The 72,089-nt window shown below is 45.3% G+C and overlaps 2 protein-coding genes across 4 annotated transcripts; one reads left to right on the forward strand and one right to left on the reverse strand.

The window, feature by feature from the left end:
- The first annotated feature begins 819 nt into the window (after positions 1-819).
- On the forward strand, positions 820-50,610 carry ACADSB (acyl-CoA dehydrogenase short/branched chain). Of its 3 annotated transcripts, none has more exons than XM_044295893.1 (11): positions 12,280-12,428; positions 29,756-29,918; positions 32,204-32,304; positions 34,942-35,148; positions 36,321-36,491; positions 40,183-40,308; positions 40,919-41,011; positions 42,541-42,630; positions 43,869-44,006; positions 46,535-46,634; positions 49,079-50,610. In XM_044295893.1, exons 1-11 carry the CDS (start codon positions 12,396-12,398, stop codon positions 49,147-49,149), a joined length of 1,293 nt encoding a protein of 430 aa, XP_044151828.1. In that variant the 5' UTR covers positions 12,280-12,395; the 3' UTR covers positions 49,150-50,610. The 3 variants fall into 3 exon arrangements, 2 of the variants coding, with proteins under 2 accessions (XP_044151828.1, XP_044151829.1); XM_044295894.1 differs by lacking the exon at positions 12,280-12,428 and adding an exon at positions 27,956-28,063; XR_006390172.1 differs by lacking the exons at positions 32,204-32,304; positions 34,942-35,148; positions 36,321-36,491; ... (4 more) ...; positions 46,535-46,634; positions 49,079-50,610 and adding exons at positions 820-1,082; positions 5,413-5,698; positions 7,257-7,455; positions 8,481-8,562; positions 10,002-10,095 and having other exon boundaries at positions 12,118-12,428; positions 29,756-29,885.
- Positions 15,813-27,721, reverse strand: IKZF5 (IKAROS family zinc finger 5). The gene is given in 5 exon segments (XM_044295895.1): positions 15,813-16,684; positions 16,686-16,879; positions 18,210-18,392; positions 22,204-22,373; positions 27,583-27,721. Coding segments are annotated over 4 exon segments (1,263 nt in total). The 5' UTR covers positions 22,337-22,373; positions 27,583-27,721; the 3' UTR covers positions 15,813-15,931.
- Positions 50,611-72,089: the final 21,479 nt, after the last annotated feature.

Genomic DNA, 72,089 nt, shown 5'->3' on the forward strand with positions numbered 1-72,089 from the left:
ACTGGGAGCCTCATCAGCGGTTAGGGTAGGGAAAAATGACGGGCCAGTGCGCAGCCGCGGTGATCGTATTTATGTTCTCAGCTGGACACCGACCGACACTGCGCATGCGCTGGGAACCTCACCAGCGGTTACAGTAGGGAAAAAGCACTGGTGTCCACCTAACTCTACTGTGAAATTTCCCTACCCCGTCGTTATGCGCCTGCGCGGCACACCTCCTCACGTCATGTCCGGTGCGGCCGGAAGTGACGATGGTAGGGAAATCTCACGGGGTAGGGAAATGTAACGTTACACCGGCACTAATGAAGGCAACTGGAGGGCTTCAACAGACGCATTAATATTATTGGGAGCCACAGTATGACAGCGTTAAGAAATGCCCCCACAATCACAGCCCCTTTGGGGTGTGGCTTAGCTTGGCCGGTGGCACCCCTAGCAGTACCAGCAGTCGGACCGCCACCTATGAAGGTTGTGGCATATCTTGGTGTTATGCCATCACTTTCTGAGATGGGAACCTGCAGCTTTCCCCATTACCCAAAAATCTGGAAAATTCAGTCCTTGAAGTATTTTAAGAAGCGCTGATGTGAGAGACATCCATAGGAGAGGGTCCCTTTAAGACCTCGGTGAAGATTTAGGACTGAACGTTTGAATTGTCTCATGTTAAAAAGCATAATAATAAAATCACCAATAGTCATAAAGTCTCCAGCACGAGCTCAGCTGGAATAATGTCCAGAATAATAAAGGAAGCTCCATTTACAGATTAAAATAACTCCCACAATCCTTCAGCACAGGAAGCACATTTACCATGTGACTTCCAACTTCTAATTTGAGCATGCGCACACAGCGCGAGTGTTATTATGGAGGAGTCTATCATGGCTAAAAACTCTCATATCGGACTGTGTGTTCTGTGCGGCCTTCCCGGAGCCGGGAAATCAACCTTAGCCCGGCAGCTGAAAAACAGGCACAGCCGGTTCTCGGTGGTTGTAGTATCCTATGATGACGTTATGGCAGACGGCGCCTTCGAGGGAGATTCAGGGCACGAGTATCGCGAGGCTTCCTGCCAGTCCGAGAACCAGGACGGAAGAGACGTAAGTAATAAGCAGCCAATCAGTTTCATTCATACATAACTGGTCTTTGAGATAGCCAATGAGAGCTTGTGATACAAGATTGTCACTTGTGATATTAAAATCCTAAGTAGCCATGTTTGTTATGGTACTGTAAGGTGTGTGTGTATATATATATATATATATATATCTATCACTCAGCAGCTCTTGTACTGTATTGGAGTTCTGATGTAATGATATGATTGTAGCTGCATCACCTGCTGCAGTAGGTAACCGGAGAAACAATGTCAGACCAGGCGGTCAAGTTACCAAGACAACCGTACAATGTCCGAAGTGATTTTGGGTGCTGTATGGCTGCTGAGGCACCAATACCAACCCATGAGACACAGTGGGAGAGATGAAGGAAAACTGGCTTAGTTGCCCATAGCAACCACTCAGTTTCCACCTTTCATTTTAAAGAGCTCCTTTTGGAAAATGAAACGACCAATCTGGTTGCTATGGGCAACTAAGCCAGTTTTCCTTTACGTTTGTTTTGATGAATCTCCCCCAGTGTTTCCACTGCGGACAGCATCTTTGGCGGGAGATGCAACTAATTGTGTAGCATTAACATAGACGTGCCATTATGGTGGCCAGCCAAGTAAAAGGCATCTGTCAGCAGGTTTGTCCCTATGACACTGGCTGACCTGTTACATGTGCGCTTGGCAGCTGAAGGCATCAGTGTTGGTCCCATGTTCATATGTGCCCACATTACTGAGAAAGATGATTTATTATGCAACGGGGGAGTTGTCACTACTAGTGATGAGCGGGAGGTGCCATATTAGATTTTGCGATATTTTGCGAATATTCGATTGAATATTCGTGTTTTATATTTGCCGAAATCGAATATTCGTAATTTTTCCAAATATCGCGAATAATATGCGATTTAATTAATCGCATATTGCGATTTATTTATTATTTTTTTATTTTAATAGTATAAGGCAACGGTATTTTACGAAATTTCGTAATATTGCTCTAACTTCGTCTTTTAGAATATGACGAATATTCTAAAAGACGAAGTTAGAGCAATATTCCGAAATTTCGTAAAATACACATATAGACTGTAATTTAGCTAATATAGTGCTATAATCATTTTTTTTTCTCAAATTTTTTTTTGCCTTTTCTGAACTTAAGTTTTGTAAAATATGCACACTGTTAAAAAAATTACTATAGCAGTATATTAGCTAAATTACAGTCTATATGTGTATTTTACGAAATTTCGTAATATTGCTCTAACTTCGTCTTTTAGAATATTCGTCATATTCTAAAAGACGAAGTTAGAGCAATATTATGAATATTCTAAAAGACGAAGTTTATAGCAATATTAAGATTATACGTAAAAAGTTGAAATCGCAATTCGATTATTATAACTTGAATTCATCAAATTGCGATTTCAACTTGGACCTGGTTTACTATGGTTGCTGCTATATTCCATATTCGTTAATTCTAGCCTAATATGGAATATAGCAGTGCTAAGTTGAAATCGCCATGCGATTACTTCGAGTTATATTAATCGCATTGTGATTTCAACTTGGACCTGCTATATTCCATATTAGGCTAGAATTAACGAATATGGAATATCGCAGTGTTAAGTTGAAATCGCAATTCGATTATTATAACTTGAAATAATCGAATTGCGATTTCAACGTAATTCTCAAATCCGACAGTACATTCTAGTATATGGCGACGTTCCCATGGTGATGGGGATGCTCCATGAGCACGGAAGTCGGCAGAAGCGGCAACGGGCACTGACTGGAGCATTAAAAAGAATATTCAATTTCGCGAATATATAGCACTATATTCTAAATATTCGCGAAATCTCGATGTTCGAGAAAAAAATTTGCAATTCGAATATTCGCGCTCAACACTAGTCATTACACCTACAGGCTCTGCTCTCTCTCTGCAACCGCTGCCCTTTTATTCTGGTTCAGGCCACTAGGTGGCAGCACTGAACGGTGATATAGTGATTTCTATACAGAATAATAGAGCAATTTCCATTATTATGTATAAGTTGCAATCTGGTGATTACAAGTTGTGGACCTAACAAAAAGTAAAAAAAAAAAAGTTTGAAGAATTTCTAATCAATCCTCCCCCTTCTCCAAAATAAACAATTAAAAAAAACATCATGGACATCGCCATTAAAATATTAAAAAGTTAGCCCATACAGTGAATGGTGTAACAGAAAAAAAGAAAAATGACTGATTTTCATTACTTTATTTCCCAAAAAATTGAATAAAAAGTGATCAAAAAGTCACCCCCCCCCCCCCCAAAATGGTATTTTCAAAAACGACAGATCGTCCCGCAAAAAATGAGCCCACACACATCTCCGGACCGTAGACAAAACTGTATGAAAAACAGGGATCAGAATAGGGTGATGAAAAGACAAAAGTTCTTTTTTCAAAAGTTTATAATTTTTTTTTCAGTATTAAAACGCAAGAAAAACTATACATATGTGGTATCACCGGGTTCGTACTGACCTGGAGAATGCAAAGCAGGTCAGTTTTACAGCATAGTGAATGTCGTAAAAAGAAAAAGCCCCGTAAACCTGGCGGAATTGCTTTTTCTTTCCAGTTCCACCTCCGTTTTTCCTGCCTCCCACTACATCCTATGTATTATTAAATGGTGGCGTTAGAAAGTACAACCAACTTGTCCTGCAAAAAAATAGCATTTGTGGCTATGTGAACAAAAAAATAAAAATGATGGCTCTGGGAAGTCAGAAAGCGAAAAATGGAAAATCGCAATGTCAGGAAAGGGTTAAAGGCTGTATTCTTATGCAGCAGATTTGTTGTAGAAACGTCTGCTTCTTTCTCACATATTTGAATGGCGCTTGCACAAATCCAGGTGCATTTTACCCAAAAATGCTTTCATTTGGACCTAAAACGTGCAGCAGTCATATGAAGGAAATTAGAAAACTCCCTTTTTTTAATGCGTTTTTCCATATAGGAAAAATAACATCTGAAAAAACCACACATGACTACGGTAGGCCTGAGAAACACGGGCTGTGTCAGCGCCATCTCCTGACCCGAAATACATCATAGTAATTTAATATAGTTGGCAGCTTTTTCCAAAACCAATATAAATTAGGCTACTTTCACACTGGCGTTTTGGCTTTCCGTTTGTGAGATCCGTTCAGGGCTCTCGCAAGCGGTCAGAAACTGATCAGTTTTGCCCTAATGCATTCTGACTGGAAAAGGATCCGCTCAGAATGCATCAGTTTGGCTCCGTTCCGTCTCCATTCCGCTTTGGAGGCTGCTTGCAGTGTTTTGGTGTCCGTCTGATGAAACTAATCTAAACGGATCCGTCCTTGACACACAATGTAAGTTAATGGGGACTGATCCGTTTTCTATGACAGAATCTGACACAATAGAAAACGGATCCGTCCTCCATTGACATTCAGTGGTGTTCGAGACTGATCCGTCTTGGCTATGTTAAAGATAATACAAACGGATCCGTTCTGAACGGAAGCAGACTGTTGTATTATCTGAACGGATCCGTGTGAAAGTAGCCTCAGAAAGGGTGGAACACATACCTCATATCTATGCCTTCAGCTGCTAAGTGCCCAGGTAACGGGTAAGCCAGTTAAATAGGTACAAATCGGCTGACAGATGCCCTTTAAAGGGGTGGTCCGGGTTCAGAGCTGAACACAGACATATCCCCTTTTTCACCCAGGCAGCCCCCCTGTTATGAGCGCTCCCTTGGCCCTATTGCACAGGGCAAGGGTTTATATATTTTTTACACTGCTATGCGGAGGCTTCTGCCCAGCAGTGTTCCTGGTGATGTCACCGGCACTGACGGGCGGGCTTTATCGCTGCCCTAGCTGTTTCACAGGCTACGAGCCTGCCCATTAGTGCTGGCGACATCACCGGGCTTACTGCTAGGCGAAAGCCTCCGCCTAGCTTACCCCATGGAGAGCCCAGTACGTCATCGGATCTCCAGAAAAAGCCTGAGCCCTCCGATTTAGAGCAAGGCAAGGGAGAGCATCGGAGCATGAAATGCCTGGGTGAAAACGGGGATATGTTCGGTTCATCTCTGAACCCAGACAACCCCCTTAAGGAGCATTGAGGCCCAAAATACTCTGGGGTTTCAGTGCGCAATCGGCACAGGAAACCTGCCCTGTGAAGGTATCCTATGCATTGCGAAGGGCGAAATCTACGGGGGAATCAGTTTACACTGCACATTATTTATAAAATCTCTTCCAGTCAATGTGCTGGATGCAGCCTCGCTATGTGGCAGGGGGGTACGCTCAGTATTATTTGAAGATGAAGTATTGAATTCTTGGACACCTGCTTCATCAATGCTCTCCTCTTCCGTTCTCCAGACGTCTCCGTGGAAGCAGCAGCGGCAGCGCGTCTTGCAGTGTCTTGAGTCTCTTTTAGTAGCTCTGCTCACTTGTTCGGCTTTAAAACCTCCAAGTGGGAAGACTGAAGAAACCTGGAGCCGCTTTATTAAATGCTTGGAAAGTCAAGGCTTAATCTCTGCTGGAGAAGACTCAGAATGCGTCTGCTGGTCCATTAATGTGAAGTCCATTCCGGTCTATATTGTATTGGACGATAACTTCTACTATCAGAGCATGCGGTACGAAGTGTTCCAGCTGGCCCGAGAGTGTAAGCACCTCTTTCGCTGTTTTGACTTTTTCACGTTTCTTTAAATCCAACGCTACTGCAACACAGGAATAGTAAAGGGATTATACCACGAAAAGTATTCGTCACCTATCCCATGCATGGCCGGATAATAGGTTTTCCAGAGGAAATGCAGAATGAGTTATAAATGCAAAAGAATCATTACTCACCTCACCGGTCCCCTGCTGCTGTTTTAATGATGCTTTGGTTCCCGTTGCCCTTCACTTACTACTCTCTGGCTCTACACAAAAAAAAAATGGTTTAGACTGCCCCTACAGCTAATCACTGTGGCTGTGGGGGGCAATTCAAACAGTTTCCTGTGTGTAGAGCCTGGGAGCAGGAAGTGAAGAGCAGCATTGGAACAGCAGCAGCAGAGCCCCAGTGAGGTGAGTAGCGATTCTTTCTGTCCCTATTTTTAAATAAAATGATTTCCCTGGAAAACCACTTGGGCTACTTTCACACTAGCGTTTTTTTTGCGGATCCGTCATGGATCTGCAAAAATGCTTCCGTTACAATACAACCGCATGCATTCATCATGAAGGGATCCAGTTGTATTATGTCTTATATAGCCATGACGGATCCGTTTTCTATTGTGTCAGAGAAAACTGATACGTCCCCATTGACTTACCTTGTCTGTTCGCAATGGGGACGCAACCAAATGGAACGAAATGCATTCTGTTTCGTTTGACAATGAATGGGGACAATGACTGATCTCAATAGTGGAATTGAAAACGCTGGGATATTCCAGCTTTTAGATATGTAAAAAGCTGGAATTTCCCCTTTTAAGGTTGCACATTGCTTTGAACCTCTGCAGTGCAGACAGACATTGCATGGAACGAGCATATGAATCAGTCAGTAAGACAGAAAAGGTCCCGCGTCGGATGGGATTCAAATGGCTATTATGGGGGACGTTGATTTCCCCCTGTGTTGCTGCAGGATGGGCCACATTTATGCAGAGGCACACGTCGCATATATTTTGCACATCTTGTGACCCCTGCTATGTGATACACTTGATGAAGAAAGATAAATGTGGCAGGCCTGTGGTGCCACATGCTCCCCACCCACGGCATGCCCCTTTTTCTCGCCTGTTGCACATTTTGCTGCACAAATGGTGTGTGATAAAATATAAGACCTATTTACGCCACTAAAGTAAACTTTTAAAAAGCTTAGTTAATGGCCCCCTATGTGTATGCTCAGTCGGGGAAGTAGCTGCCTGCCCTGTCAGGAGTAATCCACGTAAGGCGGTCTTTTTTTTGGGCTTTGTCTACTGTGCTGCAAGGGGTTTTCTCATGAAGGCAACCTTAGTGCACATGTCCTCCCACACTCAGGACCCCCGCCCCATGAGCCCAAATGGAGAGGTGCTATTTCAATCTGGTGGACTCGCGCCATCCTTGTATTGTCCCTGCGTGGCTGCTGTCAGCTGTTTACCAGGAGAGCCATGACCCAGCAGGCCACCTTCTGGAAGAGGTTGTTTCATATGAAGCCTATGACTATCCTCACTGCCTGGACCTCCTTTATGAGCTAATGTTTTTTTCTCGGTCAGATTCTCTAGGGTTCTGTCAGATTTATCTGCATTGTCCTGTTGACTGCTGCTTACTACGGAACAACAGGAGACAGAATCGGGTCATGGACAGAACAATAATCCTGATGGACTCCAAACTAGAGAGACCAAATCCTGAGAAAAACACGTGGGAGAAAGCCAGCCTATACCTGGACACCTCCAACGGCATCGAGATGGATGAGTAAGGAAAGGCGGGCATGTCTTATATCATATACAGTACAGACTGGGGGTCCGGTTCCCGGCACCCGAGGCAACAATTAAGTTTGAGAGCGGAAGCCTAGGACAAGTGTAGTATTCAGACAGAGGAACACCTTCTATGATCTCCTTAGACCAGGAATGTCAAACTTGTGGTCCTCTAGCTGTTGCAAAACTACAACTTCCATTATGCCTGGACATCCTATAGCTATGAGGGCTTGCTGGGAGTTGTAGTTGTGCAACAGCTGGAGGGCCATGAGTTTGATATATCCGTGCATTAGACCATTATAGGGAATAAGGAGACTAGTTGTCATCATCCTTTAAAGGGGTATTCCAGTAATTTGATGTTATCCCCTATACACAAGACAAGGGAGACACATTGGTGGGGGTCTGACCTGCCACACCGTTTATTTCAGGAGGCCCTGCAGGGTACAGGGTCTCTGCTCTCATGATCATGTGGAGTACCAGAGGCAGGACCCTCATTGATCTAATAGTTATCCCCTATCCTGTGTATAGGGGATAACGTCAAATTACCAGAATATCCCTTTAAGGATAGTGGACAGCATCAAATTAGTACTACAAAGCCAATGGTATACAGCAGGGATGCCCAACCTGCGGCCCTCCGGTTGTTGTAGAACTACAACTCCCACAGTGCCCCGCTGTAGGCTGTCCAGGTATGCTGGGAGTTGTAGCTTTGCAACAGCCGGTAAGCCACAGTTTGGGCATCCCTGGTATACAGCTTAGAATCCAGAGCGATGTACTCCACCCCACCCTCCATACATCATTTTCGGGCCTAGCCCAGTGCCAAATCTAAAGTACCGTTGGGCTGGTCATACACATTAGACAGTTACCACCTATAGCACTTCCATCAGATTTCCCCCCTCCCCCATACACATGCACGCTCAGCTCGGCAAAGGGGAGTAGGCCCCCTGACACATTTTGGAGCCACTGGCCGGTGGGATACTGGTGGGTGTCTTCTATAATTTTTCCTTATTGCACTTTATATGACAGATTCATGGAAAGAATCACCAGTTTAATGACTCAAGCCCTGGAGAACCCTGTTATGCCAATGGAGGAGGACAGTGAGGAGAAGGTAAGAACCCGTGCCTGAACCGTACACCATTACCCGAACATCATGTAGGTTTTAAATCTGCCCAATTGTAAGTGCACGGCCCAGGATTAAGGGCTAAATACACGCCTTTCCAATCCACAACATTGGAGACAAGTGTCTGATTGGTTGGGCTCCCCTGACGCTCCATTAAACTCTATGGGACTTCTGGGGATAGCGGACAGTGCCGTTCCTGCAGCTCCTGTAGAGAATCAATGGAGTGGCAACCTGCTGCTCAATTCATATGGGGAAGATTGCAACCCCCCTTCTCGTGATGGAGGCCTCAACATAAATTAGGCAGTTTGTGCCTGAGCTGCCGTAGATTTCTAAAAAGCTGACGTAGATGGAGATAAATTTTGTCACTGTTGGCCACGCCCCATTTTTAGAAATTTGCTGAGGGTGGTGTGAAAAGGCCACTTGCAACAATTTTTAAAATTTGCAAACTCACGATGATAAATCTCCCCGTTTAGGCTACTTTCACACTAGCGTTCGGGCGGATCCGTTCTGAACGGATCCGCCCATAATAATGCAGACGGAGGCTCCGTTCAGTACGGATCCGTCTGCATTATTTTTAGCATAGAACAGCTAAGTGTGAAAATAGCCTAGTACGGATCCGTCCAGACTTTCAATGTAAAGTCAATGGGGGACGGATCCGCTTGAAGATTGAGCCACATTGTGGCATCTTCAAACGGATCCGTCCCCATTGACTTACATTGAAAGTCTGGACGGATCCGCACGGATCCGCACGCCTCCGCACGGCCAGGCGGACACCCGAACGCTGCAAGCAGCGTTCAGCTGTCCGCCTGTCCGTGCGGAGGCGAGCGGAGCGGAGGCTGAACGCCGCCAGACTGATGCAGTCTGAGCGGATCCGCCTCCATTCAGACTGCATCAGGGCTGGACGGCTGCGTTCGGGTCCGCTCGTGAGCTCCTTCAAACGGAGCTCACGAACGGAAACCCGAACGCTAGTGTGAAAGTAGCCTTATCCCTATCCTTTGAATAGGAGAACCCCTTTAAATCTGCTCTCCTAACACTTCTGCAGCAAGTTTCATCTGATCATTTGTGTCCTTTGTGCGTTACAGTATATGTGTCTGACGTTACAGTATATGTGTCCGATTTGGACTTTTATTTTTTATTTTTAAGAGGCAGTCCACCACATATGGAGCCATCCACCATCAACTGTGATCTCTGGATGAACCTGGCAGCAAACTTGTAGAAATGTCTTTGACTCTCCCATTAGAGCTTGCAGAAATCCACATGGTGCCAAACCAAATATTTATTCACTGTGTGCCCCAGAGAAATAAAGCATTACATTTGCCCATTATATTCAATGTGCTCCTCCAGAGAGGGGGGGGATGTTTTAATTAAACCCACCATAGGTCTAGCCCATCTAAACCTGACAATATTTCACTGTTATTTCTTCACAGGAGAAGGATCGTTACATTTGTGCAGCCAACGTCGTCCATCAAGCAGATCAGAATCTCCGCCGGCTCATCTCGGAGACCATGCAGACAGTGAAGGGTAAGCGATGCATGCTCGACTATAGTCATTTTATACATGGGCAGTAATCTTCTAGAACCTCTCTCCCCCATACAATTGTGATTTAGGGCTCATGCACATGAACATCTGTGCCCCGTGCCTGTGCTGACGACCGCAAATGGCGGTCCGCAATGCATGGGCACCGGCTGCGTGCCCGATGTTTGTGGGTGTGAACCCATTCACTTGAATGCGTCTGCAATCCGCAAGATTCAGTCTGCAACATGTTCTGTTTTTTTTTTTTTTTTTTTGCAGTGCCGAAGCACTGACTGAAATCCCACTGTTTGCAGTCCACAATATGGGCACGGGCTGCATGAGCCCTTACACAGATGTTTGGCAACTTTGGAGAATACTGGGGCAGACTTGAAAGGGTTTTCCGAGATTATATATATAATTTTTTTTTTTTTACTGATTTAACTATCTTCTGGATAAGTCATCAGTATCTGATCGGTGTGGGGGGGTCCGACACCCGGGACTCACTCCTGTGAGCGCCACTGTCTTCTCTCAGCTCACCAAGCACAGCGCCGTACATTGTATAGTGGTTGTGCTTGGTATCGCAGCTTATGCACATTTACTTGAAAGGGACAGAGCTGCTCCTAGGCCACATGACCGATGACCGTGACATCTCTGGCCTAGGAAAAGCTGAGAGAAGGCCGTGGCGCAACCAAGAGCACCGGTGCCTTCTCAAACGGCTGTTGGGCAGCGGTCCCAGGTGTCAGACCCCCGCCGATCGGATACTGATGACCTGTTCTGAGCATAGGTCAACAGTAAAAAAATCTCAGAAAACCCCTGTAACGAGCCAAATGCACCAGAATTCTGGTTGTCTGGTCAAACCAGGGCTTAAAGAAAAGCTGTCATGTTGAACACTGTCTGCGTTGCAGGCAACAGGTTATAGAACAGGAGGAGATGAGCAGACTGATATATAGTTTTGTGGGAAAAAATTCTATAAAACTTGTAATTTATAAATTTACATTTCTTTTCCTTTGAAGTCCAGGAGGCGGTGTTATCAGTGACTGACAGCCTTCCCTCTGACTGTGTGTACAGAGATAGCTGTCAATCACTGATAGGACCGCCTTCTGGACTTCAAAGACGGAAATGAGCAGGGATTTAAAGGGGTTGTCTCACTTCAGTAAGTGGCATTTATCATGTAGAGAACGTTAATACAAGGCGCTTACTAATATATTGTTGTTATTTTTCCTTTCACATTATACACGGCTCGTTTCCATTGTTATGACTACCCTGCAATCCAGCAGTGGTGGTCATGCTTGCACACTATAGGAAAAAGCAGAGGCCTCTCCGGCGGCCTGGACCCTGGGATTGCATATGGGCTAGGGCTTTTTCCTATAGAAACGGCCGCATCAAAGTAAGTGACAAGATTATATTCTCCTATATCGCGCTATAAGGAATGTAACTATCCAAAAAAAAAATATATGACTTTTGTGGGGTGACAGAAGCCCTTTAACTTCCTCCACATAATAAATGCTGTTTGCTGAAGTGAGAGAACCCTTTTAATCAAATACAAGTTAGGCTTCATTCACACGACCATATTTTTGTTCCACATCCAGCCTGGATTTTTTGTAGATTGGATGTGGACCTATTCATTTCAATGGGGCCGCAAAAAATGCTGACAACACTCAGTTTGCTGCCCGCATCTGTATGTCCGTTCTTCAGTCCTGCAAAAAAGAGCATGTCCTGTTCTTGCCTGTTTTGTTACAATGGGTCCACACGGACGTCCTCTGTATTTTTTGTGGATCAAAAAAATACATCATGTGAATTCACCCTAATAGGGACTTTTCCCATAAAACTGCACATCAATCTGCTCCGCTCCTCCTGCTCTATGACATGCTGCCTGCTGATTTAGCATTTTCATGGTGACAGGTTCCCTTTAAGATCTGGTCCAGAGTTTGTGCTGGAGAGATTCCGGTTTCTCATGAAGTCCACCAAAAGGAGAGCCATACCTTGACTTACCTTTTTATACTTTTTTACTGTCTTTGCCCTTTATTTTAGGGTTGGTGTCGGCAAAGGATATTAAACAGATTGCACAAGAACTTCAGCAGACAAAGTCTAAAGCTCTGGATCAGCTACGGCAAACTATAGCGGCTAGGACTGTTCGTTCTGCTGCCGCAGATGGCATCTCCAGCGTCCAGTCCTCCTTTAGAGCGGAGGTAGACTGTATTCTGCAGCGATACTTGCACAAGGTTCATGTGGATACATTTACAGCTCCGTCTTCTGTCTCCTAGTGATCAGCCATAATTTATTACTTATGATTCCTAAGTGCATCTGCTATGGACATCCCGTATACAGCCCACATTCTGCAGGTACGTAGATGTCAACATTGTCATGGTTGCAGAAAAAAATGTACGTGTCCTAGCCTTACTAGCTTCTCTTTAGGGAGGCGATGTGCATACACAACAAGGAGAGGCAAGCTCAGCCAAAACCAAAGGGGTACAGGGCTTATCCGAGTGCTTCAGTTCCAGCGGTGGGAGTCTCAGGATCCGGGCTCGCACTCCTCAAAACTTATGACAATGTAGTAAAAGTTTTTTATGAAATAGTAGGCGTTGCCTAGCAACATGTGCTGCCAACAGCTGTGACTACTATAGGTCTCCACGCCCTTCTGAAACCACCATAGTCTAGTAGCGGCAGAGGCAATCGGGTACATTCAACCCTTCAGATGCTGTGGTCAACTGCTGCCATGGTTTCTGAGCAGTCATTGGGAGTCAGAGGGCTCCCTCTGGTGACCGAATGGTGTCCCTGCAATGACTGTGCCAGAAGCAGTTTGGTTGCTATTGCCGCCGGGGTCCGTCTGATAATTCCCAGGCCTGTCATAGTAAAAGGCTTAACATGAACATAGATGGAAATACTAGCAGTATGGTATAAGCAATCGAATGAAAACATATTCAATTTGAAAAAAAAATAATTCCACCCCATTAATTTTTTTCCAGCTTTCCAAATACATTGTATGAAATAGTAAATAGTCTCATAAGAAAGTACAATGTGTTCCGCACAAAACAAGGCAGGGAGGAAAAAAATTATTATGCGTGGCTTTGATATTGATAACCTATCCTAATGTCAGATCGGCAGGGGCGCCAACACCCCCCGTCCCCATGATCAGCTGTTTAGTTGTAACTCCATCCATTGCATAGTAACTGCAGCGCTGCCCTCATTAAGGCCTCATCCACACAGCCGTTTTTGCAGAATGGTATGTCCAGCCCTTTGTAAGAACTGCCTATTCTTGTCTGAAAAACAGGCAAGGGTAGGACATGTGCGATTTTTGATTTAAAAAAAAAATTTTTTTTAGATAGATATATATCTATCAGACGTGCAGCTGCGGACAGCACACTTAAAGGGTTTCTGTCATGAGAAATAACATTATGTAGCGGACTGACATTAGCGATGTGCTGTCAGCAGTACATAACAGTGTGCTTTATAACGCCCTGCCCGCCGCCGTTCTCTTAAAATAAAGACTTTTAAAATATACTAATGAGCCTCTAGGTGCTATTAGGGCGTTACTTCAGCACCTAGAGCAGTGTTTCCCAACCAGTGTGCCTCCAGCTGTTGCAAAACTACAACTCCCCACACAGCCAAAGGCTGTCCGGGCATGCTGGGAGTTGTAGTTTTGCAACAGCTGGAGGCACACTGGTTGGGAAACACTGACCTAGAGGCTCGGGCTACACACGCTTTGGCACGCCCAGGTCTGATTTTCGAGTTCTCCTCAGTGTCCCGTAAATCCCGCACCTGCACGGTCCAGTTTAGTATTCGGCGCAGGCAGCAGGAGCGCTTCCATCACACACTGCGCCAAATACTAAACGAGACTGCGCGGGATTTACGGGACACTGGACCTGCCAAAGGGTGCGTAGACCGAGCCTCTAGATGCTAAAGAAACACCCTAATAGCACCTAGAGGCTCATTAGCATATTTTAAAAGGACGGCGGCAGGCAGGGCGTTATAAGGCATACTGTTATATACTGCTGACATTAGGGATGCGCTAATGTCGGTCAGCTACGTAACGTTATTTCTAATGACAGAAACCCTTTAAGTAAATGGGTCTGCATCCGATCCACAAAAAATGCAGATTAGATGCAGACCAAAACCACGCTCGTATGCATAAACCCGCTCCATCCACTGCACATCACAGCTAGAGGGTAACAGCTTATCAGCAGAGGTATGGGGAGTCAGACCCCCACCAATCAGATACTGAGATCCTACTCTTTAAGGGGTTAAAGAGGACCTTTCACTAGTTTAAAAACTAACTATATCAGTGGGCAGAGCGGCGCCCAGGGGTCCCCCTGCACTTACTAGTATGTCTGGGCGCCGCTCTGTTCGCCCGGTATAGGCTTCGGTGTCTGCAGCTCGCTCTGTTGTACTGGGCGGAGTTTTTGTATTGGGGTTGTCCCTTGCTGCAGCGCTGGCCAATCGTAGCGCACAGCTCATAGCCTGGGATTGGCCAGCGCTGCAGCAAGGGACAACCCTAATACAAAGACTCCGCCCAGTACAACAGAGGGAGCTGCAGACACCGAAGCCTATACCGGGCGAACGGAGCGGCGCCCAGACATACTAGTAAGTGCAGGGGGACCCCTGGGCGCCGCTCTGCCCACTGATATAGTTAGGACCTTTCACTATTAGTTTAAAAACTATCTAAGGATTAAAAATTGTGTCAGGGGGCCATTGTCCTGCAATGATCGTTCGTGGTCTGAGCCAACACATCTCTTCCATTTCAGCTTTTTAGTAAAGTAATATAATATTGGTCTTTGTATTGTTGTATCTGCTTCCCATTCTTCAAAAGGACTCCGATTTGGTACTGCGTCTTCTAAGGGTATGTTCAGACGTAGGATTTTGGGTTCGGGTTTCAGTGCTGCCATGCTGTTTTCAAGACTGCACCAAGCTCGTTCTTGGGGCACTGACCCCCTCGCAGAGCCACAGCTGGGTCCTGCCTGAAATCCTACGGCTGACGCAGTTTCTTCCTTGGGATATGTGGTGGGTTCTGTCGTGGACAAAATCCTGCCGTGTGAACCTACCCTGAGCCTCCAGGAGCTCGGCTTCTTACCATTCTCACTGAAGAAATGAAGGTGATGGGGGACACTGGGGAGGTGGGCAGACAACACACATTTATTATACAGCGTGGTTTACAAAGAAGTTTGACTCTTTGGAGCAACACTGAACACACGGTGAATAGATCTGTACAAACATATTTAACGACCAATGATAAGTTATTTCATAAAAAAAAAATATATATAAAAAAAAAAAAAGTTTCCAATTGGAAACCATTATAATTACTCTTAAAATGACTTCATTCAAGCCCATCACACGCAGGGCGAAAGGCCGCAAGAAGGTAAAATCCCGACGATGGACAATAAAAGTACTGACAGGGTTTACAACACTTACAGAGATGCCAACAGTCTTCACCTTGTAGAAGTATGATCACTGTGAGGTTCTCCCAACGAAAACTGGTTATATTCTGATGACCCCCCTCTCGTACTGTCCATGGGGGGGGCAAGATGAGAACAACAGACAACTGGGCAGACAACTAAACGTTAGGTGCCTAATCCAGTATCATAAACATCACATATCTATAGGCATCTGTCCTTGAAGTGATGCCCAAAACTTCCTGTCCGCTCTACCTGGCTTGGTTCCCTCAATGCTGTCAAGACGGCCATCTTGCAATATATATTTTTTTTCCTTCCGAGTCAGACCATGGGACCAAATGAGAGACATATATATTTATACTTGCATCCTATACACATTCCTCAAATGACAGGCACTCTATAAGACGGACTGTCTCCTGAGGAGCAGAGTGACATACAAAGATAAAGGCTACTAGAAGTCAGTGTTGGCTATGTTGACCTCGAGCAAAGTGGCAAGCAAAGTCATACTTGTTTTTGCATTTGCAACCACAGATGTTGCATTGGAAAGGGTTTTCAAATCCGTGGCATCCCATGTGGATTGTGTAGAGTATGTTGTCTGCAAAGTACATGTCACAGTGTTGGCAGTGGTGCAGAAGCTGAGGGTCCTGGACTGGCAGAGCAGGGGCTGGTGTGCTAGGTTGGCTGTTGCTAATGCTGGGGGTGCTGGTCCGGCCACTACGCTCGCTGCTGGGGCCGGCCATGGGGCTACAGTTCCGATGATTGTGTGTCGGACGTACATCCGGGCTGGTCGGGGAGGAGCTCTGAGGAACGCTGGTGGAGACAGCCGAGACACAGGGTGGCGCTGGAGGCTGCTGGATCATGAACGGTTTCTCGTCAGGACATGGTCCTGTGTCTGGTGAAGCAGGGTTCTGAGTATCTGGTGGAAGGCTGGAAAGCTGTCCTGCCAAGGTAGATAGCTGGTTTAAGGGGTTATCCACCATGAGCTCTTGTGGATCTCTAGACAGTCCTCCAGATCCATGTGTAACCTTGGCAAGATTCTCATAGGCCTCGCTCTGGATACTGGGGATCTCATGAGAGAAGTCAGTCAGGTAGTCTGGCTTGTGCACCACCATGGATGGTGGGCTGAGGTTAATAAGAGTTCGACGACTGTAGCCCAAGCTGCTAACTTTTTTCTGAAGCACACCCCACATTTTCTTGTTGCCAAGTGTGGGGACGTGTGCCCTTAATGGGCAGCATCTTGTGCTTACGGCGGCGGTGATGGGACAGGTTACTACGGTCACTGCAGCGGAAGGAACATAGCTCACACTTGTAAGGCTTCTCTCCTGTGTGAGAGCGCATGTGAGCCTCCAGGTGGCGCTCATAGGCTGATGCAAAAGGACATAGGTGACAGCGGTGCGGTTTCTCACCTGTGGGGGGGAAAGAGAAGGAAAGTAAATTAGACACAAAATTATGCAGTTGCCTTTTTTTTTTCCTTGAATGACAAACCTGTCCATAAAAATGAACTGTCGGGAAAGAAAAAAAAAAAAGTGGCTGCGATCTGGCTATTGATGGAGGAGACCGCAGATAGGACTGTAATCAGATCTTAGGGGTCCATCCCTCCCATAATCAATTGTTTGAATCAGCTGCTGCAATCAGGAATAGGCCTCATGAAAACTTTTATTCAACTTTAAAAAATAAAAAGTCCCTAAATGGAATTTCTTTACTTTTTTTTTCCTAAAATAAATTTCCACCTAAAGCTCTGATTTTCATCCGCCCTTTAAATTCACCATTCTCAGCAGTGTACGGACTCTGCATTGTATCAGACGGAGTACGAGCTGGAGACCGTTCCGCTAATCCTGGCATAGCACGTTGTTACAGGGTATCCATGTGGTACACCAGCATTTAGCCAACCTCGGGGGGGCACAGGTAGCTATGTGTGCTCCTGCCCTACACCGTCCACTGCAGCCCCACTGATAACATGCAGAGTCCGTACACCACTGACGAGTCAGCGATGTGCCAGGACAGTGAGTTTAAAGTGTGGTGGAAATGTCTTTAGTAAAAATCAATGAATAAAGTATGTTAGAAAAGTTTATTTGTAGGGCATTTGGGACATTTAAAAAATAAATGGCCGCTATCCTGTGTTGTCCTGGAGCGCAGAAGCCAGTTTAGGGTCTATTCAGACGTTAATATGAATGGGTCCACATCTAAAATTGCAGAACAGGTGCGGACCCGTTCATTTCAATGCGGCCAGCACACCGTGTACTGTCTGTATCCGTAGTTCTGTTCCGCAGCCCCGCAAAAAAGATACAGCAAGTCATAGTCTTGTCTGCAGCCACGGACAAGAATAGGCATTTCTATCACAGGGCCGGCCATGAGTGGTCCGCAAAATGTGAAACGCACATGTCCGTGCGGATCTGCAATTTGCGGATGTGTGAATGGACCCTAAAACAGCTGATGGGCGAGGGTGTCGGGAGTCTGACCCCGACCGATGTGATATTGATAAGCTGTTGTCTGGAGTCGTAAAGATGTGCTGCATTTATTAACCTCTCACCTATTTTGAGCTTTGAGCAGTTGTCTCAGCTCACATATTTGCACATCACTGAGATATGCCACCAATGTCAGGTGTGGGTCCCACCCCTACCTCTAGAACGGGGTCCCCAAAATGAATGAGAGCACACAGCACATAGTGTTGAGCCATTCAATGCGAGTCTCTACAATAGGCACTCATGCCCCGCATGCGCACTGACCGGGTCCTACCTGTGTGTATGCGTATGTGTTCTATCAGACGAGCGGTGCCCTTGCTGGCATAGTTACAGTAGCGACATTTTAGTTTCCCGTCGTATGTCCGCTCAAAGCCATCCACCAGCATCCCCGCGCTGTCATCCAGAGAGACCTCCACAGACGGGTGGTCCAGCCCATTCTGATCGCTGTCTGTCCCAGCTGCCGGTAGAGCAAGGCACGGAGAGTTAGCGGTGTACACATCGTGGTTTTGTGACCCTGATTCATAGAAAGTGAGTCAGCTGTCGTCATGGGGGAAAGGGTCAGCACACAGATACAGCATACATAATGATGGGCATGTATAAACTCTCAATGAAAAGTTTCAAAGTTTTCTAAGAAAATTTGCATTTCAGTTCACCACATTAGTAATATCTCTGCTTACTCTTCATGAATGGAATAATGCATACTGCCAGGTGGGGTTGATCCTGCTGATTAAAAGGATACCTGTTTTGTTATCATTTGTGGCATCTCTGAGGGAAAAAAAACTATTATTTATGCAAATTAGGGCTTCAGTGCACCAAGGGGCGTGGACAGAACTTGAAAGCTGAGGTGCACTAAGGCCTCTTTCACACGGGCGTTGCGGGAACACGCACGATTTTTCCGCGCGAGTGCAAAACATTGTAATGCGTTTTGCACTCGCGTGAGAAAAATCGCGCATGTTTGGTACCCAAACCCGAACTTCTTCACAGAATTTCAGGCTTGGGATCGGTGTTCTGTAGATTGTATTATTTTCCCTTATAACATGGTTATAAGGGAAAATAATAGCATTCTGAATACAGAATGCATAGTATAATAGCGCTGGAGGGGTTAAAAATAATAATAATTTAACTCTCCTTAATCCACTTCATTGCTGAAGCCCGGCATCTCCTTCTGTCTTCATCTTAGCTCTGTGCAGCAACAGGACCTGTGGTGACGTCACTCCGGTCATCACATGATTTTACCATGGTGATGGATCATGTGATGGATCATGTGATGACCGGAGTGACGTCACCACAGGTCCTGTTACTGCACACAGCTAAGATGAAGACGGAAGGAGATGCCGACTTCGTGATTAAGTGGATTAAGGTGAGTTAAATTATTTTTAAATTTTTTTTTAACCCCTCCAGCGCTATTTTTTACTATGCATTCTGTATTTAGAATGCTATTATTTTTCCTTATAACCATGTTATAAGGGAAAATAATAATGATCGGGTCTCCATCCCGATCGTCTCCTAGCAACCGTGCGTGAAAATCGCACCGCATCCGCACTTGCTTGCGATTTTCACGCAACCCTATTCATTTCTATGTGGCCTGCGTTACGTTAAAAACGCAGAATATAGAGCATGCTGCGATTTTTCACGCAACGCACAAGTGATGCGTGAAAATCTCCGCTCGTGTGAACAGCCCCATAGAAATGAATGGGTCTGTATTCAGTGCGGGTGCAATGCGTTCAACTCGCGCATCGCATCCGCGCGGAAATACTCGCCCGTGTGAAAGGGGCCTAAGAGTCTTGGCCCCACCCATTCGTGCGCTAAAGCTCTAATTTGCATAAAGATTACACTTTTATTTTATTTTTTCTTGGGAACCCCGTAAGTGATTTTTACAAGACAAGTATTATTTTAATCCGCAGGATCAACCCTACCAGAAATATGCCTGGTTTGATCCTGTTGACAGATGCTCTATCAATACAAATCTACACCAGGACCTGATGGTTTGCTACAGTGTATCAGCCTGAAGGCAGAAGATTGCCTAGACTGTATACAACCGGAGCAAACATTCAGCTCTGCCAACTATCCACTGCTTATGGTTTGTGGCCTATGAATGTAAACATATGCTGACAGAGATCTTAACCCCTTCATGACATGACATTTTTTCATTTTTGCGTTTTTGTTTTACTCCCTGCTTTTTCATAGCCTAAGGCTACATGCACACGACCGTATGTGTTTTGTGGTCTGCAAATTGCGGACCCGCAAGAAAAAACGGATGACATCCATTTTTAAAAAATTTTTTTTTTTTGCGGATCCATTGTAACAATGTCTAAAACGGACAAGAATAGGACATGTTCTATTATTTTAAATTTTTTGCAGGGCTACGGAATGTACATACTGATGCGGACAGCACACTGTGTGCTGTCCGCATTTTTTGCGGACCCGTTGAAATGAAAGGGTCCACATTCTATCCGCAAAAAAATAAAATGAACGGACACTGAAACAATCAACGTTCGTGTACATGTAGCCTAACTTTATTTTTCCGTTCGCATAGACGTATGAGGACTTGTTTTTTTGCGGAACAAGTCGCCCTTACTAATGGCACAATTTAATATTGCATAGAAAGTAGTGGGAAGCTTGAGAAAAAAATCCAAATGGGGTGAAATTGGAAACAAAATGTAATTCCACCACGGTTTTATGGGTTTCCTATGCAGTGAAACTGACCTGTTCCCTTCATTCTCTGGGTCAGTATGATTACAGCGATACCACATTTATATAGTTTTAATAGTGAATAAAAAAAACTCTGGAATAATGTTTTTTCTTTCCATCGCCATATTCTGACCCCCCCCCCCCATAACTTTTTTACAGTTATGTTTAATGAGCTCTGTGTAGGCTTTTTTTTTTTTGTAGGGTGACTTGTAGTTTTCAGTGATACCATTTTGGGGTCAGGTAAAGCAAAGAGGGGGGGAAAAAAAGGCGAATCTACCAATTTTTTTTATTTATTTTTTTGTTATGACATTCACCATACAGGATATACGTTTTATATTTTAATAATATGGGCGTTTCGGGACACAGTGGTGCAAATGATCTTTTTATTAATTTTTTTATCTATCAATTACATATCCCATAGACTACAATGAATTGCCATTGCAGCCTATGGGACTTTTCCCTGGGAGAGCTGCACTTCCCCTGCTGAGATTGGGGAAGCCGATCGTTTGCTGTGTTAGCCTCGGTTACTCTGAAGGATCTGAGGCTACCACAGCAACAGTTCCTATGGAGCCCTCATCTCAGTGAGGAAAAGCCTCTCACAATTGACAATGGCACCTGAGACGTTAAAGGTCTGTGATCGCCATTATTGCCGATCACAGACATTAGCTCAGGATGTCTGCTGTTTAAAGAGGACCTTTAACCACTCCTGACATGTCTGTTTTAATATCTTCATGCATTCCCCATGTAATAACAATTCTGGAGCATCTGCTCTTATGGCTCTATGTTGTGCCATTCCTTTATTACTTCTACTAGAAGTTATGAATGATTTGCTAGCAGTCTGCAGTAGGGGTACAGAGGGGTGGTAACCAGTTGGGGGCGTGTCCCTGCACAGACTCACTCTATCCAATCAGTGCTGTAATTTTCAGTCTGTGCAGGTACACACCCCCAACTGGTTACCACCCCTCTGTACCCTTACTGAAGGCTTATAGCAATTCATTCATAACTTCTAGCAGGAATAATAGAGGACTGGCACAACATAGAGCTCTAAGAAGAGATGCTCCAGAATGGTTATCATGAGGAATGCATGAAGCTATTAAAACAGACATGTCAGGAGCGGTGAAAGGTCCTCTTTTTAAAACAGCAGAAACACTGTGGTTTTAAGGGGTGCCATCTTTACAGACCCAATATCCACCGTACATGTACCATCCTGTCCTTCTCACTGGTGGGCACTGCCAACGAGTAAACTATTCCTGCACTTGCCATGTGCAGCCTTTTTAGCTGATCCAAAGAAGGACCGCTAATTAAGCAATTGGGTCTTGCTAGAAACTCTTACGACCCCCTAGTAATATCTACACAATTCGCACACCCACAACGTAAAACATGGGGATAAGGGGGCAAGGGGATGTGGGAGAAAACATGGCCGAACTCCTGAAGTCTAAACATTTGTAAGTTGTCTATATACCGCTTACCCGCCCTTCTTGCACTTAGTATCTATAAGGCGTCCCACCCCTTTAAGCACAGGAGTACATTTTATTTAAAAAAAAGTGTAATTCTGAAACACTTACAGTGGCACCTACCTCCTTGTAAAGTGTCGCCCTCTTTGTCTCCGCTCACAGAGCCAGAAATCATATTGACGTGGTGCGTTTGCTGGGTGAGGTATTCCTGGAAATCCTTGACAAAGTCCAGCGCCTCCGGTTTTTTCTCACCCATATTCAGTTCTGGTGTGGTCCTGCCGCAGCCCCCGTGCCTGAAAGGAGAATATAGTCACTGGGGAGAAGTGTAGGGACTGCAACACGGCTCCATTTACTTGAATGTGTCTGGCGGGGAGCAGAGCTGTGCTCCATGCAATGTAGAAAAAGAATCCCATTGCTGCTGTTGACGGATCTGGTAGTTCTTGAGTGCAGCATGGTGTCCTGTCGGCATTGCCATTACAAACATGGTGGCACTTTTTTAAGGCGTTGCAACATTTCTTCAGCAATTTCTGTTTAAATAAGACAATTGTGGCATATTCGATGCTGAGACCGCCACTTATTCGGGGAGTGGGACTTTCAGAGTTCCACTGCAGAAGAGGAAGGAGATAGTAGGGACAAGTGGGGAGCACAGCGGTCCTTGCCATTAAAGGGTTTCTACCACCAGAAATACCGTTATGTAGCTGACTGACATGAGCGATGCGCTAATGTCAGCACTACATAACAGGTATGTTTCTAACGTTAGCCCCCTGCAGCCGTTTTGATAAAATAAGCCCTTTTATAATATGCTAATGAGCCTCTAGGTGCTATGTGGGCGTAAAATCAGCACCTAGAGGCTCCGTCTACTCGCGCTTTATCTCGCCCGAGGTCCTCTTGATTGATATGACGATTCGCAGCATCCTTGACGAAATCCCTCGCCGTGCCTGTTCACTTCTGTACTAGGCGCAGTGAGTGAAGGCCGCTCTCCTGGTGCCGGCTTCCTCACTGTGACGTAGGCGGCGCAGGAGCGCATCATTCACTCACTGCGCCAAGTACAGAAGTGAACGGCGCGGGATTTCATCAACAATGCTGCGAACCGTCACCTCAATCAAGAGGAGCGGGGCGGGATAAAGGGTGAGTAGACGGAGCCTCTAGATGCTGATTTTACGCCCACATAGCACCTAGAGGCTCATTAGCATTATTATTTATTTTTTTACACAAAAACGGCTGCAGGGACTAATGTTAAAACATACTGTTATGTAGTGCTGACATTAGCGCATCGCTCATGTCAGTCAGCTACATAACAGTATTTCTGGTGGTAGAAGCCCTTTAAAGGGAACCTGTCCTTGACTCAGCTCAGGTTAATTTGCATATGTATCAAATCAGTTTTTTACACAATAAAAGCACACAGAGCTATGGGGACTGGGTATTGCGGATGTGCTAGCGGCCATCTAGCAACCCATGTCCTCAGCTCTATACCCAAAATCCCAGTGACAGGTTCCCTTTAATGACTATACTTTCTAAACCGGACACATTCTATTTTTTGAGGAACGGACATGCGGAAACAGAATGCAGACGGAATACAGTCTGCAAAAAAAACTAACGGAACGAAAATACGTTCGTGTGCATGAGCCTTAATACTGACAATGATTACAAGTAATGGCTGGTTTTTGAGCCTGAAATGAGCGCAGACGTCAGCATGGAGCCTCTCTCATCTGACAGCTGCTCTTTTCTAATTGGCAAGAGCAGTCGCCCACGGCCCCCGACTGGGTTGTCAGACCTATGCTTCTTGGTTGTTCTAGACCAGTGATGGTGAACCTTTTTAAGACCGAGTGCCCAAACTGTAACCCAAAACCCACGCATTTATCGGAAAGTGCCAACACGGCAATTTACCCTGAATACAACAGTCCAATATAGTATATCTTCCATGTACTTTATCACTTAGCTATAATAGCTGCCTACATTTAATGCACTGCCTGTGCCGTTCATAGTGCGCCCTGGACTGATGAATGGCAGGAAAAGTCTAAGGCATATTGGTACACCATAGACTTTTTCCAGGGTGCGGGTGCCCACAGAGAGGTCTCTGAGTGCCGCCTCTGGCACCCGTGCCATAGGTTCGCCAACACTGTTCTAGACAGTCCTTTACGGCATAACAGAGGCACAGGAGGTTTGCCTGTGGTGGAAAAATACGCAGCAAAATTGTTTCCAATTTCTCTGCTAAATGGGCTAAATAGGAAGAAGAAATTGACAAGCTACAGTTTTTAAAAAATCCACAACGCACACCGCGTGGAAGAGATCTGTTAAAAAATGGCATCCACGTTGCTGCTGCGGTATGTGTGCGCAAAAAAAATCAACAGCCTTTCCAGTAGGTGTGAACGTACCCCTCTGGCCTCATTCACTAGGTATATGCACGGACAGCGCACGTTCCCACTGATTTCAATGTGTTTCTCACAGAGACTTGCATTATATTTTGGTTTGTGAGTTGGGGCAAACGAGCCTATTGAAGTCTATGGGTCGGTGAAAACCACTGACACAACACGGACGGCATCCCTATTATGTCACTGGTAGGCGATGTTCTGGAAATGAATCTCCGCAGTGTCTGTGGAATATGGATGACACATGGAGGGCAAAAAACGAATCCAAACGATCATGGAAATGTGAATGGGACCTTAGCGTAGGGAGGCACGACCGCACCGCTACATGTGACATCACAGGAGTCGCACACAACGTTCACCGCAGCATTGCTGAGGGAGATATTACTGGCCGGGGCGGGCAGGACACACAGCTCCTTTATGCCTCCTTCCACAAGCCATGCAGTGTGCCTGCTGTACGCCCACCCACCGCCACAGCCCGCTCACATCCTGATGCAGCAGCCCAGGGTCTGCACAGAGGCAATGTTTAGGAGGCCATTATACAAAGTACTTCCCATCCATCTCCCCCCAATACTAAACATAACAGCTAATGCTCGAGCAACGACATGGATGGCGACATAAAATACTGCGATACACTGTATTACACTCTAACAGTTTGTCTATTACGGGGGTCCTAGAGAATTTCTGTAGAAGAAGTCAGAGTCCAGACCCATAGTGTGGGATAGAGAAGGCACCGCAATACTCTTGGCTTCCGCCATATAGCCCCAGTATGGCGCCAGCAGCCTGGTACAAGCCTTTGCTAAATGTATTTTTTCCACTGTGTGCCGCACGGCAGGTCGTATCCAGATGTTACATGGAAGTGAATGGGATTTTAGGAACTCCCATTGACACCCTGTGTCTGAATAGCACACATAGATGGGAGCACTACAGGGCAGGGAAAGGCTGACGACCTTCGGGGCTCCTACATTCGGCCATTGCTGCTTTGCGGCCCGCAAAAGGGACTAGAAGAAGACGTGTCCTATAAGCAGAATGGCCGCACGGATGACATTTATGTGCTGTCCACATTATTACAGACCACAGAAATGCAGATGGGACGCGGACCCAATATACCAGGGCTGGCCAACCTGCGGCTCTCCAGCTGTTGTAAAACTACAATTACCCACCATGCCCTGCTGTAGGCTGTCTGGGCATGCTGGGAGTTGTAGTTTTGCAACAGCTGGAGCGCCGCAGGTTGGCCAGCCCTGCAATATACAGTCGTGTGCAGGAGCCCTTTTAGCCTCTCAAACTGGATGTATCAGTTTTGTGATCCACAAAGTACAGAGACCGCACTTTTTGCAGCCGCCAAATGCCTATTTTTTCCGCAAAAAGGACAAGAATAGGGCAGATTTTATAGGGACCTACTAAAAGGAATGACTGAGTGGAATGCCCATAGACTTTAACAGGAAAGTGGGATGCCCATAGAGAATAATTTAAAATGTAATATTTGAATGAGAGACAAAACCATTTGACATATCTAATAAATATACACTCCAAACTCGGTGGGATTATTTTAAATTAAGATTAAGTGGGATTATCATTGGTTTCTATGGAATGACACAATGGAATGCCTATAGACTATAATGGGAAGTAAACTCTGAGCTCATTTGCAGGTAAATCTGTGTTATTTAGGACATTACCATGATAATCCCACTTAATCTCAATTTTAAATAATCCCACTAAATTTGAAGCGCAAGCCTGCTACAGATTTATTTGATGTTGAATAGTTCTGGCACCAAGTCACGTTTTACTTCCCATTATAGCCTATGGGCGTTCCATCACCTTTGCATTCTATAGAAAACGGTTATAATCCAAGGTAATTTTCATTTTACAGTCTGCTACTCTACCCAGGGAACACTTGAGGTAAAGGTTAATGTCCTACATAACACAGATTTACCTGCAAATGAGCTCATAGCTTACTTTCCATTATAGTCTATGGGCATTCCTTTGTGTCATTCACCCTCGTCATTCTGTAGAAAACAGTGATAATTCCACATAATCTGAACCTTAAATAATCCCACTGAACTTGGAGAGTAAGCCTGCTAAATAATTATTAGATATGTCAAATGGTTTTGTCTCTAATTCAAATATTACATTTCCATTATTCTCTATGGGCATTCCACTCTGTCATTCCTTTTAATAGATCCCGATTTTATCATTTGCGGCACAGCCGTGTGCAGTCCCTTAGAAATGAATGGGTCCGCATGCAATCAGCAAAACATGCAGATCAGACACGGACCAAAAATACGGTTGTGTGCATGAGGCCCTATTCTGAGGATCCTCTCTAAGGGTTCATGCACACGAGCATCTGTGTCCTGTGCTACGGACCACAATACATGAGCACCAGCCGCGTAAATCCCGTATCGCACCACAGACCCATTTACTTGAATAGGTCCGCAGTATACGGCAAAATATAGCACATATAAGGGTTATCATACATATCACAAGTATATGGAATATTATGGATACAGTGATGTCATCACACAAGTATATGGAATATTATAGATAGTGATGTCATCACACAAGTATATGGAATATAATTTAGATAGTGATATCACACAAGTATATAGAATATTATAGATACAGTGATGTTATCACACAAGTATATAGAATATTATAGATACAGTGATGTTATCACACAAGTATATAGAATATTATAGATACAGTGATGTTATCACACAAGTATATAGAATATTATAGATAGTGATATCACACAAGTATATGGAATATTATAGTGATATCACACAAGTATATGGAATATTATAGTGATATCACACAAGTATATGGAATATTATAGATACAGTGATATCACACAAGTATATAGAATATTATAGATACAGTGATGTTATCACACAAGTATATGGAATATTACACATAAAGTGATGTCATCACACACGTGATCAGACAGATATGTGGGATAGCATAGATATAGTGTAATCGTATACAGAGATGAAGATTACAGGTACTAGAAGTTGTCACACATACACACAATGATACATAGGGAGCAAAGACAGAACACTATATTATTGTTGTGGACTGTCTCTTCTGACGTCACGTAACAAGGCCCCGCCCCCTCCGGAGGTATCATACACCCTCTTACCGTTACCGGGAGCTCCTTACAACCGGGCACCGCATTCCGCCTCCACTGTACAGTTGGATGCCGGGGAGGACCACTGCCCCTTCTCACCGTCCAATTCTGTTGTCCGGGCCCAGGCAGGACCAAAGCACGCATGCGCACACCGGAGCCCACCTTCATGGTCACGCGTGTTGTCGTCATGACGCTGGCTGGCCGAGTTGCATGCTGGTAGTTGTAGTCTTTTGGTTTACTCTTTTCAACTGATAATGAAATATCTGTATCTAGCTGGCCTCAGAAGGGTGCGGAGATCACCAGAGACCTTATGCCTTATTACCAGCTTAAAATGAGAGGGGAAGGAGTTGATAATTTCGAGAGAGGCTTGGAACGCACAACACTTCCGGGATGTCCTGTCCCCAGATCTACTGCACTAGCAGGGGTTGACTAAACTCTCGCGATAGCTGATCTGTCCGGACAAATGGCTGGAGTGTTGTGTCGTAGTGTCCAGGTGAGAAGGACAAGGACTGTCAGGGTGGGAAGCCAGTATTTACCCAATGGTTTCCTACAAATATGGGGGATTCAGCCTGCACAACCCTGTATGCAGGTGCACATTGCTATGGCGAAATACAGATACAAACGCAAAAACACAAATGCAATCGCACTCTGCAACCAGCAATCTGCCCTGCCTCTATGCTGGATGTTGAATGAGGCATTGGTGTACATTTTGGCCAAAGCGTAATAAGCCACTCATGGAGGCGACCTTGACGTGGTGAGTGGCTTATTACGCTTTGGCCGAAATGTACACTAATGCCTTATTCAACATCCAGCATAGAGGCAGGGCAGAGTGCTGGTTGCAGAGTGCGATTGCATTTGTGTTTCCTACAAATAACCTGTTGATTAATTTTGGGGTTGCACATCTGTCTAGTTGCACTGTTTCCCATAGACACCACCACTGAGGGAACAGGGTGCCAGCACCTTACCTGCTGCTAAAATAAAGGAGCTGGTGGCGTTCTTCTGCACCGCCATGACTTTTCTGATGTCTCCGTCTGTTCATGATGTCACCGCTGTCGTCTTCTGATAAAAATAAGTGATAATTGTGGCGTGCAGCCGTTGCCCATAGCAACCAGTCTGGGTCTGAGAATCTGGTTTCTATGTGCAATTGCTCGTTTTCTCTGGTAGTGTCTGGTAAATCTCCTGCAAATATCGCAGTCTCAGTGGCATCAAGAGGGTAGGCAACCTCCGGCACTCCAGCTGTTGTGGAACTACAACTCCCAGCATGCCTCATTAATTTGTATGGGAGTTCAGAGAACACTTGAGCAGGTGCGCCTCCTGGTAGTGTTGAGCGAACTTGTGGTTTCAAGTTCGGCGTAAGAGGTTCGGGATATCGAAGAATTCCATTATGGATACCACTACCACAGACTATAAGTTATGGTCCGAGGTAGCGGAATTCTTAGAGAACCCGAACTTGAACCTTGTACGCCGAACTTGAAACCGCTCAACTCTCCCTGCTGGAATAGAAGGTGGCGAGCATCTGAGAAATGTTTCCCTTTATTCCCACGATCTGATCCCACAGGGGCAGTAAGTATAGAATGAGATTTTCGAAAAAAAACTCGTGCACACTCTGCAGAAACTTCCCGCCATGGATTCCGTGCATAGATTGATCTGCAGTGCGGATTTTATGCAAGTAGCACGTTACCGTGTTCTGCGGACCTCCACCAATGATTTCACATTTTGCAATGTATGGGGGTGAAATCTGCAGCAAAGACATCCCAAAAATACACCCCGCAAGGAAACGTTCCCAGTCCACCCCCCGTGCCATAGTTCATATGACGTGGATTTCTTCATAGACGGTTATCAATATCCGCATCATGGGGGGGGGGGGGGGGACAATTGAGGTGCTGAAATTACAGCAGGTGGCCACTCGCAGATCAGCCCTATTGAATGGGTGCGGATCCACAGCCGGTGGAAGTGAGAATCTGTGGCAGAAATCCAAGGGTCGGCCTCGATTCTTCTGCCACAGATTTTTCGAACAAAGACCTAAGGGAGATTCTGTGGCGGTAGATTTGTACCTGATGAAGTAGGATCTGTGTGCAGTGTAAATAATATCGCCCGCACTCTCTTTTATTAGAGGTGGTCCTCTTTTTGGTCAAATACATCACTTTATTTTACTTTATGGTCTTTTGTTTTTGTCCTATTCTAGGTACTGGGTAGAGGGTTGCGGCCCTGCCTGGTTACATCCCACAATCTCCATTGTCGTCTAAAATCTTCTAAAGCCTATGTGTTGGCTGCAGCGCCCAAGGAAGGAGCGATATATGCGCCCCTGGAGACGTTCACAGAAGAAGAGGGAATGCTGCGAGACATGGGTAAACCTAGAACCGATACCTCTCACTGCTCCTCCAACTTCACAGAGCTCCAAGACCGTGCCCATAAAACTGGATGAAAACGCAATTCATAAGAGTGATCCCATATTAAGCCTATGTTAACTACTTCCAGTATATGCCACGAAAGCCAGGTCCCACCTCTGGGGCCGTTTAACCTCTTAGATGCTGCAGACAGTAGTAGCTGCAGCACCTAAGGAGTTTGACGGGTTCCCTCTGTCACCCCAATGGCACCTGTGCTACTCAGTGTAAAGTGTGGCAATTATGTTCTGCCAAAATAGGCTGCATCCTTAAAGGGGTATTCTGACAGTACAGTGTTGATGACCTATGGAAAATCAATCATCTGCCACTTTGTTTCAGCAACTAGTGAAGGTCTCCAAACCTGGACCATCACAACCTCTGACATGTCAAAAGGGTTATACTTTAAAGGGGTTGTCCGAGTGTTTAATACTGTTGTCCTATCCTCAGTATCTGATTTCTGGGGGTCAGGCACCGATCAGCTATTTGAAGAGACCACTGTGGTCTCCTCCCAGTATTCCAAGCACAGCGCAGCACATTGTAATGGGAGAGAGTTTTCATAACTCTGCCTGCTTTATCAGCTCGGATAAGGCTACTTTCACACTAGCGTTTTGGCTTTCAGTTTGTGAGATCCGTTCAGGGCTCTCCCAAGCGGTCCAAAACGGATCAGTGTTTGCCCTAATGCATTCTGAATGGAAAAGGATCCGCTCAGAATGCATCAGTTTGCTTCCGTTCCGTCTCCATTCCACTCTGCTTGCATCGTTTTTTGTGTCCGCCTGACGAAACTGAGCCAAACTGATCCGTTCTGACACACAGTGTAAGTCAATAAGAACGGATCTGTTTTCTCTGACGCGATCTGGCACAATAGGAAACAGATCCGCCCCCCATTGACTTTCAATGGTGTTCAAGACGGATCCGTCTGGGCTATGTTAAAGATAGTACAAACAGATCCGTTTTTTTTTTGCGGAACCATTGACTTGAATGGAGCCACAGATCGTTATTTGCGGGCAATAATAGGACCAGTTCTATCTTTCAGCGGAACAGAAAAACGGAATGCATACGGAGTACATCACGTTTTTTTGCTGAACCATTGAAATGAATGGTTCCGCATATGGGCCGCAAACAGAATCCGCAAAAAACGGAACGGAAACTGAAAAAAAACGCTTGTGTGCAAGAGGCCTTGTCCTGGAGTAGTGCATGAGCTCCGCACTACCTGCTCATAGAGGGACCGCGACTGTACACCATCTCACGTTTATATATATATATATATTTTTTATTGTGTTTTTATATAGATTACAATGTTGGATGTATATTCTATGTCATTTTAGTAGGTAACAATAAGGCCTCTTTCCCAACGGGCGTGTGCGGCCCGTGGTCGTGTGGGTCCGCGATTCGGCAACGAGGAGCACACGCCCGTGGGAAAGAGGCCTAAATGTGGATGCTTGTTTGAGAACTAGCCGGCCTATTATTACTAATTTTTGTTCATTAGGTGGCTTTCTTTTGTCTTTCTTCTTTATGTTAAAAAGGCGGCCTGCTGGAGCTCTTGGCGTTTTGACATCTTCTCTATAGGGGAAAAATGCCATGATGAAAATACTAGTGGGAATTTCACTTTTTGGGCGTTTTTCACTGCGTTTTAACTGTGCTTTTTAATGTATGTTTTTGCAGTCATATGTTACTTAGGAGAGGAGACCGCACCTCTGACACGTCTGCTTTAGTAACTACTTGCGTTCCCCATGTCCTACCCATTCTGTATGACTCTATGTTGTGCCGTTCCTCTATTATTCCTTCTTGGGATTGTGTCCTTGCACAGTCTGACACTGGCAGCACTGACTGGTAACATCCAATCATTCATCACATTCAGCAGGAATAATAAAGGACTGGAACAACATAGTCATAAGTACAGATGCTCCGCAATTGGGATTACATGGGGGATGCAAGCAGTTACTAAAACGGACACGTCAGGAGAGGCGACAGATCCTCTTTATAAGTCTAAAGTGCATTATGAAATATCACTACACAAGCATTTTTGTAGCCAATATTTACTTTGTGTTTCAGCATAAAAAAAAACCCTCAAAACTAGATGCCATTTCTTAGAAGCAGAAGAAAATGTGCCAAAAAATGCAAATACGCCATATTTATTACGAGGCGTGTGTTGTTTTTTTTGTTTTAATAAATGAGGTGCAATTTTCGCCGTGATAAGTTTTGTGCTTGGTATAGTCTATTGTCTTCATGCTGTATTTCTTTCTTCTCAGTACGAAAATTTGCCCAGGACCGGATCGCCCCACTTGTGAAAACCATGGATGCCAATTCAAAAATGGACAATTCAGTCATTCAGGGATTGTTTGAGCTTGGGGTTAGTACTTTTAATGTTGGCTGAAAGTTTACTGTCTACAACCATAGCTAACAGAGTACAGACTGTGGTTTATTCAGTGTCCGGTTTTTGCAGTTTTTTGCTTTTTCCTTTGTTACATATATTTAATACGGTTGAAAAAAGAGATACGTCCATCACCCAAGGGATAGGTGGGGACGCGAATTCCAGAAGGAAATGAGACTCGGATTTCTACACGTTTTCATAAACATTAATGTTGTTTACCTTTAAGAATTCATCTAAACCCTTTTTGAAACTGTCCACTGTTCCTGCTGTGACCACGTCCTGAGGACGTCTATTCCGCAGATTCACAGTTCTTACAGTAAAGAAGCTTTGACGCTTCCGGAGACTGCACTTTTTCTTCTCCAGTCGGAGGCAGTGCCCCCTTGTCTTTTGAGCACATTTTACATGGAACAGTTTTTCGCAGTATTTTTTGTATGGCCCATTTATATATTTGTATAGGTTAATTTTCCAGCTGCTTTGCAACCTTTCTATGTACTGGTGCTTAGAACTGGACTGCGTATTCCAGATGAGGCCGCAGCGAATCTTAGTGGAGATCGTCGACAAGTAGCTTAGCTGTAGTTGAGAGGTCTACCTGCAGTGGTGGTCAGGGACACATGGGGGGCATTTATTAAGGGACTTGCAACTTATTTAGTCTCTTTCTTAACCGGCTTTGCAACAATATTTAGTTGCACAGCCGATTTCACTTTGTGTTTGGCAGCTGGGCAGGACGGGCGTCGGGGCCGGTGTTCTGCCAGATTCCTATACCTTGGCAGAATGCTATACCTGGAAGTGATGCAGCCGCACTGGAATCTGCTGGAGGAGGGTGTGTGTGTGGATCTGCGCAAGCGCAGATCCACTAGATTCGTATAAATAATTGCACCGCCACGGGAGAAGCACACACGGTCCCTGAGTGCGCACGCACAGTGTACGGTTTTGCGCAAGCAAATTAAGTAGGTGCTTCTCCCGCGGCGGTGCAATTATTTTTACAAATCCAGTGGATCTGCGCTTGCGTCTTAGTAAATGTCCCCCATAGAATGAGCTTTAGGGTGCGGCTACACGGCCATCTTGGGTGCGAACATGGCGTGTCCAAGCATGGTGGTGTGTGGCAGGGCTGCCATAGGACTGAATGGGGTTGCAGTGCGACTCGCATAATTGCTGCGACCGCGACACACAAAGTCCAGCAGTGTTTGCTCATTCATCAGGTGATCGCCGGCGCCTTTTACACAGGACAATTATCACGAGCGACTTCACGAATAACTAACTTCGGCTCATCAGAGCCCGTACATTCTAATACTGTATGGAGACGAATCTTCTTACAGTATTATTCTGAAGTTTTGAATGAAGCGACTTTAGATGAAGCATCCGAAGCGTGCTTCGCTCAACACTAGTGCTCAGTTTAAAGGGAACCTGTCACCTGGATTTTGGGTATAGAGCTGATGTCCGCTAGCACATCCGCAATACCCAGTCCCCATAGCTCTGTGTGCTTTTATTGTGACAGGTTCCCTTTAAATCTTCAACTGCCACCAGCTGTATGTTCTGTTAGAAGCTGTGGCAGTTACAGGGAGAGAGGTGCAGCAGAAAGGACATTCCCCTGGGTCGTGATGGGGAGAGAGCTGCAGCAGAAAGGACATTCCCCTGAGCTGCTAGGCTGAAGAAAATCTAGCACAGGAATTGGAGTAATGAGAAAGTGGAGATCTCTGGATCCATGTGAGACACAGGGCTGGTTCTAGCTTGATGAGAAAGAGATTGTCATGTACTATATGATGTCTGATTTTAATTTTTTACATCAATCATTGCAAAACCCCTTTAAAGATAACCTACACACACACAGCCCCCTAGTCCTAATAGGGCTCTCCATGTTTTCTTCATTTATACCCTTCTTATGGCCCAATGTTATGTTGTTCAGTTCAAAAAACCTTTAACTTATATATAGTGTTAAGCGAACTTGTGTTTTAAGTTCTGCGTCCAAAGTTTGGGTTCAGGTTATCGAAGAATCCTGTTTATGGATTCCAAATTCCGTTATGGTCCGTGGTAGCGTAATCCATAACTGGATTCTTCGATAACCCGAACCCAAATTTGGACGCAGAACTTAAAACACAAGTTCGCTCAACACTACTTATACGTAAATGGGCTGATAGAAGTCGAGGGGATGAGGAGCTAGCCACTCAAGTCAAGCTCTCCACGCCCGCTAATCCAGCCTTCCTGGCTTGACTGATGTCCTAGAGCGTTGGGAACGTCGGTAAAAGCCTGTACAAAATGTTGTGCCATTATACGACATGTCTCGTCAACTTTGGCGAATGCTTCAGAGCTGTACAGTGCATGCGCCTGTGCAACATTCTGTATGGGACTGCGCTGTTGTTCCCACTGCTCTGGAACGTCAGTCAAGCCTGAGAGGCTGGATTAGGGGCACGGAGGGCCGGACTTGGGCAGCTGCCTCTCCATCCTCTTCACATGAATCAGCTCATTTACCTAGAAGTTTTTTGTTTGTTTTTTACACTAATGACATAACGATGGACCATAAGAAGGAGACGACATGGAGAGCTCTGTCAGGTACTGGCGGCTGTCACTTTTATCTCTTTCATAATCTGTTGATGTTAACTCTTTCCCTCTCGTTTTCAGCTGATGGGTATAGATGTGGACCCCAAGTATGGCGGCACAGGAGCATCTTTTTTCTCCTCCATTCTTGTGATTGAAGAGTTGGCCAAGGTGGACCCATCTGTGTCAGTTTTCTGTGACATTCAGAACACCCTCATCACCTCCTTGTTCGAGCAGCTAGGTACAGAGGAACAGAAAGAGACTTACCTGCCCAGGCTTTGCAAAGACTTGGTGAGAAATGGTTAACTGTTGGCTAAGGTCGGCCATAGATTTGAGAAGGGAGAGAAACCTATAAAGACTATAGCCTTGTAAGCATAGACAACCATGCCCAACGGCAGATGCAAACCTAAAGCTCCGCCATAGAGGTTCTTTTTATTCTTTTTAACCAACTGTAAATCAATTTGACCAATTTCTGGTCTCAAAATCCACCATGGCAGATCATGGTAATAATCGGAATCATGCATTTCAGCCGATAATAATCTCATGTCTGTAGCCGGCTTTTCCCCACAGCATTTTCCTTGGTAGAGGGTGTAAATTGTGTTACATGTTTCTTCACGTTAGACGGCGTGTACACAGCATTCCAGCTTATCAGCGGTCCTGGTGCCCTGGCGGTCAGCAGTTTGAAGAAGCTGCGGCACTCGGGCGATTGTTGTGGTCTCTCTTATTCAGCCTGTGACATCGAGCCCAGCGGCTTTTTTGCACCTCGGTTTCATTGAAGTGGATTGGATTGTGCTGCAATACCAAACGCAGTCGCTATACAGTGTATGATACTGTGCTTTAGTATAGTATGCAATTTTGCAAGCACTGCGCCCTCTTCAAACAGCTGGTTGCTGCCAGAATTACACAGCTGGGCTATTCTGAGGGTAGGCCATCAATATAAAAATCTTGGAATACCCCTTTAACTCCATTTTTCGTGGACTAATTGACTAATAGCTTTTGGATTTTAGCACCACCAAATGTTTGCCATGCTGAAGGATTAAAGGCTTGGACTATCTGCCTCTTCCACCCAGCGGTCGGATTTGTATGAGAATAGAAAACATAGCGCCTAACGTCTAGGAACAGCACCACACTTGTCCATGGTTGTGTGTAGTATTATAGCTTAGACCAGGGATGCCCAACTTGCAGCCCTCCAGCTGTTGTAAAACTACAACTCTCACCATGCCCTGCTGTAGGTTGTCTGGGCATTCTGGGAGTTGTAGTTTCGCAACAGCTGGAGGGCCGCAGGTTGAGCATCCCTGGCTTAGACCCATACACTTGAATAATGGAGCTGTGCTGCAATACCAGACACTGCCCATGGGCTAGGGGGGCGCTGTTTCTACACATTAATAGCCATGTTTTCTAGTCACATACACGCAGGATTGACTTATTGCCCTTTTTAGCTAACGCTCATTCCTTCTGTGCAGGTGGGCAGTTTCTGTCTGTCGGAGGCTGGTTCTGGCAGCGATGCTTTCTCTCTGAAAACCACAGCTCAGAGGCACAAGGATTATTACCTGATCAACGGCTCCAAGATGTGGATCAGTAACTCGGAGCAGGCCGGAGTCTTCCTTGTGATGGCAAACGCTGACGTGTCAGCTGTAAGTTCCTCTCCTGTGATGAGTACATCTTCTCTCTTTCTAGATATGGGGGGGGGCATTTAGAAATATTTTTACATCACTTTTGTGGTGTAAATAGATCGCACATTTTTTCGCGCTCCATTTGTGCTGTACGATTTGCCACTTCTCCCTGGTCCCACCACTTTTCCAAAGTGAAGCGAAAAGGGGTTGGGGTGTGGGCAAGGAAGCGGACTGGCCGGGAGGCCCGGCTCATTTATCATTTTCCACTCCAGTTGGCGTAGAAAATGGGTTAAATATACACCAGCAAGAGGGCTCTAAATAACTTTGGCGCTTCCTCTGGCAGCGCACAGGGACTTAAAGGGATTCTGTCACCAGGTTTCACCCCTGTCAGCTAAACATATGCTTATGTTCAGGGCCTCATCAGGATTCCTAATGTGGGCTTCTAAATGTGATCCGTAGCCTTATTTTGCTAAAAAACAGGTTTTACTAACCTGTCGCTCAAAGAAATAAGGTGCCCAAGGGGATGTCAAGGGATGCAAGGTGCCGGCCGCACCCACCGCCGTTCATGACCAGCGCCGCCTTTCCAGACTTCTGTACTGCCTCCTAATCCTCTGTGCCGCTCCCTCCCCCTCCTCCTGCCCTGCGCGTGCGCACAGGGCTCTGCCTGATGCGCCCGTGCGGACTTCTCGATTTGGCTTCTTAAAGCGAAGTGCGCATGCGCCGGCACTTCGCTCAACCCAGGTATGACCTGCACTCTGACGCCAGCCTCTCAGAGCCCTGTGCGCACGCGCGAGATCTTACAGCAGCAGCAGCAGCAGCAGGAGGAGGGGGGAGGGCGAGAGGTGGCACAGAGGATTAGGAGGCGGTGCAGAAGTCTGGAAAGGCGGCGCTGGGCATGAACGGCGGTGGGTGCGGCCGGCACATTGCATTCCTTGACATCCCCTTGGGCTACGGATTACATTTAGAAGCCCACATTAGGAATCCTGATGAGGCCCTGAACATCAGCATATCTTTAGCTGACAGGGGTGAAACCTGGTGACAGAATCCCTTTAAGACTGGTGTGGAAAACGCTGGTCTTAATAAATGTCCCCAAATATCTTACATACTAGTGAACAGCAGATGTAAAAAGAGAGAAACCTTAAAGGGGAGTATTCCTGTTTTATCTAAGTGGAACTCTGATAACACAGATTTTGACCAGTCACATGAAGCTATATCTCCCAAAATGTATTCCCATTTGATAATTTCACAGCGCATCACTGCCAGGAACAGCAACACAACTCTATTTAAGTGAATGGTGCTGTGCTGTAGTTCCCTACACAGTAGGTGGCCAGGGGTGTCCCTTTACAGGGAAACACTATAATGGGGCCACTCTGCTTAAAGAGGTTGGGTATTTTGCTCTAACTGTGCTCAAACATTGGGAAAAGGACCTTCCAGTTCACGCTGAGCAGAGCTCAGGTCGCAGGGGGAGGATTATTAACCATTCATATCTCAGGCTGTGTAGCAGCTAGAGATATACGCCCATATCTCTAGCTGCCACAGAGCCCACGATATGAAGGGTTAAGGCAGCCATCCGACCTTCAGCTGGTTGTGATATCAGCCACCCTGCAAGAGGAGAGAAAATCGTCCTCCCTCATGGAACGATTATCGCTAGAGAGGAACATCTAATATATATATATATAAGCCCTCGCACAGTTGTGTTCTGGGGCTTGGAATGCAGCGACACATACACAGATTATTTGCTAAAAACAAGTTTTTATTGTGCGAGTATTATAACATAATGAAAACTAAATGATCATAATCGTAGTGACCCCAGAATAAAGTTATCATCTTACTTAGGGCTCATTCAGACGACCGTATGTGTTTTGCAGTCCGCAAATTGTGTATCCGCAAAACACAGATACCGTCCGTGTGTGTTCCGCATGGCCAGCCCTATGATAAAAAATTGCGGACAAGAATAGGACATGCTTTATCTTTTTTGCAGGGCCACGGAACGAAAGTATGGATGCGGACAGCACACGGTGTGCTGTCCACATCTTTTGCAGCCCTATTGAAATGAATGGGTCCTCATCTGTTCCACAAAACTGCGGGACGGACGCGGACACATAACTACGGTTGAGTGAATGAGCCCTTATACTACACAGTGAACAACGTAAAAATAAATCCCACAAAATAATGTTAAAATGACAGGGTTTTTTTTTTTATCTTCCCCCAAAAATTAAAACAATAAAAGTTATTTAATACACTATATGTACGCCCAAAATGGTTCAAAAAAAAAAACTACAACTACAAAATTCAAAGTCTCATATATCTAGACTGAAGAAAAATTAAAAGCTTTGATGGAACACAGAGGGGGAAAAATGTTAAGGCTAAAATTAGTAATGTCACTAAGGCCCCATTCACATGACTGTATCTTTGTTCCGCAGCAGATCTGCATTTGTTGTGGATTGGATGCGGACGCATTCATTTCAATAGGGCCACAAAAGATGCAGACAGCACACCGTGTGCCCGACCAAAAGTAAAAAGAAAATTTCTTATTCTTGTCCGTTTTTCAGACAAGAATAGGCATTTGTAACATAGTGTGGACCTGCGGAAGGGGAAAATGTAGGATGCACACGGCCGGTGTCCTTGTTTTTCGGATCCGCGGTCTGCAAAATGGACACGGTCGTGTGAATGGACACTAAAGGTGTTAAAATGCATAAAATGAGTTGTGCTCCAACTATATTTACTTCAGACATAAATTCAAAATCTGCAATTAAAAAAGTTATGTTTTTGGAAGGGTTTTTTCTGTTTTAATGTGACTGTTGGGGGGTTAAACTGTGACGCTTCTTCACCAGTTTTTCACCAGTTGTTGAAACGAATCTGCAGATGATTAATTTTCCAATATACTTTCTATATCAATTTCTCATGGTTTTAAAGATCTCTGCTTACAGTCATGTGGTGGATGCACAGGAGCACAACTCCTTACTGTACAGTTATCAGAGCTAGGTCTTGTAATGAGCTGGTCACCTGTGTGATCACATGACCAGGACAGAGTGTCCTGTTGACAGCAAGCAGAGATGTGGAAAAACGAGGCGTTAATGCAGAAAGTATGTTGGAAAATTGCATACCTTATTATATGTAGAATTTTAAAAAAATTCTGACACTGGAATACCCATTAAAAGGGGTGTCTCTGACTTAAAGGGGTCGCCCTAGCTCAACATCTATGGCTAGGATATGCCACAAATGTCAAATAAGTGTGGGGCCCGTGCTTATCTCCAGAACTGAACTACCAAAGTGAAAGAAAACACACTGCGCATGCTCAGCGTCCTTTCTGTTCACTACTTTGGGACTTCCAAACAAAGGTCAGTGAGGGTGCTCGGCTATTTTCAGAAATCCCATAGCAGTGAAGGGGAGAGTAAGCTGTGCAAGCGCCACCACCTCTGTGCAAGCGCCACCACCTCTGTGCAAGCAACCACACAATTAGGACACCCTAGAGCAGGCATGCTCAACCTGCGGCCCTCCAGCTGTTGTAAAACTACAACTCCCACAATGCCCTGCTGTAGGCTGATAGCTGTAGGCTGTTCAGGCATGCTGGGAGTTGTAGTTTTGCAACAGCTGGAGGGCCGCAGATTGAGCATGCCTGCCCTAGAGCCATATTTATCGCCTGTTAAGCTATAGTCTGGAGCAGACGTGGAGTGGACACTGGGTTGGTAACTTTCCTTTTTTTGCTTAGGGATACCGAGGAATCACATGCTTCATTGTTCCCAAGGAAACGGAAGGACTCCATATTGGAAAAAAGGAGGATAAACTAGGACTTAGAGCGTCTTCAACATGTGCACTGACCTTTGATAATGTTAAGGTATGACTGTACAGATGTGACGTGGGAAGAGGTAGAAACCGACTTTTATGGGGTTACTTTCACCATTCAAGAAAAACTATGGGGGGCAGTATACTAGATAAAATATCACTTTTAATAATTATTAGGAGATAAAAAACGGCCCCTACGGCTTTTTATCTCCTAATAATTATTAAAAGTGATATTTTATCTAGTATACTGCCCCCCATAGTTTTTCTTTATTGTCTTTTTGAGCAGTACTCAGGGAGGCACCTCTGTCTTTTCCTGACTGACCATGTTCAATTTTTTTTTTTATTATTATTATTATTATTTTATTTTTATTTTTTTACTTTTACCATTCCCATGCAGTTTGTATGCTTAGTCCAGTTGCTTTCTGTTCCAAATCCTACATGAAGACGACAGTTCGTCCAAAGTGATGAAACGAAACATAATGGCCGATCACTGTAGGTCTTTTCCATAGTAATTTCCCTGTGATTGGCCGTCACTTTATCAGGGGACTAGTAGCCTGTAAAGTACAGAACGCCTTAACATTTCAGAGGTACCTTCAAAGAAACACTGGCATCGCAGCATGTCACTGACTGTGTCCTCCCTTTTTTTTTTTTTGTGTGTGCAGGTTCCAGCAAGCAGTGTTCTTGGGAAGCTTGGTCAGGGCTATAAATACGCCATAGGAATGCTGAATGAAGGTCGGATTGGAATTGCAGCCCAGGTGATGGGATGGGGTGATGGGATGGGGTGCTGGTATATAATATATTCACCCGCCTTTAGGTGTCAAAGCTTCACACATTGCAGATTTGGTGTGGATTCTGCTAAAAAATTCAGCATATATGTGTGAATGGAGTCTCTAATCCCATGAACATGCTGCAGAAACTAATGCTATGGAAGCTGAAATCTGCAGCTTACCCTAAAGGTCCCTCTACACCGATAGATTTCACACATCGTTGTCGGGAAGGAAGCATCGTGTGCTCATCAGTGAAGGAGACCGCTCAGCCAGTGTAAAGGGGTTATTCCCATCTCAGACAACTGGGGCATATTGCTAGGCTATTCCCCCTATTGTCTGATAGGCACATGGCCCCCGCTTCCATTGACTTCAACGGGGCCAACGGAAATGGCCAAGCCAGCGCTTGACTATTTTTGGCGGCCCCATAGAAATTAATGGAGGGCGGTCAGCACATGCGCGGTGTGCCCTCTTCACTTTGCAGGCTCAGTTTACGAGATAGGTGCAGGTCCCGCCTCTGAGACCTGCACCTATCAGACATTATGGGCATATCGTAGCGATATATCCCCCCATTGTCCTAGATGGGAATACTCCTCTAAAGGGGTTGTCCCGTCTCGGACATTGGGGGCATATCGCTAGGTGGGACCCACATCTATACTTAGGACAGAGCCAGCAACGTCCCGGAGGGTGCATCGCGCATTCCCAGCCTCTCTCCATTTATTATTAACGCCAAAAATAGCCAAGCGGGACACTCTGCTATTTTCAGAAGTCCCATTGAAATTAATTTACTTTTTATGGGGCTGATGGAAATGATCAAGCCAGCGCTTGGCCTTTTTAGTGCTCCCATAGGAATGAATGGAGGGCAGCTGTTCATGCGCGGTGCGCCCTCCGGGACTTTACCAGCATGTTCTGAGTATAGGTGCGGGTCCCAGAGGTGGGCCCCGCACCTATCAGACATTGGGGGCATATCCTAACGATATACCCCCAGTGTCTGAGATGGTACAACCCCTTTAAATGTCAAGGGTTTTGCTAAAGATTTAACGCAGAGAACTGTAATGGGTAAAATCTTCATATTAGTACAGTACCAGCAAAGTATTTGCGATTTAACAAATCTCAGGTACCCCTTGGGGGTTTCTTCTGTGCGGAAATTGACCTGCCGAGCGGATTTCCAAATCCACTCGTCAGTTATGTTTGCGGTTTTAGCGGCGAATTTCCCCCATTTCAAAGGGTGAGATTGCATCAAATCCGCACCAAAAAGTGGATCTTCTGCGCATTCACCCATTGCAGGTGCCCTTACGCTGCTTCTCTGATGCCAGTTGCCTATAAAATGTAGGTTACTATAATGATGATCTTTTATTACGCACAGGCAACAATAATTACATTTATGATACACTTTAATAAGCATTCAAAGGATTTCTTTCAATCTAAAATGTATTACGTGGTCACCCATGTAATATAAGGAGTGGCCATACACAGCGCCTCTCAGTGATGACCAATACTATCTTTTGCTTTCTCTTTAGATGGTGGGCTTGGCGCAGGGCTGCTTTGACCACACCATCCCGTACACCAAACAGAGGATTCAGTTTGGAAAGAGAATATTTGACTTTCAGGTTTGTGTCTGTTGTCGCTGCTACCGTATTTCTGTCTCTCTCTGTTATTTTAATATAAAACCCACCAATATAATTGTCCCGCTTCCGTGTCTTGCATCATTGCCATCTTTGACCCACATTAGATGAATATCGGCCAATTTTAGGACAACCGGCCGCCAATATAAAGTCTGTGGGGGAGTTAGGAAAGAAGGATTGGATATTTTAGGATTTCAGCATGCCTGATCCTTTTGGAGTTACAGGAGACGTGCCAAAGGTGTTAGCCAAATAGTTACCTAAGCTGTATGGTCATCTTTAAGAGACCTTGTCACCAGGATCAACCCTATCAAGTCGGGTATACTTCCTGGTAGGGTTAATCCTGCTGATTAAGACGATCTCTGGACTGCAAAAATCTTTCTCTGTTCCACCGAAAACTTTTTTTTTATTTTTTTTTTATTTTATTTTATTAGGGCTTTAGTGCACTGAGCGGAAGGCCTTGGCCCCTCAGTGCACCCTTAAATGGCCCTATAGTAGTGTGCCACCGTGCACAGGAAAGTATTACTGTGCAAATAAGAACATTGTAAGTTTTCATGCACATTACATTTTCCTCTTTAGTAGCGCCCCCTACTGTTTTCCTTCTGGTCCACCTTCTCCTGCATTTAGTGGTGGACTCGCATGCTCAGAAGCTTCCCTGCTCCCTTCCCCTCGGTTCCAGCGTAGTGATCTTATAGTGAAGCAGCCCAGACACCTTTCATTCATTCATTCCTACTTCTAAATTCCTAGAAATATATGGCTCTATCTCTCTCTAGACAGTGGAGAAGGAAATTGTGGGGGCACAACATGCGCCATCTATCTCTGGTGCAGTATGTATTACCGTACACACAGTACAAGTCACATCAGTCCCTGGCTCAGGTGCTATTCACAATCTTCACTTCCTTATTTCCTACACCTGCATACCTTGTACAGCAAAAAAATAAAATATCAGGTTGGCACCCCGAATGCCCAGCATGGTAGCAGTATTGGGCTAGTTTCACACTAGCGTTACTGAGATCCGGTAGGCTGACTGCGCTGGCTCCTGCATTGCCGGATATTACCTCAATACCCGCCGGCCCGCTTAACTGTAATGGGGAGCAGCGGAGATCCGGCCATAACTTGGCAAATATACAAAAAATCAGGACAAATACCGCTGCGCTAACGCTAGTGTGAAACGAGCCTAAGCCACCCTTAGCACAGGCCTCTAACCTTTCTTCTGCTCTCTCCAGGGCATGCAGCACCAGATCTCACACATAGCGACCCAGCTGGAAGCTGCACGACTACTCACGTACAACGCTGCCAGACTGAAGGAGGCAAAGAGACCCTTCAAGAAGGAGGCATGCATGGCGAAGTACTTCGCATCTGAGGTGATAAAAATCTCCTGTTTTATCCATTCAGTTACCAAAAATATTTCCAGTTTCTTTTGAATCTGGATATGGAGCAGGACGGATTGTGGATTATTAATAGTAAACTGGTTTTCACTTCAGAGATGGGAACTTGTGATATCCTGGAGAAATATTCCACGTCTATGGGAGTTATGAAAAGTGCCACGGGAGATACTGCACTACACCGTTATAAGGGCTCAGTGCACAACATCCGTGCGGCGGCCAGGATGGATCGAGACCCATTCAACTTGAATGGGTCCGCGAATCCGTCCGCACCGTAAAAGAAAAAGAACATGTAGTGCTTCCATGGGCTTCTGATCTGTGCTTCTGTTCCGCACCGCATCTCCCGGATTGCGGACCCATTAAAGTGAATGAGTCCGCATCCGTGATGCGGGGTGCACACGGCTAGTGCCTGAGTATTGCGGATCCACTTTATGCGGGCAACGGCAGTGTGCATGAGCCCCAAGTGTGAGCCCTAAGGGGATCATGGATGACACATGGATTTGACTCTGGACGTACCACCCCCTCAGGACCTGCACTACTGTAGGCATAACACAGTGTTCAGCTTTGCCTAGAGCAGTGATTGCTAACCTCCGGCACTCCAGCTGTGGTAAAACTACAACTCCCAGCAGGCGCCATTCACTTTGATGGAAGTTCCAAGAACAGCCAAGCCAGTGTGCATGCAGGGAGTTGTAGTTTCACAGCAGTTGGAGTGCCTGAGGTTGCTGACCCCTGACATGTAATAAAGACATTCAGCATTTTCTATTCTGCACAACTGTATCCTATTTATTTTATCCCCAACAGGTGGCGCCACAGGAATGGAATTCAAATACTATTCCGTACTGACATCGATGGTCTAAAGTTTTCACGTTGTATAGCCAACACAAAACTATTCATAGCTGTTCAACTACTGATGTGAACAGCTGTGGAAATAAAGAAAACCTGCAAAAGGTTGCAGTAAATATAGAATCTTTGTGATACTTCTTCATTACCCCGTGTAGTTGAAGTCGTCAGCAAGGACAGTCTAGCCCACCGTTCCACATGCACTAATTAATTGCCTAAAGGCTTCTTTACACAGGGCTACGATCAGGCAGTCATCGGGAGGGAGTGTTACTAGGACTACTTTTTCCCAGTAATTCTCCCATGTAAAGGTGTCTCCGATCACCAGTTGAACAAGCAAATCTTTTGGCCAGCACCCAAACTCCTCATTTCTGGGCACCATATCGTCCTTTGTGAACAGGGATCTGCTGTCCATAAACATTGACTCTGTATGGGGATGAGTGATCACAGTTGTGATTGCTCCTTCCCATACAGACTAGATGATAGCTGCATGTTAATATGGCTTTCATTGCCTTCCTTGTCAGTGACAAGGAAGTAGTTATCGGAAACAAATGAATGATTCCCAATAATTGCCTGTTCGGTCAGGCCGTATAAAGGGGCCTTTAGGATGGCCATGTGCATTAGATAGCTGTTGGCCGACTCTCTAGCTCCCCCATAGACATGCACGCTCTGCTTGGCATAGTATGTATATGTTCTAAATGGGGAGAAGGGGAAAAGCGGCTCAACATCTGGCAGTGGGTTATCTCCACCGAGAACAATAGGATAGATCAGGGATGCTCAACCTTGCGGCCCTCCAGCTGTTGTAAAACTACAACTCCCACCATGCCCTGCTGTAGGCTGATAGATGTAGGCTGTCCGGGAATTATGGGAGTTGTAGTTTTGCAACAGCTGGAGGTCCGCAGGTTGAGCATGCCTGGGATAGATCATGTTCCTCGCTACATCTTCCCTTGGGAGCACCTCATACACAAAAGATGGTTGGCCGTTCCTGCTGCTTCGGCTGTCATTAGTCTAAGGCATGGATGTCAAACTCATGGCCCTCCAGATGTTGCAAAACTACAACTCCCATCATTCCCTGATAGCTGTAGTATGCCCAGGCATGATGGGAGTTGTAGTTTTGCAACAGCTGGAGGGCCACGAGTTTGACATCCCTGGTCTAAGGTGTATGGCCAGTTTGAGGCCTCGTTCACATGTCAAAATTACAGCTCTGCTTGGAGACACATAAAAGTGCATGGGGCCAATACTGTACCTCTCTATGCCTCAGTGGGTGCCCATTATGGAGATATTCTCCCATTGTGTCTAGTAGAGAAATAATGAAGCATTGTACAGCCACTAGGTCACATGTATGATGCCTCATACCTCCATGTGTGTTCACAAGCTATGTCTCGGTCCACATTATACACTAAAAGTACTAAACAGCGAAAAAATAAGAATGCGTCAGCTAGCATGCTTGTTGACAGTTTCCTGGTACCAACAAGAAAAAGGTCTTTACATATATGTATACATTTCCTTATTATAACCATACTAGAGTTGAAACTTACTGTAACGCTATGGAGTTTCATTTTAGAACCTTATTTTACTTTTATTTTTTTTTATTTTTTTATGTACACAAACAATGTTGTTCTGAACAAAAACAATCATTTTCCTTTTTTCTTTTTTTTTATATACTTTAGGTGGCTGGAACGACCACTAGTAAATGTTTGGAGTGGATGGGAGGTGTCGGTTTTACAAAGGACTATCCCATTGAAAAGTATTACAGAGATGCAAAGATAGGTAAGAAGTGTCGGAATAGGAGTGTATGTGTGTTTAGCTCCTCTGTTCCTCCCCAGGCGTCGCCAAACATTGTATAAAACAGCAGGACAGAAAATAAATAATTTATATTATTATGTGCATGAATATATGCTGCCAGCTCGTCAGGTGTGGATCCCTACAGGAGCCTGTAGTCTGGGCACAGCTCATTGGGAGACATTTGCTAAAGTTTTACGCCACTATTGTGGCATGAAAGAGGTCACAAATGATGGCACATGGTTAAGCTTCTCGCCACTTTTCTAAAGTGGCAAGAAAAGGGGTGCCAGGGCTTAGTGGGAGGGGCAGGGCTTTGCGTGGCCCACCAGATTTACTGTACAGTTTCAGTTATGGCTGAAGCCAACACCAGCCCATAGCTGCGGTAGACCAGTTTTTGGCGCATGGGCTGCCAGAGATGAGACCAGTTTATTAAGAGGCATCTGCCTTTTAATAAATTAGGTGCATCTCACTCCGGAGGCCAGGGATCAAGACTGGCCTATGGGAATGCCAGTCTTGATAAATGTCCCCTATTAACTTCTATGGGATCCTAGACAGGCTGTGTGACGTGTGCAGAGGTTATTGTGCAGGGAGGGGAAGTAGATAAGATGTGACCATTACCTGTTTTGAACAGTGGGTCCTGTGTTGTCGATATATACTGTAGTTGTTACCTGTCATTGGAATCCTGCATGTGATGATACTGAGATGGCTGCTGAGAAGTGATCTCCACAGAACAGTTAAGGAAGTTATGATTTATTTTATTTTTTACAAATCCCCAAATCGATTGACATTGAAAAAACTGCAGTTTAAAGGTAACCTGTCATCAACGTTATGTTGCCCATCCTAAGGGCAGAATAAAGTAGAGACAGGTGAGTTGATTTCAGCGGTCTGTCGTTTATAAGTTAAAAGTAAGTGGTTGCCGAGAACCAACATCACAATCATTGCAGACTGGGCCTGGAAAAGAGTCCCGGACACCTGAGAAGAGTCCTGGTTATTCATGATCTCCTGCTCTCCTGCCCGCCTGCTGATGACTGACAGTCTAATACCTAGTTTTCTCCCTTTCTCTCTAGGAGAGACCTGCCAATCATCAGCAGGAGATTATGACCATGACTCTTCTTATTTAGATTTAACTCTTTTCGATCCCTGGGCTGCAATGATTATAAAGCTGGTTCTCGGCAACCACTGACTTTTAGCTCATGAGTGACACACCGCTGAGATCCGCATTTCTGTCACTATTTTATGCTGCCCTCAGTGAGGTTAGCATAACGTTGATGACAGGTTTCCTTTAACATTAAAACTTGATTTAAACAATAGGCAGTTTTCTAGTGGCAAGATTTTTCTTCCATATCACATCCCATTTTAAATCTTAAAGGGGTTTTCCGGTAATAATTCCATTTTATCTAATGCCTTACATGCTCCACGTCACTCCAGTCCTCCGCGCTGTGTCTGGCATGTCCATGTTCCGGTCCCTGAAGTGTTTACATCCGGCGCATCGTGGGCATAAACACATGGTCTACTGCAACCATCCGCAGCACGTCATCACCGAAGCCAGTCATTTGCTGCAATGGATCATGTGACTAGCTGAATGTAAACACTCTGGGGGCCTGAACATGGACACAACGGAGGCAGCGGGGAGCAGGTAAGTATAATATCTTCTTCTTCAGGAGGAAGCACTCGGTAAAATGTAATTATTACCAGAAAAACCTCTTCAATACTTTTTTTTTTTTTTTTTTTTTTTCCCTTCACATCGCACATATATAAAGGCGGCTCACTTTCATTTCCCTGACTTAAAGGGAGTCTGTCACCAAAATATGACGTTATACACCACTTACGTGGCTCTCTAGCACATCTATCCATGATTCAAGTGGAACCTTTGTAACTTTCTTCTGACTTTCACCAGCAGGAAAAACGACGTTTAATCCATATGTAAATGAGGGCTCGCCAGTGCCCAGGGGCGGCGTTCGGTGTGTAGGAGCCCAGGCTGCTCTGCCTACTTGTTACATAACTCCTCCCCAGCCTCTTCCTTGGCCCGCCTAGTGCAAGTCCCTTACATCATCCACCGGACCGGCCGATATTGTGCGCAGTGCACCGCTGGCCCAGGCATGCCACTTGTGGGCACGGCATCGCCACATGCAGTGCGCATGCTCCGGCCTTTCAGTCCTCCTGTTTGCTTCTGGTCAGCCCCCTAGTCACTGGTTTCACGGCATTTGCTGGCGCATGCGCACTACATGTAGCGATGCCGTGCCCACAATGGGGAGGAGTTATGTAACAAGAAGGCAGAGCAGCCTGGGCTCCTACACACCGAACGCCGTCCCTGGGGACTTGCGAGCCCTCATTTACATATTTTGGTGACAGGCTCCCTTTAACAATAAATTGGTGAAATTTTTTTCATTTTTATTTATTACTTTTACATTTTTATATTTTCTTAAATCCAGGTACGATATACGAGGGAACCTCCAACATCCAGCTGAGCACGATCGCCAAGTTCATAGACCAGGAGTACTGAAAAGCAGCCTTAAGGCGTCCGAACCGTTGTCACGCTCATAGGCTGACCCTCTAAGAGCTGACACTTGCTTCTCGAACATGAATGTCCACATCTGTATGAATGTAAAATCCTCATCCAATCGATAAATACCATGGACTTTGCCACTACCTCAGTAATTCACTCACTAGTCTGCTGTAGGACTTGATACTAGGTATATGAGTTTTAAAAGAATCTTTACTGATTACCCCATTAGAAGGGTTTTGGTGAAGCTGGTGTAACCTTACTAAACTGCAAAATATTACTTCTGTAATATTACTTCCACTACTCTGTCCAGCTTTCTTAATGGACTCCTCAAGAAACCTTTTGGTACAAGGCAAACTTTTGGATTTATCCTTCTATTACTGTTATATGTCTGAATCGTAAATTGGTCTCTCATAATGCCCCTGTTAGGGCATATAGATATTATGGATAGGGGGGCATATCCTGCGCACAGGACCCCTACCCTCTATCAGTGAGAGATGCTCAGGTGCTTTATATGATTAAAATGTATCTAAAACACAAAACCGTAATTGGATACCAGCGCTGCCGCCGTAAAAGCTTCACCAAGTTGCAATAAGAGAGTTTTGTCGCTGCTGGGTCTGTGAGGGTTAACTGCTGGTACCCTTAATGTTGCAAAAGACTAATGATTAAAAAAGGGGGGAACCCGCGCTGACTGTAAACAAATCCAACCAATATATACAGAGAACAAGTACTTGCCGCTAGTGAAGTAAAATAGATCCCATCCGGATTGCTTTCCCTATCGATGTAAGGGATTGCGCTATCTTCAGCTTCCTCCTTCAGGCGTGCGGCTCCGGCCGGTAGCTCGCGCGCACCGGGGGGGGGGAGGAGCCGCACTGTAGTTTCCAGGGGAACGGACCTTCAGCGTGACGTCACACGCTCGTGTCACTTCCCCGCTTTATATGATTACTTACAGAACAGTGGTCTTCGTGAGACCACCCCTTTAAATGGACATTGAACCTAGAAATGAATGAGGGACAAAGAAAATGCCTGCCTATCAGCAAGGATTTCTGCAGGCTTGTTAAATCTTCCGAGAAAACAAAGGTCATTTCTATCTGGTTTCCTTCCATCTTATGGGGACCAGCGGTGAGGTGGACCTTGCCTGGTGTACACAGAGAGGATGAACAACGTAAATTAGCCTCTTTGACCAGACCGGACCATCCCAAATCAAATTACTGTTCAGTAGTCTTTATTTGATCGGTGAAATATTAAGATTTGCATCGGTTACAAACTAACATAACTGTAGGGGAATGACATTTTCTGGGAAGCTACACTATAACCTGAGATTGTACTAAAACCCCAGAAGAAGAGGGGGTTGATGCTGTTACAGCTGATAGCACTTTCTTATAATCTTTTATCTTTTGTTCCATGGTGACTAGTAAAAATAAAAATTCTGTGTAAATTTTGAATACGGTGGAATCCGAACGTTGTCCTGTCACACTTTAATGAGAGTAGAAGAAATGGATGATGGATGGATGCTGGGCATGCAACACGGGGGCCAGAGGACATGATTTGTATGAAAATTAACCTCTATCCACAGGATAAGGGATAACTGGTCGGTGGGGGTCTAGGTGGGAGCCCCAACAATCCCGAGAACGAGGGTCCTATGTTCTGGTCCTTTTCGAGCAGCAGGGCACATGCCTGGCCTGCAACCCCATGGGACTGCGGAGATAGACGAGTACATCTTGACTGTTTCCAGCAGTTCCATAGAGAATGAATCCCATTATAGGGGATAACTTTTATACTTGGCACAAACCCTTTAATGTGTAAGCACAACATTAGTAAAATTCTTTAATCCAATATCCGATAGTCAAGAAATTCTAATCCTCCAGTACATATTTCCTGTACAAAACTGCAAAATAATCCAGTTGAAAGTGTAAGGCCTCATGCACACGACCGTTCCGTTTTTTGCAGTCCGCAAACCACGGATCCGCAAAAAACTGAAGCCGCATTGTAGACATGCCTATTCTTGTCCGCAAAGCGGACAAGAATAGGACATGCTATATTTTTTTTGCAGGGCTGTCCGCATCTTTTGCGGCCCCGTTGAAGTGAATGGGTCCGCACCCGAGCCGCAAAAACTGCAGCTCGGATGCAGACCCGAAAAACGATCGTGTGCATGAGGCCTAAGGCTGCATTTACACGACCGTATGTTTGGTCTGCATCCTATTAATTTCAATGAGGCCGCATAAAATGGGGACAGCACACATTGTGCTGTCCGCATCCATATCTCCGTTCCGCAGCCCAGCAAAAAAGATAGAGCATGTCCTATTCTCGTCTGTTTTGCAAACACTAATAGGCACTGTTACAATGAGCCCGCAAAAAAAAATGGATGCAACACATATGTCATACGGACGCATTTTGTGGACCGCAAAATACTTACAAGGGCTCATGCACATGAAAATATTCTCTGTCCTTGTCCGTTCTGGTTTTTTTTTTGCGGCCCGTATGCGGAACCATTCATTTTAATGGGGCTGCTAAAAAAAACGGAAATGACTCCACGTGCATTCTGTATCCATATGTCCGCAAGTCCTTTCCACAAAAAATAGAACTTGTCCTATTCTTGTCCATTTTGTTGTCATCCGTTTTTTTGCAGGCCGCAAACTACATACAGTCGTGTGCATGAGCCCTTTTTAATAAAAAGTGATGAAACCCTTCTAAACGATGGCGTTCACATTTCACCTGCCGTTGGCTAAACAGATGATTCTGCCAGGGGTCTCGAGCTGGGCTACTGGTTTTTCTTTGTTACAGCTCCCGGATAGAGAGGGTTGTCTGTGATGAGACTCCCGGGAGGCCCCCACCGTATACTTCAGACGTATTCATAGGGCTCCATTCACCTGACAAATTCAAGTGTCCTTTTGCCATCTGTGTACATTAATGTACTTTTTTTTTTAAGCATGGGAAGCTATGAGTGATGTACGAGGCAAGCAGTGTCATATGTCGTTATGCTGCTGGTATGCATCGTGATGGGAAAAGAGCCTTAGAAGGGATTAAATGGTGTTTACTACACATGCTTAAAAGGAATCCGTCACCAGTTTTATGCTGTTGAGGGCTGCATATACTGGTCAACACACTGGGTCACCTTCTTGAAATGACCCAGTTGTTTTGCTAAAATCTGTATTGAGCAGAGCGCTAGAGTCCTCTCAATTCAGAGCATGAAGTCGGTAGTCCCCATACTTGCCCCATGCCCCTGATTGAAACATCTGAGAGCCCATAATAAGACGACTCCTGACCATGTGCTCTCTATTGACTGAACTCCAGCTGTCTGCTTGCGCTGGAGCTGCTCAATACAGCAAACTGACTGGGTCAATTCAAGAACGTGGACCAACTTTTGTTCAGGGTCTCTGTCACCCACAAATAGGGCAACATAAAACTGATGAGAGTCCCTTTTAAAGCGTACCTGCGTTTTCAAAAAACTTTGCATAATGGCTGTGCTTCTTTTGACTTAGCCATATTATTCCCTGTTTCAGCTGCACAGCTAGATGCATTTCTCTTATAAGCAGGGGGTGTCTCTTCTGTGGAATCTGCAAGCACTGTACTGCTGTGACATCCTTTTCCTTACTTCCCACTGTGTTTGTTTTCAGCTCTGGAGCTCACAGAACAGATAAGGAGGGTGAGCTCACACTTACAGACAGGAGGCTCCTATAATCTTCAAAGCCCTGTAGAAGCAGTTCTTTTATCAGGATCTCAGCTAGCTCTGGCACACCCCCACTTTCTCTCAGCCGTCTTCTACTAGGGGCAGATCTGGACTCCAAATTAGGTGGAAGTGAGACCCCTAGTGGCCATGAATTTACAGGTTTTTTTTTGGGGGGGGGGGGGTTTCAGGTGGATGCAGGCCTATTTATTAATTTTTTTTACATCAAGTGATTTAGAAATTTGCAAGTTACACCATTTTCTGTTAAATGAAATATTGTGTAAAAAGTACACCGGCTCTTGGGGCTGAGCTGCACTACCAGGCACGGGACAGGAGTGGCGCTGTTTCCTGGCAGGTGCAATTGGAAATTTTTACCTGGGAATGGAGGTAAAGATATGTTGGGGATTTATGCCAAGGGAGAGGTCATAGAGGAGAACCTCTTTATCACAAGTGTACCATTTCACCTGCACCAGCCAGCGGGGCAGGGAGGGGGTTGACATAATGAATACCTCCCATGGATTTTTTTTTTTTCTTACCCTTTTTGATTTTTTTTTTCTTACAATTTCCTGATGATCCATACAAAAGAATAGCCCACTTGAATACAGAACATACATGGATGGAGATGGATTAATCCCAACGAAACAATTCTCTGAACAGCCAATTAGAAATCCAGGTTTTGCAGGGCGACGTGAAGAGAAAGTAATATTCAGGTGAATGAATTGGAAGAGATTTTGTGCGTTTTTTTTTTTTTTCCTTTTGCATAAAAGTGAACCCCAGTTACTCGTGCACAATGGACCCTATATCCAGATCATTAATCTCCAAAGGTTAAGATGGCTTTATTGGTAAGCTGCAGATATTTATGTTCGAGTTACGTCTCCGCAGGAGCATTGCAGCTTGTAAGAGGCAGATGAAAGGAGCCCAGTGGGAGCTGTGTGTCTATGGAAGGGGTCTCTTTTTGTGTCTTTTTTTATAAACTCACCCTTTACTTAATTTCCTCACTGCCAGGCCTGTCCCAGTTAATAAATGTAATTGCCGCCTTTCATGAAAATACTATTATCCTGATCACACGTTACAGTGGCAAAGCGGTTTTCTCTTTAAACACGGAGCCTCTCGCCTCTAATTATTCCCCTATCAAGTGGCCCCCGCACAATGGAGCAGCGTGTCAGGAGGCGCGAGGAATGAGAGTGCAGGCAAGCAGGGAACAATGCACAGATTACACATTAATTTCCTGCTGAAAACTCAAACAATTTGCTATCTTTAAAAGATGAAGGGGGGAAAAAAAAAAAAAAGTCTTCAGCGCTCCCTCGGCCCCTGATCAGTGACTGTCGGAGATAATGCCGCACTTCCTGAAGCCTTCATAGTAACCATGATCTTAGATGACTTGTTAGAAGCTGCCTTTAATTATCCCGTGTTTTCTGTTTTATGTAATAATGTAGTAGAGTGGACGGGGGGGGGGGGGGGGGTCAGTTGCTTTCAATGGGTCATTAAAAGGAATGTATTGCCTATATATTTGTTTTACTCATTAAAAAAAAAAAAATCTGATTTGCATATTTCTTTTTATTTCATTAATTTCTATTTTTCACTTTTTTTTTATTTATTGTATTAAAAAAAAATTCTATATGATTATGGGGGCAGCCATCTTGCCTTGAGCTGCTTTTAACAGATTTACTTTACAGTAGCCACATGAGCCATCGGGACGTCTGTGTGAGAGTGTTGTGGGCATGCTCTATGTGGTCATTGTGCAGGGAGGAAGAGAGGTGAGCTGAGTCCATGACTTATTGCAATCCTGTACCATATCTAGTGGTGCTATCTGTCTTTGAAATCCTGCCTGTGATGACAATGAGATGACTGATGAGATCTCTAAAGAACAGGAGGTTCTACCTATCGTGAGGCTAAGTGGTCAGTGGGAAAACTGCGGGGTTTCGCAATTTTTCTCTAAATATAGAAGGTGACTTGGAAAATTAAATAAAAACTCATAAATTCTTAAAACTTGATTTATACAAGTCATTTTCTCATGACAAATCTCCTTCAAAGACTAATTCCACCCCACTGCCACCGGCATCCATCTATGTCTAGGGATAACGTTCCAAAATCCAGACCATGATGCATTGTAGCAAGCACATTGACAGGGCTACTTTGGCTCCAGGCTTTGTCTGGTATTGCAGGGCCACAGTATTCACTTGAATGGGACTGTAGTTGTTGCTGGAGTCTAGGAATGGTGTGTGGGGCATATGCCCAGGGGCCACTATCATCCAGCAGATCTGTAGTCCAGGAGAGCCTTTGGCTTCTTGCCCTGACATTAATCTTGTAGGTAGCAGGTGAATTTTAACATCCTCTTAATGTCCATGCAGGTGATGTGATCATATAGCACTAGCCAACCTGGAAGAGACTGCTAGATAATGTGCAAATAGGTGAGTACAGGCTTTTTTGGGGAGGAGCGGGTGGCACCTCTTATTGACTTAAAGGGAATTTCAATATTGATGGCCTATCCTCAGGATAGGCTATCAATGTCTGTCAAGAGGGCTCTAACACACCACAAACCCACCATCAGCTTTTTCACAGGTGCAAAGGGGGTGGTTAGATGACCAAGAGCTCATATTCTTACTCCTTTTCAGGAAAAAGAAGACCCCATATGTGCCAAGTATGCTGTCTTATTGATGGGGGAAGGGGGATTAATACCATGCACAGAAGTCCATGTTACCCTCCCCCTGGAGACATGTGCAGTTACACAGTGAGTGGATCTATGGCGGAGATTTATCATACTTTTGTGCCAGTTTTCTGTCATAGTAAAGTTGCACATTTTGTTGCAAGTGCCATTTTGGAACAAAATTTGAGCCTTATTAGCTGTTTCTGACACTTATCCAAAAAGTGGGCAGGAAAAGGCTGGCCATGGGCAGGACCTCCACAACTGAACTCCTTTATCAACAGCTGCGCCAGAAAACTGGCACACATTACACTAAAAAAGCTACTCGGCTCCTGGCTGATGTAGTAAAAGGGGAGATACACGGGCAGATTTATTAAGACCGGCGTTTTAGATGCTGATCTTAATAACCCCTATAGCTGGAGGATGATCTGCCGAAGTCCACCGACAGTCTAAGGCCCCTTGCAGACGAGCAGATGCGTTGCGGCAAACCCGCGCGAGTAGGTATGCAATTGCAGTCAGTTTTCACTGCGATTGCATTCCGTTGTTCAGTTTTTATCGCGCGGGTGCAATGTGTTTTGCGCGTGATAAAAAACTGAATGTGGTACCCAGACCCAAACTTCTTCACAGAAGTTCGGGCTTGGGTTCGGTGTTCTGTAGATTGTATTATTTCCCCTTATAACTCGGTTATAAGGGGAAATAATAGCATTCTGAATACAGAATGCATAGTACAATAGGGCTGGAGGGGTTAATAAAAAATAATTTAACTCACCTTAATCCACTTGATCGCGCAGCCCGACTTATCTTCTGTCTTCTTCTTTGAGCAATAGGACCTTTTGATGTCACTGCGCTCATCACATGGTCCATCACATGATCTTTTTTTTTTACCATGGTGATGGATCATGTGACGGACCATGTGATGAGCGCAGTGACGTCATCAAAGGTCCTTTTCCTGTGCACAGCAAAGTAGAAGACAGAAGAGAAGCCGGGCTGCGCGATCAAGTGGATTAAGGTGAGTTATATTATATTATTTTTTATTTTATTTTTTTAACCCCTCCAGCCCTATTGTACTATACATTCTCTATTAAGAATGCTATTATTTTCCCTTATAACCATGTCATAAGGGAAAATAATAATGATCGGGTCTCCATCCCGATCGTCTCCTAGCAACCGTGCGTGAAAATCGCACCACATCCGCACTTGCTTGCGGATGCTTGCGATTTTAACGCAGCCCCATTCAATTCAATGGGGCCTGTGTTGCGTGAAAAACGCAGAATATAGAACATGCTGCGATTTTCACGCAACGCACAAGTGATGCGTGAAAATCACCGCTCATGTGCACAGCCCCATAGAAATGAATGGGTCAGGATTCAGTGCGGGTGCAATGCGTTCACCTCACGCATTGCACCCGTGCAGAGAACTTTCTTGTGTAAAAGGGGCCGAAATCTAAGACTGCTTGCTTGCTGTCTTACATTTAGACCTAAAACAGTCGTAGAAAATGATGAATGAGATTGGTCTGCCGGCCCGTCTCCTTCACCGCCTGCGCCATGCTCATAATTTCAGACCTGGCATTTAGACCAGCTGTTGCGCCAATATTGGTGCCTGAAATATGCTTAATTTAGGCTTATTTCAAAATAATAAAAGACCCCCACAGTCTTTAGAAAGCAGGTCGAGAGTGAGAGCTGCAGGTTTATGCAGATCTCACTGGGACAGTTTTTTTTTTTTTTAAATGGCGTCCCTCCATCTGCAGCTACTCAGCCCGAGCACCATTTAGGCAAAATAGTATTGTCCTTTTCTGCCTGTGTTAAGCAGATCAGTTTGTGAGTTAAATTCAAAGGAATTCTGCTTCGCTTGTTAAATACATCAGCATCCAAACACCTGAGTTCTAAATAAATCATTCTGCTTCTATTGGGTTGCTGTTAGGCCTCTTTCACACGAACTATACGGATTGGCTCCGGAGCGTTCAGTGAAACTCGCACCATGTATAAAATACTGGCCCACATTTACTAATGTGAGTGCACCTAGATTTAGGCATAAAAAAGTGTGCAAAAAGTGGTGCAGTTTGGAACATCTAAGCTTACATAAAGTTTCTGCACCTTGTCTTAGGTATACACTTACTCGCACACACAGACATCCTAGGGGGAATTTATCATCCCCCATGCCAGTTATCTGACGTAAAAACTAGTGTCGAGCGAATTTTGTGGACTTTGATCCGAATTTCAGGATGAAGTCCATTCGCCGCAAAGCCGAATTTCCTTGTGCTTCATGGTAGAGAATCGATTTAACCTGAAATAGTGTAAAAAAAAAAAAAAATCATACTTACCTCATCGTTTTGCTACTGCCATCTTGCTTGAAGATCTCGCACGAAAGACGTCACCATGGGCCGCGCAAGACTTCACATCAGATCTTCAATCAAGATGGCAATGGCCGGCTCATCGCGAGCAAATGGATGAGGTAAGTATTTATTTATTTAATTTTTAAAAAAAATTTACACTTATCTCTATCAGATGTCGCGATCATATATGAATGCGGTATCTGAGGGGTACAATGATGGGGGAGGCGCAATCTCCGCTCTCTGTCATTGCACCCACTACATACAAAGAAATGCGCTTCATGACAAAGTAATTCGTCACAAAGCAACTTTTTTTGAAAAATTTGTTGAAGCAGCAGAATCGAATTTAATAATACTTAGCTCATATCTAGTAAAAAAAATAAAAATACATATAAGTGCAAGTGGTGTTTCTACGCCGCCCTTGCCACTTTCTGAAAAGGGTGCTGTTTTCCACATCCAGAATTCCCATAAAAAATGACCAGGAATGAAAATACTCACTAAAATCACAGCACAAACTGTGTTAAAAAAGCATCAGGAAAAAAATGCATAAAAAAAAAACCTGATGCGAATTCTGCATCAGTTTTTTTCAGCGCAGAAAATACTGTGAACATACCCTTATCATCATTTACACCATCTTCTCATCTGGCATAAATGATGACTGAAATCTTTATCACCTATGAGCTGGCGTAGATTTTATCTTAGGGTCCATTCACCGGTCCGCAAATTGCGGATCCACAAAACACGGATACTGGCCATGTGCGTTCCGCACATGGCCGGCACTATGATAGAAATGTGTAGTAGAGCATAACACGGCACTCACCCGGGAGTAAAAATCTTCTGGCCTTTATTGCTTTCTGCGGGTTACATAAATATGGACATGAACATTTAGGTGACGACCGTTTCGAGCATACCTGCACTTCATCTGGCCTTCCCACACAAATTGTGGCACCCCCCTTAAAGGCACCTAATGAACTATAAGCCTTGTACCGGGGTGGGCTCCCCAGGATACAGCGAAGTCAAGAACGAGGAAAACAACTCCACCACCGTAATAGTACGTCATGGCGGCAGGTGCGTTCCTGCATTTTGACGTTCTATTACGTCATGGTGATCGAGCGGGCACCGGAGCGGTGCGCGCCCGATCACTGCAGGGGCGTGGCAGTCCCTCATAGCAGGGCCCCACCTGTATCCGCCGACATTGCTGTACAAGCCATGGTTTAACCCCTTCTATGCCATGATTAGCGCTGACCGCGGCATAGAAGGGATTTTCGGCGGGTGAGGGAGCCCATCGAGTCCCCGCGTTGCTGTGGCGAGAACCCGATGGGTAAGAAGGCAGCCCAATGCCGTGCAGAGGCTGCCCAATGCCTTGCACGGCATCGGGACCTGCCTTCTACGGGTGCCCAGGAGGTTCAGCCTCAGATGTATTGTAATGCATTGCAGAGGGGATCAGACCCCCAAAAGTAAAGTTTCACAGTGGACAGAAATAAAGTTTAAAAAAAAAGAGTTTTTAATTTAAAAAAATAACATTTCAAGTAAAAAAATAAGAAAAAAACGCCCTTCCCCTGATTTTATTTAAAAAAATATAAAAATAAAACACACCCACATATTAGGTAACGCCATGTCCGTAACGACCAGCTCTATAAAAATATCACATGATCCACCCTGTACGGTAAACACCGTAAAAAATAAAAATAAAAACTGTTTAAAAAAAATAGTAATTTTGTCACCTTACATCACAAAAAGTGCAACACCAAGTGATGAAAAAGGCGTATGCCCCCCAAAATGGTACCAATAAAACCGTCACCTCATCCCGCAAAAAAGAGCCCCTACATAAGACAATTGCCCAATGTGGCGAACCCAGCCACTATATACGGTAATTCCTGTACGTATGATGTTAGGGCATGGGTATACCACTTTAAAGAACCAAGCGTATATATGTTTGTGTAACTTGTCAGCTTGGGAGATAGATGAGTGGATAGACAGAGGGGAGGAATATGCTGGGTGTGTTCTATTGTCCCTTTGTGCCATTGTCCCATTGTGTGTTTAAATGGTGATGTCTGTCCTGTTGTCTCCACATGTGTATTGGCGATTTCCCTTTGTCCTGAGAGATAATTGGATTACTCCTCGGTTGTCTCTGGGGCAGAGAGGAGGAAACCATGATGCATTGTGGGGATGTGTTGTATCTGTTCTGTGTCGCAGTCTCCCTTCTGATCCCCTAGGGGCGTGAACGATTGGTTGCTGTACTTACATTGTATGTGTTGATTGGTTGTATTTCAAAACCCTGTGGGCAGTACTATGTCTGTTTTTTGTGAATAAAAGAGGCTGTTCTTGAAGTTCCTGTTTTAACCCTCAAAGTGAAGTGTCATCTCATTCTTGGCGGGAGGATTCAAGGTATGCTGTTCCAGTTTGACTGCTAGGATCGTAAACCTATTCGTATGGTTTCCTATTCCACTGTTTACAGCATTCATATTTGAAGAGGATTTATCTGCTTCTTCGGTTCGGTGATGGTGGTGTCTGCCAGAGTGCTTGAAGACCTCAGGAAACGCTAGAAGCATCCAGCAACGGAGGTACTCAGTCGGGGTGCCAGGTGATCCGTTACATTTGGTGGCAAGCGGCGGGATTTCAACTACCCAGCAAAGCAACTTTCGGCAGAATTCTAGCGAATAGAAGAAAGGAAGCCGCAATTCGTGAGTTTACTCATTCGGTTGAAAACGGAACCCGGGAACACGTGGAAACTCACGAGCGGCCGGTGAATGGGCACGAACTATGTACTTTTGAAACAAAGTACTTTGAAAGAGTTACTGGAGGCAAGGGGAACAGTAGCCAGCAACAAGACAAAGGCTATATTAATCGCAGAGCTAATGGAAGGAGATAGAGCCGCGGCTGCTGCAGCACCTCCAAGGGGGGAGGAGCCAACTGAATTTGAGAAAGAATACAGGAGCAGGATGGCCCTACTTCCACCAGAGCTATGTGACCGGATGGCTGACGGAGTTTTCGAAGATGTGCAGGAATACATCATGCTTCGGAGGTCGCAGATGAACCAGCAGACGGGAGAAAGAGCCACGACGCCTGTTAACATCCTGCCAGGGAAAGCTAAAATCCCTTACCCAGCTTTCAAAAGCTATTCGGAAGCGGAGGGTGAAGTAGATGACTACCTGCAGGATTTTGAACGGTTATGCCAGTTGCACAATATCAGTGCGGAGGATCGGGTACCCCTACTGGCAGGGAGACTATCCGGTCGTGCCGCAGAGGCATATCGTGCCGTACCTGACGAGGACAGTACAAACTACGCCAAGGTAAAACAGGCCATTTTAGCTAGGTATGCGATTACCTCCGAGGCCTACCGACTAAAGTTCAGAGACATTAAAAAGCTCACCAGAGACACTCACACAGAATGGGCACACCGCCTACAACGAGCGGCAAAGGGGTGGTTGGAGGCCACCCAAGTTAACACCCTGGAAGACCTGTTCCAACTCATGGTAATAGAACAGTTCTTTGACGGGATACCCGCTCACCTGCAGAATTGGGTGCGGGATCGGAAGCCACGCACTCTACAAGACGCAGCCAAGCTAGCAGATGAGTTTCAAGATACGAGGAGGGAACAGCGCACTCACTCGAAACCAACCTATGGATCTACCACGCCAGTACCAGCCGTAAACACAGCCGTTCCAGCACGCCCGGGGGTAAGCCATAACACCTACACCCCCAGGTATCAAGCTCGCGCCCCGATACGATGCCACACCTGTAACCAACAGGGACATATGCAGAGGGACTGTCCCCGCAACCGACCACGGCCCAGCTGGAACCCCCCGGCACCCAACAACCGGGCAGCAGTTCATTGTGCCCAAGCGGAACCCTACAGAATACCCGAGGCCCTAGCTTCCACCGAGGAACCCCTGGGCACCCTCCACGAGGTGAACCCTATCCAAGCCGCCTCTGACAACCGACAAGAGGTACAGATGGAAGGGAGAAAGGTACAGGGGTTACGAGACTCTGGGGCCACTATAACGTTGGTCCGCAACCACCTAGTACCCAAAGGCAACCTCACGGGGGAGTGTGTAGCAGGGGGAGCGATCTACAAGATCCCCACAGCCAAAGTCCACTTGAATTGGGGAGCGGGGAATGGGAATGTGGAGGTGGGCCTGATGCAGGACTTACCTGCAGACGTTATTTTGGGCAACGACCTGGGGGAGCTGACTTCAGCTTTTGTCCCCCAGTCCACCAGCCATGAAGCTTATCCGGTTTTGACCCAGCAACAGGCTCGCACCACAGCACCACCTAACCACTCCGAGGCTCAGGTAAGCAATGTACCCCCCATGCCTAATGTCACCCCCTGGGCGTCCCCCCTAGAATTTGGGTCCGAAGTGGCCCTAGACCCTTCCTTACAGCTATACAAAGACCGGGTGGATAAGAATCAGGCAGGGTTAGAAGGGGAAAGGTACACTTGGGAAAAGGGACTCCTATACCGCCAAGCCGAAAAGGTAATAGCCGGAGCGATCCCTACACCCATTAAGCAATTAATTGTTCCCTGGAAATATAGATTGGAACTGCTGCGCATAGCGCACGACATACCCCTGTCCGGACACCTAGGGATCAGTCGTACTAAACACCGGCTGACCCAGAGTTTCTTTTGGCCTGGGATCTCCCAGGATGTACGGCGATATTGCCAGACTTGTGATACCTGCCAAAGGGTAGGGAAGAGGGGTGACCGATACAAGGCGGGTACCCGGCACTATATACGGTAATTCCTGTACGTATGATGTTAGGGCATGGGTATACCACTTTAAAGAACCAAGCGTATATATGTTTGTGTAACTTGTCAGCTTGGGAGATAGTTGAGTGGATAGACAGAGGGGAGGAATATGCTGGGTGTGTTCTATTGTCCCATTGTGCCATTGTCCCATTGTGTGTTTAAATGGTGATGTCTGTCCTGTTGTCTCCACATGTGTATTGGCGATTTCCCTTTGTCCTGAGAGATAATTGGATTACTCCTCGGTTGTCTCTGGGGCAGAGAGGAGGAAACCATGATGCATTGTGGGGATGTGTTGTATCTGTTCTGTGTCGCAGTCTCCCTTCTGATCCCCTAGGGGCGTGAACGATTGGTTGCTGTACTTACATTGTATGTGTTGATTGGTTGTATTTCAAAACCCTGTGGGCAGTACTATGTCTGTCTGTTTTTTGTGAATAAAAGAGGCTGTTCTTGAAGTACAGTCAGTTCCTGTTTTAACCCTCAAAGTGAAGTGTCATCTCATTCTTGGCGGGAGGATTCAAGGTATGCTGTTCCAGTTTGACTGCTAGGATCGTAAACCTATTCGTATGGTTTCCTATTCCACTGTCTACAGCATTCATATTTGAAGAGGATTTATCTGCTTCTTCGGTTCGGTGATGGTGGTGTCTGCCAGAGTGCTTGAAGACCTCAGGAAACGCTAGAAGCATCCAGCAACGGAGGTACTCAGTCGGGGTGCCAGGTGATCCGTTACACCCAAAAAATAAAAAAAACTATAGCTCTAGGAACATGGAGACACTAAAATATGATTTTTTTTGTTGTTTCAAAAGTTCAATTATTGTGTTAAATTGAAATAAATAAATAAAAAGTATACATATTAGGTATCGCCGCATCCGTAACAACCAGCTCTATTAAAACATCACATGACTTAACCCCTCAGATGAACACACTAAAAAAATAAAAAAACTGTGGCCAAACTTTTTTTTCACCTTACATCACAAAAATTGCAACACCAAGCGATCAAAAAGGTGTATGCCCCCCAGAATGGTACCAATAAAACCATCACCTCATCCCACAAAAAAAGAGCCCATACCTAAGACTATCGCCCCAAAAAAATAAAAATATAACTCTCAGAACATGGAGACACTAAAATATGATTTTTTTTTGCTTCAAAAATGATATTATTGTGGTAAAGAGATATGTTAGAAGGCGCCGTGTCAGTAGCAACCTGCTCTATTTAAATATCACCGGACCTAACTCTTCAGGTGAACGCCATAAAAAAAGGCAAAAACAGTGCAAAAAAGCAATTTTTTTTGCCTAACATCATTTAAAGTGCAACACCAAGCGATCAAAAAGGTGTATGCCCCCCAAAATAGAACGAATCAAACTGTCATCTCGTCCCGCAAAAAATGAGCCCCTACCTAAGACAATCAGTCAAAAAATAAAAAAGCTATGGCTCTCGGACTATGCAGACACTAAAACATAATTTATTTGTTTCAAAAATGCTACTATTGTGTAAAACTTAAATAAGAAAAAGTATACATAGTAGGTATTGCCATGTCCGTAAAGACCTGCTCTATAAATATATCACGTGACCTAACCCCTCAGGTAAACGCTGTAAAAATAAATAAATAAAAACTGTGCCAAAACAGCCAATTTTTTTTTTGTCACCTTGCCTCATAAAGTGCAATAATGAATGATCAAAAAATTATATGTACCTAAAAATGGTACCAAAAAAAGCGTCAACTCTTCCTGAAAAAAATTAGCCTCTGCACAAGACTATTTGCAGATCAATAAAAAAAATACGGCGTTCAGAAAATGGAGACACTAAAACATATTTTTTTTCAAAAATGCTTTATTATGTAAAACTGAAACAAACAAACAAATAAAGTAGACATATTTGATATCACCGCGTCCGTAACAACCAGCTCCATAAAAATAGCACATGATCTAACCTGTTAGATAAACGTTGTAAAAAATAAAAACAGTGCCAAAATAGCCATTGTTTGGTTACCTTGCCTCACAAAAAACGTAATATAGAGCGATGAAAAATCATATGTACCCCAAAATAGTACCAATAAAACTGTCACCTTATCCCCTAGTTTCCAAAATGGGGTCACTTTTGGAAGTTTCTACTGTAGGGGTGCATCAGGGGGGCTTCAAATGGGACATGGTGTCTAAAAACCAGTCTAGCAAAATCTGCCTTCCAAAAACCATCCGGTAGTCCTTTCCTTCTGTGCCCTGCCGTGCGCCATTACATCAGTTTACGACCACATGTGGGGTGTTTCTGTAAACCTCAGAATCGGGGTAATAAATGTTGAGTTTTGTTTGGCTGTTAACCCTCGATGTGTTAAAGAAATGGATTAAAATTGGAAAATCATCTGCCAAAAAAGTGAAATTTAGAAATTTCATCTCCATTTTCCTTTAACTCTTGTGGAACACCTAAAGCAGGGGTTGCCAACCCGCGGCTCTCGAGCCACATGAGGCTCTTTGCCGCTTCAAGTGCGGCTCTTGCGGTGGAGATAGGAAGCAGCTGCGCAGCCTCATAGAGAACATGGCATGCGCCGCTCTCAGCGCCTACCATGTTCTCTTCACTAGCACAGTGGAGAAGGAGGGAGTCCCTCCCTCTCCACTGTGACGCCGCTTCCACCAATGGGGAGATAGCAGGGAGGAGAAAGGGAGCGGCTGTGGCCACTGCACCACCAATGAATGTAATTAATTCAAGTATAGGAGGCAGCAGGTTACGGCGGCGGTATAACATACCCGGCCTCAATAACAGGGCATGCGATCCACGGGAATGAACCCCTCGGGTGCCACACCTGAGAGATTAATTGGCATGGTTAGGCGGATCACATGCCCTGTTATTGAGGCCGGGTATGTGATACCGCCGCCGACACCCGCTGCCTCCTATACTTGAATTAATGTGTTCATTACATTCATTGGTGGGCAGTGCGCCCCCCCCCCCAGTATTATAAATTCTAACAATTGGTGGCGCAGTGCCCCCCCTAAGTATTAGTATTATTGGTGACAGTGGCCACAGGGTCCCCTCCCCCTTCATTGGTGGCAGTTCCGATCAGAGCCCCAGCAGTGTAATCCTGGGGCTCCGATCTGTTACCATGGCAGCCAGGATGGTGGAACTTCACTATGCGTGGCACAACTTTGTAATCCACAGGAGGAACTCCATTGAGATTGCCTTTTGTTGAAAGTCTGTGTCATAGCTACACAAAAAGAGCTGCTGTTTTTCCTCGACTTTGCAGTCTGAGGCTTTGAAGTGTGCCTGGCAGCGCGACTACCTTTTGAATTTACTGAGACTTATTGTGAAAATTACCCACATCACACGGTTGGTCTGCGACGCAGAAGAAGATTTGAATTTCCACAGTGGTGACTTTATAATATACATTTACATCATTCTGGTGTTTTAGATTACATGATGACTTTAGCCTGTCTCTCTCCTCCATGAACTTGCTTCTCTCTTCTAACTACTAACTAACATTCTGCTTTCAAGTAGACCCCCCCCCCACTATATATACTAGGTGGTGCCAGCACCACCTAGGGGCGAATGGATGTTAATGACATTGCCAGCCAGATAATAGAGAATACCATAAAAATGCAAATAAACACATGTATATACATTAAGATGTTTGAAGTGTCCCATTTACACACATATGTGGGATGCTGCATACCCCCCTGCTAAAAGGTAAGTTATCCTCGACGTTTGCAGTGATTGAAGCTGTGGATCGCTAGGCCGTCACCTAAAATACACGCCGCAAAAATACAAATATGGATATAAATATTGCAATGTACTATCATGACACTTCGATAACCTCCTGTAATAAAGGGTTATGCACAATAACACATTCTAGGCAATTTATCACATATACATTTTTCATATCAAATAGCAAAAAGGAATAGTGGGCGTTGTTCTCCTTCTTTACTTGACGGGGACAAAATGGGCGGTGATCTCACATTTGGGGCAATACAGTCCATGACATAGTCCTGAGACAAAGTCCATCCCTGATTTGAGGTATAAATAATTTGAAATCCTATATGGTTAATTAAAGTGCAAAGTATTTGATTTATAAGAGGCTGTGCGTTGCATAGGATAAGGCCTCTTTCACACTACAGTATGTCCATTTCAGTGTTTTGCAGTCCGTTTTTCACGGAGCCGTTGTTCCGTAATTTTGCTTCCGTTGTGGTTCCGTTTCCGTTCCGTTGTTCCGTTCCGTTTTTCCGTATGGCATATACAGTATACAGTAATTACATTGGGCTGGGCATAACATTTTCAATAGATGGTTCTGCAAAAAACGGAACGGATACGGAAGACATACGGATGCATTTCTGTATGTGTTCAGTTTTTTTTGCGGACCCATTGACTTGAATGGAGCCACGGACCGTGATTTGCGGCCAAATATAGGACATGTTCTATCTTTCAACGAAACGGAAAAACGGAAATACGGAAACGGAATGCATACGGAACACATTTTGTTTTTTTTGCGGAACCATTGAAATGAATGGTTCCGTATACGGAACGCAAAAAACGGACCGCAAAACGGAAAAAAAATACGGTAGTGTGAAAGAGGCCTAAGGCACAGAAAAATGTCTTTCTGGGTACATTTCTTAAAACATTGCATAAACTTTTTAGTTTTTAAAGTACCAGATAACCTGAGAAGGGGGTAAAAAGGGAATAAAATTGGCACAAAAATAAAGTGCAACTGGGAAATTCCAGAATGATGGAGTCCTTGATAGAGTCTTTAGAAGGGCAAAGGGCTCCACAGTGGCTTGGAGAAACTGCCACCACAACGGCAAACATTAGAGTCCCTTTTACAACAATGTCTCTTGCTCCCTTTTTAATAATGGACCACCGGCCTCCTTAGGTACATGGGTCCGGTGAGCTGGGTACACCAGTGTCAAGGGGGCTTCCGGAATCATACTCATCAGGAGACAATATGGGTACGACCTGGTCCTGACCGGACCTTTCGGCTTAAGTGGTGACATAAGCAGGGGTTGAGGGTGGCTGACCTGTAACATTGAAGTTGGCGGATGGCTTAGGTGGAGGGTCCATGCCTCTCTTTTGCCAGTAGCGCTCCTGTACCTCTCTGATTCGGGCCTGCAGCTCCTCATCTTCCTCGGCCACACTAGAGACCGGCCTGACAACTACAACGGACGCGGTGAGTGGCTCTTGTCTCGCTCTTTCGATCACGGCTCTGGTGTGAGGTCCGCGCTTCCCTCTAGTGTTCGATTGGCATCTTTCCCAGCCATATCAATAGCGCTGCTGGTCTCTTTCTCCATCACCATGTCCTTCTTCTCTGTGGGCTCAGCGTCATCTGACGTGCCCAGCGTGCGCACCCACGTCATGCTCCTCTGATGAGCGACCGTCCCACTGGGTTTTCTTTGCATAGGGGAGGCGCCGGCATCTTTAGCACAATACAACAAAGGTGGGAGGCACATTTTGAATTACTTTGCATAAGGGGTGGCACAGTAGGTTTTCCCGCTCTGAAGTGGATGTACCTCAACTTTTCCCACCGCTAGCAGGGTGTTTACACAAAGATGGCGAAGTAAATTAATCATAAAGGCCTCCGGCGGCCATTTTAGATTCAGTGCAAAAGTCCCTTCACTGACAGCAAGCAGTGATAGCGACACAGAAATATTCACAATTTTTTCAGTTTTAACACTGCAGTTCAACAGGTGACTAGTACTGCATGTCCATGCAACTCTCAATATATGTGGACAGTTCTGCAGCTCTATAAAAGCGTTTAAAGTTTGCACTGCATTAAAGCACATTGACAGTCTCTCAGGCAAACAAGTGGGGCTTATTCTCATAAGGCAATGGCACAAAGGATTTTGTATCCTGTTCTTTATACAGTTTGCATAAGGCGCAGAGGATTTTATATCCTGTTCGTAGTGACGCCAATTCTTGTAACGCTACCAAACCACAGGGGAAAACACGTGAGGCTCACGGTGGGCCGATGGGTACAATAGTTCATGTACTCATGGTTAGCAGATGCCGCCCTGGGCTGGTGTACCGTGGATGGGAAGACGAAATCCTCCGGGGCACTCTCGGTTACAGGGAACACCAGCCAAATGGAAGTTAAGGTGCCCTTGATGGTAATGGGTGTAAGGTGCTTTTGTGGCTGGGCCCCTGGTTGGTGACGCCAGCACCGTTAGGTGCAAATGTTGAGAGTAGTAGTAAGAATGAGGAGTCGGTTGTAAACCAGTTGAACATTTACTGAAGAAACAATAGTCTCTGGACAGTTGGTACAGTTCATCAATGGAAAGCTTTTTCTATGGCAATAATAATAATAAGTTCACTGGTAATTCCTATTATCAGGTAGTGGCAGTTGTCAATGGAGGGATTCTTCTAAGGCCCCATGCACACGGCCGTTGTTCACGGCCGTGTGCGGGCCGTGGAACCGCGGCCTGGATCCCTCCTGAGAGCAGGAGCGCACGGCGTCACTGGTTGCTATGACGCCGTGCGCTCCCTGCTGCCGCCGCAATACAGTAATACACTGGTATGATCTATACCAGTGTATTACTGTACTGTGCCGGCAGCAGGGAGCGCACAGCGTCATAGCAACCAGTGACGCCGTGCGCTCCTGCTCTCAGGAGGGATCCAGGCCGCGGTTCCACGGCCCGCACACGGCTGTGAAACACGGCCGTGTGCATGGGGCCTAACGCTGATACTTTACAGGCAAGGATCCTGGTGGTAATCCTAAGTTCACTCTACAGCACTCTGGCACTAAAGATGCTATTAACTATTTATTTAGGAGTTATCCTTTAAGGGCGTTCCCCTCACGGCAGGTAAACACATCTGCTTCATTCTTTGGGAGGAAACTCTTCTAGAAAGGTTTTTGGTTTTCATTACTACCCAGAAGGTTTAGTTAGTTATATGGACATTTCTGCGCATTAACTGTCCATTTGTGTCCAGGCACTCGGAAAGCTCCTCCTGGTCACTTGTGCTCATGTCCATAAGCTATAGTTAGCTGTTATCCTCGCTAGCACCACCTAGGGGCGAATGGATGTTAATGAAATTGCCAGCCAGATAATAGAGAATACCGTAAAAATGCAAATAAACAAATGTATATACATTAAGATGTTTGAAGTGTCCCATTTACACACCTATGTGGGACCCTGCATTATGCTCTACTACACATTGCATATGGATCCTTTATAGACACAGAGCACCACTATGTGGGACTAGAGACCCAAGCACTGACACCAGCATATGCAGAGCAGTCCCAGTAGTGCCAGTCTGCTTCTTGGTTGTTTCTATGATAGAAATGCCTTCTCTTGTCCGTGGCTGCGGTCACGATAGGACATGTTCAATTTTTTGTGGGGCCGTGGAACGGAAGTGTGGATGCAGACAGCACATGGCATCTTTTGCGGCCCCATTGGAAATGAATGGGTCCGCACCCGTACCGCAAAATTGTGGTACGGATGCAGACCGCTTATGCGGACGTGTGAATGGACCCTAAGGCCCACGGACTGCCAGTAGGTGCCTGCGCCTCGTCATAAATTAAAAGCATCCTACTATAGTGCAGGGGATATCAAAAAGTAGCGCAAACACCAGTCTCTGATAAATTCCCATCCCCTCTCCTTCCCGTCAGCTCATACACATACGCTCTTTGGTCACTGGAACAGTCGGGAGCTCCCCATACACATTAGATTGTCATCCGGCCTCATGAAAAACAGCGGGATCTGCCAACAATACACTGATGTGTGACTGACACTGCTACGGGGGACGTTGTTAGCCCTCTTCACATTTAGCACAAAAATCTAAAGGGAGCACAAGTGATAAATCTGTGCGCTTCCTCCCCCTGGCCCCTGCCGGGTGTGAATTGTGGCCCTCTGTCGGAGTGAAGTGAATGATACGGCTGTTGTAGTATATTGTGATTCCCCGTCCCTGTGAGCTCGCTGTGACCTTTCTCCCTGAATGTATTGACTGCTTTCAGGAAAATAAAGCAGACAGCCAAATTAAGGACAAATGCAAGACTCTGTAAAGCATCCTGATTAAGGACAAATGCAAGACTCTGTAAAGCATCCTGATTAAGGACAAAATGCAGGAATCTGTAAAACATCCTGTTACTGTCTGAGACACGCTCCGTGCCCGGCTCATAAATCCACCTGGGTGGAAAAAGAAAGACTTATGGCTGAGTTTAGCCGTATTTTCCATGGGAATGGCACCTTCCAACCATTACGCTGGTATTTATTTGATTCTGAAGGAGAACTAAAGCCAGCTCCACAAATAAAGAAGATGAAGGAGCCGCCGGTGAGTGGCGAGCTCGCTTTAAAACTCTGAATGAGGTGTCCGCCATTGACTTACTGTGTCCAAGTGCCATTTGTACAGTTTGAAAAGTGGGAGTATTTCTCGCAGCTGTCAGCGTTCACAGCGGAGACGGCGCGTGAGTGATGCTCTGAGAGGCCGCGCGCCTGAGTACATCACTCCTAGCCACATTGTATCAAATGTATCAATCCAGGCCCAAACTCTTCATTTACTGAACCCTGCGTGACAAATCCCTGTGTATCTTTCACATAGAAGCACATAAGCCCAATAGACCTTCACTGGACTCTCCTATGTAATGTAATAACTAGGGACCTGGGAAGAATCAAGGCTTTCAAGAGAACACACATACACCAGTTATAGACGTGTGACTGAAGGTGAGCCCCTCAATGCGCCACCGCGTCATAGACATCCATAGTTTCCCCGTATATTCAGATAATCACCAGTAAATGGCTGGGTGCATTGGACTTATATTCGGATCTATTTCTTATTAAGGCCTTTACATTTAGGGTCCATTCAGATGTCCGTAGTTCTGGGTGCAGACCCATTCATTTCAATGGGGCTGCAAAAGATGCGGATGGCACACCATGTGCTGTCCGCATCCGTAGTTCCGTTCTGGGGCCCCGCAAAAAAGGTAGAGCATATCCTATTCTTGTCGACAATTGCGGACAAGAATAGGGCGGGTCATGTGTGGTCCGCAAAATGCTACTCAATCGTCCTTAGAAAACCATAGGATCCTACGGTGTTCTGTCCGTTTCAGAAGAGTTGGAGGAGATTTGGATATTGAAGTGTAACATGGATGCTAAAATGTACCAAATTATGACTCTCTCGCAGTAGTCAGGACTAGGGATGAGCTGTTCTGCCGATCCAGGAGCAAGGACTGTTCATGTGCGCCTACCGGAGTTGCTGCTCTAGTATGAGCAGCTGAGCCCCTGCGGTTGCACTGTGACTCGGAGAGGCGGTGTAGGAGTGAGGATGTCCGGCCCGGTCCGTCGTGTGGTAGGGGCCTCTTTAGCAGCAGCAGGTGAAGACCTCATTATGATGCACAAATGGATTTGCTCATCCCTATTCAGGATCCGTGTCCTGAGCAACAGCCAGGGTAAGTGGTCTGGTTTGGGTTTTTATTTAATTTTTAGTCTCAATTGGGATCTGAGCTTGGGTGGTGTCACGCATAGGTTTTTGTGGCAGTTTTTGATGGAGCTTTTTGAGCCAAAGACAGAAGTGGGTTGGATGGGAATGGAAAATATAAAGGAAGGACTGATACTTTCTTTATCTGCCAGATCAACTTCTGGCTTTGGA

Source organism: Bufo gargarizans, chromosome 6 (genome assembly GCF_014858855.1).
Source record: "Bufo gargarizans isolate SCDJY-AF-19 chromosome 6, ASM1485885v1, whole genome shotgun sequence".
NCBI classification, from domain to species: Eukaryota; Metazoa; Chordata; class Amphibia; order Anura; family Bufonidae; genus Bufo; species Bufo gargarizans.

Excerpts from the sequence above, each read along its gene's own strand:
- ACADSB (XM_044295893.1), top strand. The coding sequence starts at position 12,396 with ATGGACATCCCGTATACAGCCCACATTCTGCAG. Across the intron at positions 35,149-36,320 it reads CCAGGCTTTGCAAAGACTTG|GTGGGCAGTTTCTGTCTGTC; the intron begins GTGAGAAATGGT and ends CCTTCTGTGCAG. Across the intron at positions 36,492-40,182 it reads CAAACGCTGACGTGTCAGCT|GGATACCGAGGAATCACATG; the intron begins GTAAGTTCCTCT and ends TTTTTTGCTTAG.